The sequence below is a fragment of the Cervus canadensis genome, chromosome X (genome assembly GCF_019320065.1).
Source record: "Cervus canadensis isolate Bull #8, Minnesota chromosome X, ASM1932006v1, whole genome shotgun sequence".
Classification (NCBI taxonomy): domain Eukaryota; kingdom Metazoa; phylum Chordata; class Mammalia; order Artiodactyla; family Cervidae; genus Cervus; species Cervus canadensis.
In genome coordinates this window covers 65,528,764-65,600,852 of record NC_057419.1, presented here as the reverse complement: position 1 = coordinate 65,600,852, position 72,089 = coordinate 65,528,764, and the positions used below count along the sequence as shown (strand labels likewise).

Here is a 72,089-nt window from a genome sequence, read left to right as displayed (position 1 = left end):
GATTGAGTGATTGCTTCCTCCCGTGTTTCTCCCAGGCTTTTAAAATGCTAAGCATTACTAATCTAAAGCAGGTAAATTAGTTTCAGAGAAACTGCTGGTGTTTATTCTCAAACACATTACCACAGAAGGTCTGTTGTAAATGTAACATCTGTGTTTCACTAAAAAAGAATGTAGGAAAACCATGACTGTTTATAGCTCAGATCATTGTCATGTTGTTTTGTTTTTGTCTTAATAATGCTTTCTCAGTAGCTTTCCCAAATTGCAGGAATCTCCAGAAGTGAAATAAATTTCAGAGTCTTAAGTATTATACTTCATTACAATAAGGAGAAACTAAAAGCTTTCAAAATAGTTTGATCCCTAATTTTGTGAGATTCAATAGAGATTTTCTGGATATGGTGGAAACAGGATATACTCTCATTTTCTTGTGATCTGAAGCGTACACAATAGTACCAGCTGCTTCCGTTTTCTTACACTGAACAATGTCTTCACATAATGCCGATGGAGAACAGCGCTCTAGGGCATATTAAAGTCATTTGTAAATTGTTGAAGGCAAAGATCACAGTTGACTGTACATTTCCCAGAATGTATTGTCATGAGGAGTTAGGCTAATTAAGTCACTTCCTGCCACATCAATGAGATTCCTGGGTCTTATGTATAAGTGTTGTGAAAATATAACAAAATACTGAACCATTTTCTTCCTGGCTTCTTCGATAATTGGCAGAACAAGACTTTATCCAGAATTGTGAAATGTAAATAAAATATAGAATTTTATAGTACCAATATCTAGAATATTGGCTAAATTTATTTAGTTGTCAATGAAATCATTTAAGATCCAACTAAAACCCTACTTTCTATAACATAAAGTGCTACTAGATCCAATTTAGAGCTTTTCCCTATTATTTTGTGACATCAATGCAGCCAGCTGATATAAGTAGTGATGGAAAAGGAAAAACCTTCCCTCATCATTTCCTACCTTCTGAAAAGTCCTTATCTGATTTGAAGAGAAAAACAAGTCTTAGAAAAAGAACTACAGACAAATGAAAAATCTACACATGAAAGACTCAAAGTTAAAATGTCATCTGCAGCCAGCAAGCTTGCTCTTCTCATCTGACAGTCAGAATTCAGCTCAACATTCGGGTTTAATGCATTTGCAGCAATGCAAACAATAAACAAATGGAAAAGCAAAGGAAACCAGACGTCTGATTCAATTATCATGTAATCTGAAGAGTCAAAAGCCAATTTCACTAAATAAAGAAAAAGTGGATATGTAAATTTATAGCCTATGATTCTTTCACTGGAGAAGAGGTTGTTAATGTGATTATACATGTGATGGTTACTACTGTCTGTAACACAAACTTGAAGTGTTTTCAGTGTTCAGAGAAAACTAATAGAAAAGACTGTTTTCTTTAATAAAATCAGTAGCACTTTAAATAAAGCAACAAACTGAAGATGATCATAAGTTACACTTTCTGTCAAGTATTTAGAAGTTCTTCTAAACTGATCTTCAAGTATTTATGTTGTTACTGGTTAAGGGGAAAACATGTAATGCTCAAAAAGTACTAAAGATTTTGAATGTGTGAAGGCATTAGCAATACTCTTAAGATACACAATTAAGAAGATTCACATATTTTGTTCTTAAATTTGTACTAAAGTTATCATGAAACTTTGGGGTCCAAGGAGATCAACTCTCCTCATTTTATAGATAAACTCAATTCAGAGAGATCACACGACCTTCACAAAACATAAAGCAGTCTGTAGAATAATCAAAAGGAGAACTCGAGTCTCTTGTTTGAGTGATATGTTTGCCACTACAGCACATCTCAGAAAAGAATCTGAAATGTCACACATTATTGTCATCTACAAAATAAAATACTACGCCTTTAAACACAAACAAACTTATTTTAAAAACTGAGATTTTTCTCATTAGACAAAACGTATTCAAGTCAGGAAAATATGAAAGTGAAAATAAGAACCACTGAATCACCACTGTGATTTTGTTGTATTCTGTTTTTAAATTTTTTCCTTGAGTACATCTTCCCTTCACCTTTTAAAATAAACTTTACTGAGGTAAATTGTATTTATTTTTAATATATGTTTATATTATTTTTATTATTTATTTTTTGTACTGGATCTTAGTTGCAGCATGTGGGATCGTTTGCTGTGGCATGTGGGATCTTTATTTTTTCCAGTTGTGGCACACAGGATCTTTAGCTGCAGCATGTGAGATCTAGTTCCTTGACTAGGGATCAAACCCAGTCCCCCTGCTTTGGGACCATGGAGTCTTAGACAGTGGACCACTAGGGAACTCTCTTATTGAGGTAAACTTTAGACACAATCTATTGTTGTTCAGTTGCTCAGTCGTGTCCGACTCTTTGTGATCCCATGGACCGCAGCACCCCAGGCTTCCCTGTCCATCACCATCTCCCAGAGCTTGCTCAAATTCATGTCCATTGAGTCAGTGACGCCATGCAAACATCTTGTCCTCTGTCATCCCCTTCTCCTCCTGCCTTCAATGTTTCCGAGCATCAGGGTCTTTTCCAATGAGTCAATTCTTCACATCAGGTGGCCAAAGTATTGGAGCTTCGGCTTCAGCATCAGTCCTTCCAATGAATATTGAGGACTGATTTCCCTTAGGATTGACTGGTTGGATCTCCTTGCAGTCCAAGGAACTCTCAAGAGTCTTCTCCAACACCACAGTTCAAAAACATCAAATCTTCAGCGCTCAGCCTTCTTTATGGTCCAACTCTCACATCCATACAGGACTATGGGAAAAACCACAGCTTTGACCATATGGACCTTTGTTGCAAAATAATGTCTCTGCTTTTTAATATGCTATCTCAGTTTGTCATAGCTTTTCTTCCAAGGAGCAAGTGTCTTTTAATTTCGTGGCTGCAGTCACCATCTGCAGTGATTTTGGAGCCCGAGAAAATAAATTCCGTCACTGTTTCCATTGTTTCCCCATCTATTTGCCATAAAGTGATGAGATGGGATGCCATGATTTTCATTTTTTGAATGTTGAGTTTTAAGCCAGCTTTTTCGCTCTCCTCTTTCACCTTCAACAAGAGGCTCTTTAGTTTCTCTTTGCTTTCTGCCATAAGGGTGGTGTCATCTGCATATCTGAGATTATTTGATATTTCTCCCTGTAATCTTGATTCCAGCTTGTGCTTCATCCAGCCCAGCATTTCACATGATGTACTCTGCCTAGAAGTTAAATAAGCAGGGTGACAATATATACATATTAGACACAATAGAATATACCAATTTTATGTGAAAGGGAAAGTGAAGCCGTGTCTGACTCTTTGCAATCCCTTGGACTGTAGCCTACCAAGCTTCTCCGTCCATGGGATTTTCTAGGCAAGAGTACTGGAGTGGGCTGCCATTTCCTTCTCCACAGGATCTTCCTAACCCAGGGATTGAACCCAGGTCTCCCACATTGTAGGCAGATGGTTTAATGTCTGGGCCACCAGGGAAGTCCAATTTTATGTAAACAATGACATACATTTGGAAAAAATATATATGCATGTAACCACCACGCATTCAAGATATAGAATATTTCCATTATACCAGAACAGTTCCTTTGCACTTTGCAGTCAATTCCCACTATTTCTGCCCCAGGCAATACTCATTTGCTTCCTATCTTTGTATACTAGTTTTACCTATTTTCAAATTTCATTTCAATTAAATCATCCAATGTGAACTCTTTTATGTCTGACTTCTTTCACTCAGCAAAACGCTTCTGAGATTCATCCACATAGATTGAATATTTCAGAAGATTTTTCCCTTTAATCACTGAGTAGTAGTCCACTGTATGAGTATCCCACACTATGCATTCACTGTTGATGAACATTTCAGTTATATCCAGCTAAGGGTTATTATAAACAAGATTATAAACATCCATATGCATGCATCTTTTTGTATGAATTGTTCCTCATCTGGGGTTTGTCTAATATTTCCTCATGGTTAGATTCCAGTTTGCAGCCTTCACAAGATATCACACCTTACCCATCTGTCTTATACTGATAATGTTAATTTTGATCACTCTGTCAAATATTTTCCAATTTCTTCAGTGAACAACTACTAGTTTTTCTTCCTTTGAAACTCATATGTAATCTGCAAGGAGATACTTTAAGGTTTTCAAGTTATCCTGCTCCTCATCAAATTTCCCCCTAGATTTAACATCTATTAGTGATCTTGACTGACCCAATGTTTATCATTATGGTTGCAAAATAATGACTTTCCAACTCTAGTATTTCCTTCACATTTACCAATCAGTCAGAATTCTTCTGTAAGCAAGGGCTCTCCTACCCAACCCTATATCCATTCACTTATTTATCTATTTATTATGATTGTGGACTTGTGAATTTCTATGTTATCACTGATTCATTATGGTTCTAATTTATTTTGATGCTCAAATTGTCCTGGATTTGGCCAGTAGGAGCCATGTCAAGTTACTTCCTACACCCTGTGAACTGTCTCTTCAATTATTTTCTTTACTGTTTCTCATTTCAGACATAACAAGGTGCTCCAGGCTTATTTTGTATTCACTGTACCTCATACCAGGAATCAAACATTTTTCCAAGGAGCCCTGACTCTTTCATGAGAAATGGTATTGGAGACCTAGATTTGGGTGCTATGTGTGCTCGTTGCCCCTGGAGTGACTTTGTTCTTTGACCTTCTTATTGGGTAGAACTAGAAAAATATGCCTATGTATACCCATATATAAATATACATCCAAACATACATATACGCCCCTGTGTACACATATGCATATAAAGAAGTAGACACATATATGCATATTTTAGAAATCATAGATAGTTACTGACACCTCCAGTTTTCATCAACTTCCATGGGGTCCTCTGTTCCCTTCTCCATGTTTCACATTTTTGTGTCCCTTCTTCCACAGTAAGAACACTGGTTCCCAAAACTATCATGAGCTTTACTCATTTGTGCTAATCTATAATACATGTAAAATAGTTTAAGAATTGGTTTCCTCTATGCGTGAGTGCTAAGTCGCTTCAGTCCCGTCCAACTCCTTGTGACCCCATGGACTATAGCCCATCAGGCTCCTCTGTCCATGGGATTCTCCAGGCAAGAATACTGGAGTGGGTTACTATGACTTCTTCTAGGCAATCTTCCCAACCCAAAGATCGAACCCGTGTCTCTTACATCTCCTGCATTGGCAGGTGGGTTCTTTACCACTAGTGCCACCTAAAAAGCCCGGTTTCCTCTATACCTCACTACAATAAATAAATCTTTTAAAAAGAAATCAACATTTCTTTGAAATCTCCACTCCTCACAACCCTGCCTAAGACTTGGAATATGTAGTCAAATGCCTCATTCCTAAGCCAATTCAGTTCCTCCTTCCTTCCTTCCTTGTTTCCTTTCTTTTCACTGTGGGTATGGTATTCATTTGAAATAAAATTAATTCATTTGTTTCCATTTGCTTTTACTTTTAGATTTTTTTCTTCCTCATTCTTGGTGGTTTAATTTTATTTTTTTAATATGTAAAATATTTACATACATTCAAAAGTAAAAACTTTCAGAAAGATACACTCAAAGAAGTGTCATTCCCTACTACATCCTTTCCATCCTTTCCTCCACTATGTGTAATTAACTCATTGTTTACTGTATTTAGTTTTGGAAAGATAAGCAAATATATTATCTTTTAAAATTTCTCCATCATTCACACATACAAATGATAGCATACATTTATACTATTTTACACTTTACCTTTTTTACTTAATGTCATCCCACTGATAATCACTCTATATCAGTTTACGGAGATCTTCCTCATTCTGTTTTACATTTGCATAGTACTCACTCGGGCATATGTTTGACTCGGGTCAAATATAGTTAATTCAAGTTCTCTCTCAGCTTGGTCACTGAGGGTAGCTTCTGATACTTTACGATTACACATAATGCTCTAATAAATAACTTTGATCATATGTATTTTCACATTGCTGGAGCCATACTATCAGAATAAATTCTGAGAGGTGGGACTACTAAATCAAAAGGTAAAAATGCCTATGTAGTGTTTTTAAACATCACCAAATTCTCCACCATTTGATGTTCGATCATTTTGGATTGTCACCAGCCTTGTATGAGGATACCTATTTCCCCCAGTCTCCACATGAAATTTATAAGAAAATTAAGATGATGCTGTTTTTGAAAGTTAAGATGATGATGCTTTTGAAAATATTATTTTCCAGTTTCCAAAAATCATACTGTATCACAGGCACTTTCACATGTCATTAAAGCTCTTTGTAAGTATGATTGTATACAGTTGCATAATAGTCAATTAAACAATCAACAATTTATTCACTATGGTACATTTAGATTGTTTCTAAATATTAATATTTTACATTAACTGACAATGAACATTTTAGTGTATAATTATTTGTGTGTATAAGATGATATTACTAGAAGAGATTTCTAATTTTTCACTCAATATCCTGATTTTGCAACATGAAGGACATTGAAGCTTGGACAGAGAGCAAAAAGCTTTGCTCACATGTTTGAGAAGTTTATGCATTCTACGAGACAACTTTAGCAGAAATATTGTGGTGAAACTAAACCATTTACGCAAATCTATGGGCAGTCAAGTCTTGGTCAAATATAGTCATCAGTGCAGTATAGAAGAGTGGAAAACTTCTAAAGAATCAACTGAAGCAATCCCTGTGGCCTCCACAAATAATTCAAAATGTCTTTTTTTTTTTCTTTCATCCAAAAGTGCTGGGTTTAGTGAGCATTAAGATTTTAATAAAGAGCTTCAGAATGATTGCCAAGTACTTCAAGTGCTCTCTGAGTGCACTTGCTGTTTGCAAGGATTTTCATTTCACAGATTACTTTGTGCAGTAATTTGAGAAACTTAGTGCCTTCGTTTAAGCCCCCAAAGCTATGATGCAATCTGCATTGAAATTTTGTGGCCTTGTATTGCCTTCCTACCTAAGCATAGGTCACTCTTCTGAGAAATAAGCTGAATTTTATTTTAATAGAATTTGCCTTTTCTCTAGAAACAGCAGGCTTTGAGAGTGGAATGCCTGCTTCCATGAAAACTGCAACATATCTGTGGCCATTGGAGGTTTTCCCTGTGGACACAATCATCTTATAAGCTACAAAATACTGGCATTTATGCTGAAAATATTGTGTCAGTCCTGTTCAACAACATGACTGTCCATCTCTGCTGCTGACTCATCAGGCCTCTAGCCTGCCTTAGTGTCATGCTCAATAAGGCAGCCCTCATTTAAAAACTGCTGGTGTTTTCTGCCTCAAAACTTGCATTGCTGCCCAGCTACCACCTTTGCCTGGAATCTTTCTGGTCTTCAGCCCAGGTTTGTTTGACAGAGCCCCTGCCAACTTTAGTTCAAGCTGCTTCACCAATTTTAGTCCAAATTGCATATTCCTTGGTATATGGCACTATCCACATCACATCATTGAACTATTTACATTTGGCCACGTCTGGGCCAGGTCAGCAATATACATCAATTGCTCACTTCCATGAGATAGAGGAGATCACATGTCAAACTGCAGATTTCATCCAGTTGGCAAAGAGATTCATAACTTCTGGCTCTAGAACCTCAGAGCAGCTGTCCCAATCAATTCATAGGCTCAAATGTTTACTTGAAGAGGTTTTCTCAAGGTTTGGTGCCCAAACCACATATTTTTAAGCCAACGGGCCAGTTAGTGTGCCTTTACCACCAAGACAGAGAACAAGTTCCTATCTCCCCAGATCCCCAACCACCTTCCTCAGTCACAGACACACAGACACTTTAAGTTGTGCTGTAATTTAATTACACGCACATAATTTGCTAATGGGGACTTGACAGGTGGTGCTAGTGGTAAATAATCCACCTGCCAATGAAGGAGATATAAGAGACGTGGGTTCAATCCCTTAGTCGGGAAGATCTTCTGGAGGAGGAAATGGCAACCCACTCCTGTATTCTTGCCTGAAAAATTCCATGGATAGAGGAATCTGGTGGGCTATAGTCCATGGGGTTGCAAAGAGTCACATATGACTGAGAGTTTGAGCAAAATTTATTAATATGTCCTTATCTCAGACTGAACTGTGAACTCCTCATAAATGAAAAATGAATCTTATGCATATTTGTGCCCTGCCCCCTTGGTCTAGCACACGACCTGGAATAAAGTAGTTTTCTAATTACTCTCTATAAATGATTAAAGTCACATTTGTGTTAATTCCTTTGAAACTTTTGTCACCAAGGTCAAACAGGTGTTCAATAATTATTTCCAAGGTAAAAGAGTTTTTCAAAGAGTAAAGCAGGAGGAATACAAATATCAGCAAATTCTGAAGCTCCTTTCAGCAGGACTTCAAACTAATAGCAAATAATCACATCCCTTCTGGTGATGTTTATGAACTAGAAAATGGTCCCAATTGGTAAGTTTCATGCAGGTCTGAATATACACATTTTGATTGAATTTGCTTTAAAGAAGATGCTGCACTGTCAACCATATTTATTAGTTGATCTTAAGAATTCATGCACTTAAGTGTTCTAGAATTAGAGATAAACATTGGAATTATGACTGTGAGAAATGGATAAGAGTTTCATTGGGGATGACAGAAGGTAAGGCTGAGCAAGAAGGAGGTTTGAAATCCTGCATTAATTCTGGAGTTCATCAAACCATGACTATAGAAATCTCGATATATTTGAATTGCAATAACAATTTATAAATCTCTTAAATACTTTTTGTCCTTCCATTTTCTCCTTCAATATAAGCCCACCAATTTATAGGCTAGTAGAGTTTTGCCAGGAAAACGCACTGGTCATAGCAAACACCCTCTTCCAACAACACAAGAGAAGACTCTACACATGGACATCACCAAATGGTCAACACCAAAATCAGTTTGGTTATATTCTTTGCAGCCAAAGATGGAGAAGCTCTATACAGTCAGCAAAAACAAGACCGGGAGCTGACTGTGGCTCAGATCATGAACTCCTTATTGCCAAATTCAGACTTAAATTGAAGAAAGCAGGGAAAACCACTAGGCCATTCAGGTATGACCTAAATCAAATCCCTTATGATTATACAGTGGAAGTGAGAAATAGATTTAAGGGATTAGATCTGATAGACAGAGTGCCTGATGACCTATGGACGGAGGTTCATGCCATTGTACAGGAGATAGGGATCAAGACCATCTCCATGGAAAAGAAATGCAAAAAAGCAAAATGGCTGTCTGAGGAGGCCTTACAAATAGCTGTGAAAAGAAGAGAAGTGAAAAGCAAAGAAGAAAAGGAAAGATATTCCCATCTGAATGCAAAGCTCCAAAGAATAGCAAGGAGAGATAAAAGAGCCTTCTTCAGTGATCAATGCAAAGAAATAGAGGAAAACAATAGAATGGGAAATGCTAGAGATCTCTTCAAGAAAATTAGAGATACCAAGGGAACATTTCATGCAAAGATGGGCTCAATAAAGGACAGAAATGGTAGGGACCTAACAGAAGCAGAAGATATTAAGAAGAGGTGGCAAGAATACACAGAAGAACTGTACAAAAAAGATCTTCATGACCCAGATAATCACGATGGTGTGATCACTCACCTAGAGCCAGACATCCTGGAATATGAAGTCAAGTGGGCCTGAGAAAGCACCACTATGAACAAAGCTAGTGGAGGTGATGGAATTCCAGTTGAGCTATTTCAAATCCTGAAAGATGATGCTGTGAAAGTGCTGCACTTTCAAGATGCTGAACAGGGAGGTGGGGCCCAAGTGAACTAACGGGGAGAAACAATACAAAGTGATTGATCTCTTACCAGAAACAATGGCTGCTATAACATTATAGAATATCTGTAAAATGCTGTAAGAAAAAGAGAAGGAAAAAAACATTTCAATTCAGAATTCTACATCCATTGAAAATATCCTTCAAAAAGCAGGAAATAAAACTCATGAGAAAAGCCACAAAAAAAAAAAGAACATATCCTTCAAAAAAGAGGATGATAAAAGAAAACACAAGAAAAATACTTGTGACCATGGATTACACAAAGATTTCTCAGATACAACACCAAAAGCATGATATAAAAAAGAGATAACTGATAAATTGAACTTCATTAAAATTAGGAATGTTTGCTCTTTAAAAAAAAAATACTGTTAAGGGAATGAAGTGACAAACCAAAGACTAGGAAAAATATATGCAAGTCACACACCTGAGAAACACATATCTAGAATATATTAATCAAAATAAATAACATGAAAAAAAAGCTTTGAACAAGCACTTCACCAAAGAAGATATACAGGTGGCAAATTAGTAGATGAAATGATGCTCAATATCATTAATCATTAGGAACTAATCCAAATTAAAATCACAGTGAGATATCACTACTGACCTATTATCAATACAATGACAAAAATACTCTAAGTTCTAGCAGTGATGTGAACCAACTGGAAATACATCGCTAGTATAAATGTTAAATGGTACAGCCATTTTGTAAAATAATGCAACGGTTTCTTATAGACTTCAATGTACAGATTTACACAAGTGAAATGAAAATGTATGTTCACGCGAAAATCTGTTCATATTTGTCTATAGCGGCTTTTATGCATGATCAACAAAATTTGAAACAAGACAAATGTTTCTCAAATGTGAAGTGGATAAACAAATTTTGGTATATTCACAGCATTAGTAAATACTATATAGCATAAAGAAGAATGAATTATTTTTTAATTTAATTTTTATTTTATATTGGAGTATAGTTGATTTACAATGCTGTGTTAGTTTCAGGTGTGCACCATAATGATTCAGTTATACATATACATATATCTATTCTTTTTCAGGTTCTTTTCCCATATAAGTTATTACAGAATATTGAGTAGAGTTCCCTGTGCTATGCAGTAGGTCCTTGTTGATTATCTATTTTATATATTCTGTAGTGTGTACATGATAATCCCAATCTCATAATTTACCCCTCCCCCCACCTTCCCTCTTCAGTAACTAAAAGTTTGTTTTTTATGTCTGTGAGTCTGTTTCTGTTTTGTAAATAAGTTCATTTGTATTATTTCTTTTTAGATTCCATATTAAGGGATATCATGTGATATTTCTCTTATTTCCCTTTCTCTGTCTGACATTTTACTCAGTATGACAATCTCTAGGTCCATCCATGTTGTTATAAATGGCATTATTCCATTCTTTGTAATGCATGAATAATACTCTATTGTATACATGTACCACAGCTTCTTTATACATTCCTCTATCAAGGGACATTTAGGTTGCTTCCAAGTCTTAGCTATTGTAAACGGTGCTGCAGTGAACACTGGAGTTCATGTATCCTTTCTGATCATGTTTTTCTCTGGATATATGCCCCCGAGTGAGATTGTCGGATCATATGGTAATTCTGTTTTTAGTTTTCAAGGAAAATCCATGCTGCTCTCCATAGTGGCTGTACCAATTTCCATTCCCACCAACACTGTAGGAAGTTTCCCTTTTCTGAACACCCTCTTCAGCATTTATTGTTTGTAGACTTTTTGATGATGGCCATTCTGACCAGTGTGAGGTGACACATCATTGTAGTTTTGATTTGCATTTCTCCAGTAATTAGCGATGTTGAGCATCTTTTCATGTGCTTTTTGGCCATCTATATGTCTTCTTTGGAGAGATGTCTATCTAGATCTTTAAAATACTAACAGTATTCAAGTAACACACAGAAAAGAAGTACATGAGGACAAAAGAAACAATGTATGGTACAAATAGAAAACAACTTATAAATCAACTATACTCCAATAAAAAGTAAAAAAATTATAAATTAAAAAAATCACTTATACAAAAAGAAATAATATAGAAAACAAATAGGTTAGAAGGCAGATTTAAGTTAAACCATAACAAAAACTGTCATTTCTTTAGGAAGACATCACAATTTTAAAAGTGAATGTACCAAATAACAGAGCTACAAAATAGATGAAGTAAAAACTAATAGAATTTAAACTAGAACTAAAATCAACCACAGTTATAGTTGGTGATTTCCTTACCCCTCTCTTAGTAATTGATAAAGCAAGTAGACCAAAAATTCATAAGACTGCAGAACATTTAATCAACATTAGCAACCAATTCAACCTTATTGATATTTCTACATTACCTCAATAATCACTGAACACACTATTCACAGGCACATGAAATTTCCATCAGGATAGACCATATGCTGGGCAATAAATATGTACCAATTAATCTGAAAAGAGTAAGCACTCACAGAGTACATTCTCTGAACATAACAGAATTAAATTAGAAACTAGTAATAGTAAGATATTTAGAAGATGCCCCAAACTTTAGAAATTAATCAACAGTCTTTGAAATAATCCATGGGTCAAAGAACATATCACAAAAGAAACTAGAAAATACACCAAACTGAATTGAAATGAAAACTTAGCATGTCAAAGTTGGTGGGATGCTACTAAAGCAATACCTAGGGGGAGATTTATACCTTTATATGGTTATTTTAGAAATAAGTAAGATTACACACCAGTCAGAATGGCTGCTATCCAAAAGTCTACAAGCAATAAATGCTGGAGAGGGTGTGGAGAAAAGGGAACCCTCTTACACTGTTGGTGGGAATGCAAACTAGTACAGCCACTATGGAGAACAGTGTGGAGATTCCTTAAAAAATTGGAAATAGAACTGCCATATGACCCAGCAATACCACTTCTGGGCATACACACTGAGGAAACCAGGTCTGAAAGAGACACGTGCACCCCAATGTTCATCGCAGCACTGTTTATAATAGCCAGGACATGGAAGCAACCTAGATTCCCATCAGCAGACGAATGGATAAGGAAGCTGTGGTACATATACACCATGGAATATTACTTAGCCATTAAAAAGAATTCATTTGAATTAGTTCTAATGAGATGGATGAAACTGGAGCCCATTATACAGAGTGAAGTAAGCCAGAAAGATAAAGACCAATACAGTATACTAACACATATATATGGAATTTAAAAAGAGGGTAACAATAACCCTATATGCAAAACAGAAAAAGAGACACAGATGTACAGAACAGACTTTTAGACTCTGTGGGAGAAGGCGAGGGTGGGATGTTCTGAGAGAACAGCATTGAAACAAGCATACTATCAAGGGTGAAACAGATCACCAGCCCAGGATGGATGCATGAGACAAGTGCTCGGGGCTGGTGCACTGGGAAGACCCAGAGGGATGGGATGGGGAGGGGGGTGGGAGCGGGGATCGGGATGGGGAACACATGGAAATCCACGGCTGATTCATGTCAATGTATGGCAAAAACCACTACAATATTGTAAAGTAATTAGCCTCTAACTAATAAAAACAAATGGAAAAAAAAAGAAATAAGATTGAAAATCAGTGACTAATTTTCCATCTTAAAGGCCTTAGGTTTCCTAATTCCAAGGTTTTCTATGTTACAGTAATTAAGATATTATATTATATATAGGCATATACCTCAAATGAACAAAATACATCATCCAGAAAAAGATTCACACATAAAATCAATTGATTTTCAGGAAAGAATTGAATGCAGTTCAAAATAGAAAGGAAAGTATCTTCAACAAAGTAGGCTGGATAAACTTAATAAGCATGGAAAAAATTAACCTGACTTCTTGATTAATGGTACACAAAAATTAATTGGAAATGGATTAAGATCTAAATATGAAAATTAAAACTATAAAATTTTTAAAAGAAAACATTGCAGAATCCTTGTAAATATGAAGTCAGCAAATATTTCTTAGCACACCACAGAAAAAATATTGAACTTAAAGAAAAATGATAAATTAGACTTCAAAATGTTTTTAATTCTGTTTTTTAATAATTTTCTTTATGAAAATAAAAATGAAGTTCACAAAGAAGTTGAAAATATTAACAACACACATTCTTGACAGAGGACCTATGTCCATAATATGTAAAGATCTCTCAATAATGACATATATACTGCTATATTTAAAATAGAAAACCAACAAAGACCTACTCTCGTGCACAGGGGACTCTGCTCAATATTCTGTAATGACCTAAATGAGAAAGGAATTTGAGAAAGAAGAGGTGCATGTGAATCACTTTACTGTACACCTGAATCTAACACAACATTGTAAAACAACTCTACTCCACTATAAAATAAAAATTAAAATAAAAAAAGCATGACTAATAAAAATGGACAAAGTACTTGAACACATACTACACGAAAGAAGATATGTAAATTCTCAATAAGTATATGTAAGGATTCTCAATGTCATTAGGCATCAGGGAAATGAAAATTAAAACCACACAGTTTGGAAAACTAGTTGGCAATTTCCTAAATATTTAACTATACATCACCCTTATGATCCAGTAATTTCACTCTTTGATATTTATAAGAATTTTTGTCCAAATACTTGTATGAGAATGTTTGTAGTAGTTTTAGTCATAATGGCAAAAACCTGGAAATAACTCAAAATCTATCAACAAGATAGTATATTGTGGTATATTCATGTAATGGAATAATGTCTACCAGTAATGTTAAAACACACATCAACATGTATGAATCTCATAGACATAATGTTGACTAAAAGATGACCAACACAAAACACTACCTATTATATGATTCCATTTACAGGAAGTTCTAGAATATACAAATTTAACCCATGGTGACAGAAATCAGAACAGTGATTGCTTATCTAGGGGTGAGATATGACTGGAATAAGGCAACACCAGCATCTTTCGATTTCTTCCTGAGTGGCTATAGATTGCACTTGCTTATATTATATGTGTATGTGTGTGTATACAATCAAATATCATTGAATTGTACACTTAGAATAATGCTTATTTCACTGTATGTAAATTTAACTTCAGTAATTAAAAAAAGTTCCAAGTTAATTATTGGAGAAAAGATATAGAAGTTGAATAATAGAAGGGGAAATTTGCCCAGCATGCAATATTGTTTTTCCTTTTCTGATCTAGTTTGTTTGACCTACAAATATTTTATGATATATACTTGTGAAACCTCAATGAAAACAAACTTCTGTTCTGTTACTTTATTGTTAAAAGTTATTCAAGTTCACCAAAGCACATCTTTTGATTCCACAGTCAATGTTAGCTTTTAAATAATTGTACATAAACCATACAACTACTATTATTCCTGCGAAATGAAGTTACTGCTTTTTGGGGACAGGGGAAGATTTTTAAATTTATTTTAATCAAGGAGAATAAACCATTCAGGTTATTGAATAATGCTCCCTAAGATACCTTGTAATCTGCAATGTTGAATAAAAATCAGAGAAAAATCCTTGAACTATGTTAGTGGTTTGGGTAAAATGAATTCAAACCTTTAAGTTACTTGGAGAGGGAATTTTCTGGCGGGCCAGTGGTTAGGACTTGGCGCTTTCACTGCTATCAGCCGGATTCAATTTCTGGACAGAGAACTAAGATCTTGCAAGCCACGTGGCATGGCCAAAATAATAATAAAATAATAATAATAATAATAATAAAATTACTTGTAGCATTAGCCCATACCTCTACATTTAACATCTCTTGAAGAAGATATGATCATTTGCAACCGTGCTATTTCTGGAGGAAACACCAACTATTAGCAACAACTTGCAGTACTTAGAGACAGCAGATCAGAGGATTCTGACACAAATTATATGACTAGGCATGACATCAGTAATTTAGCATGGCAAGCTGCTGAAAACGTAGAGGAGATACTTTTTTTGTCCTGACTAGAATGCTAATCTCAACAAGGAAAGGTACGGGGAAATTCAGATGTCTGCAGCTTTCAGGCATTGGTTCATCTGTTTCTAAGCTAAGTGAATTATTTATCAGTGACTCAGCACATCACTGGTGTTTGAAGGCATATTGCACAAATTTAAAAGTAGATTTTATTTATTTCTGCAGCCAGGAAACAAATCCAATTAAAATAAACAGTTTGGAAAGATTTTTATTTCTGAAAGTTAAAAATAATTTCTTCAGTATAAAAATTTAGTGTCTCCATTTTATGAACCACTTTGTACTTAGACTCCAATGCATTTTCAGTACTCATCTCTTCACATGCTAAATGACATGAACTACTATTAAATGCCCATGTGGTGTGGATAAAAATCTCCAAGATATTATTATTATTATTTTAAATTTTGGCTGCACCATGTAGCTTTCAGGATCTTGCCAACCAGGGATTGAACTCAGGCCATGGCAGAGAGAGTGCTGATGCCTAACCACCTAACCACTCAGGACCACCAGGGAACTCCCTTGAAAATAATAGAAAATAGAATGGAAACCAGTTGAAGCCACACTTTCTCTTTCCTAACAGAACCTCAGTTTTGTTTAGGTATCTACTCTATTTCTAGCTCCAGAAGGAGTTCCTATTTGCCAATGGAATAAGAGCAAAGAATTTCTCTTGCTCCATATAGTGGCGCAATGGTAAAAAATCCACCTGCCAATGCAGGAGACACAGGAGATGCAGGTTCAATCCCTGGGTCAGGAAGATCCCCTGGAGAAGGAAATGGGAATGCACTCCAGTATTCTTGCCTGGAAAATGTCATGGACAAAGGAGTCTGGTGGGCTACAGTCCATGGAGTTGCAATGAGTCAGACACGACTGAGAGACTGAGCACACATACATACACATGTAGCCATGTGACCTAAGTTGGACTTATCAGAATAAATTTTATTCCATGTTTCGTGGAAAAGTTACTTTCTTTTATTTTAGTGAACAAGAAAATAATCACCCTTAGTTGCCATTGGCATTCTCTTGAAAAGAGGTTGTTGTTAAGGAGGGCAAACTAGTGAGACAGATATTTTACTGAATCATTAAATCACTGATGTTTTTCAGTACTTGACTCTGTACTACCTCTAGTCTTCCTGGTATGCAAGGAAATGCATTTCCTTATTGTTTAGGAAAGTTTAGTTTTTCTTACCCCCCCCCCAAATTTTTTTTCTTCTAAGCAACTTGGAAGCATCTCATTATCTGTACTTAGGCCTTGACTCATAGTAAAATACTTTGTCATTCCACTGAGTTTCAGGCTGAAATAAGATATGCATAGTTCATGCTTCTTGTCTACATACAAGCAACAGAAAATCAGTGAATATGTTTTGTTTTATATGCTGTAGTCCAACTCTGAAGTAGTTTATCAGACCATCTCCAAGAATATCAGAAGGTAGCATTTTTGGTAGCTGAAAGACTCCAAAATCCTCTAAATTATGGAAAACTTCAGGACTTAAAAAAAGCCTCAAATATTAAAATCTCTCACAAGATCCACAGAAGCAAGCAACTATGGATTGAATCCAAGAGGACTGGACTGAAGGATAACAATTTTAGAACGTTGAGATTCAAGGAGAAGTAATTCCTATTGTATCTACCTTGTGATTTTTGAATGGTCATAGAAAGCAATGGCTTTATTGAAGTTTTCTGTGCTGTTAGGAAACTGTGATTAAATTCCATTGTGGAGCATGAGATACTGATGAGAAACAGAATGGATATTATTTCTTTCAAATGTGAGAAGTAGGAAAAATATAACCTGTGCTTAAATTATCATCAATGCAGAGATAATTTTACAATGCGAACTTAACCCTCCAAGTTAGGAAGATGAAAATCAGTCATTTCTAAATAGGAAAGGATTTAGACTACTATAAGATGAACAGAAGAAAAGAAAATTGGAAAGAAAATCCTGAGGAAAAAAAAAGCAGAATCTTTATGATCCATGTAGCAGAATATCAAGCTTATTAAAGCCATTAAAAGGGTTCCAGTACAAGATGGAGACATAGGAGTCTCCTGAACTCCCCTCCTCCCATGGATATTGGACATACTCATCTATAGCTACACACCAAGGAATTCTCTGTGCAAGAGATCTTGAAACTAGCTGAGCAATGCCTACACACTGGTAAATGATAAAATACCCATATCACCCACACTGAAATGTATAAGAAAGACTGGGACACTCTTGCACAATAAACCCCACCCCTTAGCACAAAGCCATATAATCTGGAAGGAACTTTCAGCTCCCAGCATCTCCCTGGGGAGTGAAGAGTGTGGCTCCCACATCTAGTGCCCCAACTTCTGAGACTCCTAACTGTGGAACAGGCCCCCGAAACACCTAACCCTGAACCTGTAGGGCTTGCATCCACAAGACCCAAGAGACTATAGCCAAAAAGAAACATTTCTTGACAGGCTTTTGTGAACTTGCCATTGCTTTTCCCCAGGGCTCAGCACAGAGGAAGCAGACAATTAAAAAAGAAAAAATCCATTTCCCAATGTTTCCCTGAGAGAAACCTATTTGTATACTTTAATAACTGCCCCCTGGGGACCAGGCTTATAATTTAACACATATCTAGAGGCTGACTACAGTCCTCCCTGTTGATCAGGAAGGCCAGAGACATCACCTTTGCCTTCTTGAGCTGATACCCCCTGGAAGGAGCTTGTATACAGATCTGGTATACCAGCTTTTGTGGCTGCTCCTAAAGACTCAGGCCCCTGGGTCACCTATCACTGATACCCATTGGGACTTGCATTCATGTCTCCCACAGAACTGTAGCAGACAAAAAATGAATGGGTGCAAGAGTACCCCCTCCCACAGCTGTACACCTGGGCCTGGCACAGAGGGAGTAGGCAAAAAAGGCTATTTCCCAGTTTCTCCTTGGACTTCATGATGGAGAAATCAGACAAACACTGGTTCAGGCAGGTGTGCAAAATTAACCTCAACAGTGATAAGTCTTGTTAACAGTATGTACCCTGGCTATGAGGTGATGAAAGTTGGAACTTTATCTCTGTGGTCATCCTTTCAAAACTAAATAACCCTAGCCCTGTCATGAGAAAAACACAAGATAAACCCCAATTGAGAAAAATTTGCTGAAATACCTGATTTCTCCTCACACTGCCAGGATCATTGAAAACTAGGAAAATATGAGAAATTCTAACAGACACAAGGAGCCTAAGGAGACATGATGACTAAATGTAACGTGGTACCCTGAATGTGGTCCTGAAACAGAAAAAGGACGTTAACAAAAGTCTGAGGGAATCTGAATAAATTATGGACATTAGTTAATAATAATGTATCAATATTAGATCATTAATTATAATGAATGTTTTATATTAATGTAAGATTTTAATAAGGGAAACATTTTGTGGTATATGGAAACTCTGCTATCTTTACAGATTTTTATAAATCTAAACCTATTCTAAAATAAGTTTATTCAAAATCAGTGAGAGTAGTAGAAAGAAGAAAATAAGACAGAAGAAATAAATGAAAAGAAAATAGGACAGGAGAGAAAGACTGTGTACTGACACCCCTACAAGAATGTCATTTAAGTACTACAAAAAGTATGTTGTGCCCTTTTAAAAACATTTCAAACATTTGCATTTAAGTAACTTTAGGTGTCAAAAGCCAGGATACCTTTTTTTTTTTTTTTGAGTTCAACCTTGAAATCATGGATTCATTCATTCATTAGCTATTTTCTTCACTTCTTTGGTCACATTTATGTCCCTCTTACACCCAAATTCTTAAAATCCTTAAAAGTCCTACTGAAGAATTCCTTTGCTTTCTTCTGCCTTCCAGTTCTATTCTAAAACTCTCTGTAGCACAATGATTATTCTCCCATCTTTTCTGCCTTCTTTGCCTTCACCCATTATCTTCTCTTCAATCCAGAAATAAACAACTATTTTCCTGCAGTCCAAGTCTATCTTAAGACTTAGTCCTCATCGTGCTTCAAAATGAATTGAATATAATGCCACTAAGCAATTCTATTTGCGACCCCGTGGACTATACAGTCCATGGAATTTTCCAGGCCAGAATACTGGAGTGGGTAGCCTTTCCCTTCTCCAGGGGATCTTCCTAACCCATGAATCGAACTCAGGTCCTCCACTTTGCAGGTGGATTCTTTACCAACTGAGCTACCAAGGAAGCCCAGGAATACCGGAGTGGGTAGCCTATCCTTTCTCCAGCAGATCTTCAAACTGGGATCTCCTGCATTGTAGGTGGATTCTTTACCAACAGCTTTCAGGGAAGCCCAAGACTTAGTCCTCATCGTGCTTCAAAAGGAATTGAATATAATACTACTAAGAAATTCAAAGTAGCAAACTAGTGACAAATGTAACAAAATGGATGAATCTCACCAATAGTATGTTGAGCAAAAAGAGCCAAATCCAAATTGGCTGTGTCATTTCATTTATATTAAGTTCTTGAAAAGGCCAGTTTAAGTTATGGTGATTAGAATCAAAGCCACTGTTCCCTCCAAGGGAGGGGAATTGACTGAAACTGAGAATAAGACAACTTTTTAGGGGGTAATGAAAACATTCTATAACTTGTTTGGGAAAAAGTTATATGAGTGTATATACTTATCAAAATTTATTAAGTTACATATTTTAAATATATATAATATATGTAAATTGCATCTTATAAATTTGAAGGAATGAAGACTCAAAAGCTAACAAAAGTTATTAGAAATGAATGTTTAAGTGATTTTTTAAAATAGCAGCCCACATTTTCAATTTAGAAATCTGTGATTCTGACTTTTTATTGAAAATGGGAAAACCTAGAAACATTGTACCCACCTTTACACATAAGCCTAGACTTCATGACTCTGGTCTTAATCCCTTTCATTCATTTATGGTTTTTTTGTTGTTGTTAGGTCCTTTGGTCTAAATTCTAGTCCTTACTCCCAATGTGACTATTGTCCTTGTATTCAGACAAACTGACAGTATCCTAAGATTACAAGGTTTACCTGACAAAATATGCCATGGACCTAAGCAAAGTCACATCCTCACCATTGACCCAGAGACACTGGAACTAGATGCCTTTTATAAAGGTACAAAGGTGCAATAAAATAATAAAAAATACACATGGCCTGTGCATAAAGAAAGCACTACTTTATGAATGATTAACTTTTCCTGATCATTTCTGAGTTTAAATTTATAAGGATATCAAAACCTAAAGTCTATGTCATTAAAATCTCTGAGTATATCTCATTCCACAGTGACACTATTCTCCAAAGGGCTTGCAATTAAACACAGAGCATGTAAGTGATTTTATTAATGAGATTTTCTGCTAATTTCAAGTTATTCCATTTTTAAGACTGCCTGAACTTTTATAGGTCACAAAAATTTTTTTTCAAAGATTCCTTGATGGAAAAATTACTAAAATAGGTTATATCAAGATAAACTTCACCTTCCATCAGAGACTAGGCATGAAATGTTTTCATTCCAAAGGAGGATTTGGGGGGCTTAGATTGACCTGATGAATGAGATATAAAAGGAAGATTTCTACCTTTGCTGGGGAATTTTATTTAAGAGACTGTATTCCTCTCATTTCTATTTAGTAGCATACCCAGTGAAAACAGAAACACTACAATTAAGTAATCATCAAGTTTCCCCATAAAACACACTGTGTTTCCGACAATATCAAGAAAACATGATAAACAATCCCCAGGACATAGTCCCCAGGACTACCAGCAGAATGTTTTGAAACCCACTGTCAACAATATTTACTAGGCATGACTTAAGAAGACAGAGAAGAAAAGCAGTAATGACTAAAAAGGTCTTTAGGCAAACACCTGTAGATTGCAATTTGAAAAGGAATTTTCTTAGAATCAAAAAGAAATTTTAAGTAAGTATGTTATTTTCCTCCCTGTAAACATCTCCACTGATCCACTTCTCTGGGTTGCTAGCCAACAGGGTCCCAGTTGCATTGTGCTTTATAGCGTCTACAGTGCAGAAGATAATAATTTGCATTGCTAAATTAGGAGAAAATACAAATTAAATTAAGCTAAATTTCTGCTTCTCACACTAGTAATAAACAGATGGAGGTATGGTTTGAGATATGAGTTTTGATTTTGGTCAAGTATCCTAAGGCCACAGGGAGGCAAAGGTCTAAGAATGATACAATTTCGTTAGACACACTTGGAAGGTTCAGAAAAATTTAAACTTTGATGCCTGTTAGGGAAATGAAGTAGGGTGAGTAGGGAAAAAAGAGAATGAACAAAGTAACATTGCAACAGTTGTGCACTGGCCTTTACAAATGTTGGCCTGGATTTTTAGAGCTTTCAGGAACAGAGTTAAATTATACTAGGCAGGGGCCCTGAAAGGTTTTGTGCAGTCAGGCACTTGTCAAGTTCCAGAATGATGCTTGCAAGGCATTCATGGCCTTTCTCACCAAACTGAATCAATGGTGTTTGGACATTAAGTTTGTTTTGTCATAGATATTAAACATCCTGAAATAATCTTTTATTTCTCTCTACATGAAATAGTAAAGGGAGAAATAAATTTAAGAATCTGAATTGTCCAGATCATTATCTAACTTTTCCGAATTTGATATAATGCAGTCAAATATGTTTTTCAAACTTTTATCTCTAATGCAATTAAAGATAGTGATTTGAAACCCCTAAATAATGAGCATCTAGTGTACTTTGTGCTTTATATTAATTATCTGACATAGTCTTCACTATGTCTCTATGAAATAATGCTTATTTCTATTATAATTCCCATTTTACATATGAGGAAACTGGGATTTTAATTTGTTCACAGTCTCTATGCAAGTAAGTGCATGATTTGGGGTTTAAATTTGGATCTGTTTTACTTCAAAGTATTTTAAAGCCTATGTTGTGACACATTGTTGCTGGGATACTGATTAAACTTTTTAAAACGTAAAATAATTACAATAGAACGAGGCAGAGTAGAAAATACTAGACAGCAACAGAGGTAGCAATAGTTCATGAAACTTTTATTTCAGGTGTGTGTGTATGTGTGCAGCATGTGTATTCATATGAGCTAAAATTAAAATAAATTTACTTTATCACAGTAAAAATAGTCTGAAAAATAATGAAGTCTATAGTCTTGAATCAAAATAATTTGTGGCAATTATAATATGCAAAAAAAGAAAAACCCTAAAATACAGTGCTATAATTGGAAGATGTGATTGGTAACTTTCTCAGCTTTAGAGGCTGTGTGGGCTATTTTTCATTTTTTCCTTTACTAGATATATAAGCAGATATCTCTCAGATAGTTCTCTGGATTCTTAATGCAAATCAGAGCTTGACCAACAACTGTGTGGCATTTCAGTGTACACACTATCTCATCTGACGACAAGTAACTGTGAGTTAAAGTTAGAGTGAAAGTACTCAGCTGTGTCTGACTTTGTGACCCCATGAACTGTGCCCGCCAGGCTCCTCTGTCCATGGGATTCTCCAGGTAAGAATACTGGAGTGGGTTGCCCATGCCCTCTTCCAGGGGATCTTCCCATCCAGGGATCAAACCCAGGTCTCCCACACTGCAGGCAGATTTTTTACCATTTGAGCCACCAAGTCATAGGTTAACAGTGTCAGCTAGGGTTTATACAAATATTAGATACAAGGACCCTGAACTTTTTAATAGATACCTTTCCCAAAATCATCCAACTAGTACATGACAGAAATAGGAATCAATTTTGGATTCTGTGGTGCCATGTCCCCTTCCTCTCACACTTCTCTTTCGATGGCATATGGAAGGTGTTAATTATACACACAGCTTTCAGGTCCAGAGCAGAAACAGGATGCTTAAGAAGTGTGAGTCCTTAGGATGCCACTGGTATTGGTGATGCTATGGCTTTTTATACTACTAATAAACATATGTCCTTCCTGATTTGACAGCACCAACAAAATAAATCAGTGCAATCATTTAATTTCAAAAGTATAAAGTAACAGAGTTCTGCAGTTTTAAATTTATCAGTTTTTTGGAGAGTGAAGAATCCTTTGGTACTCCTGACCTTAGTGTCAACAGGTAGGGAGGATGCAACTGGGTCTACTGTAACTAAGATACTAACAGATAAGGAAACAATTTAGCAGCAAGATATGACTGATAATAAGCCATTTCAATAGCTTATTGCTCTTTATAAATAGTCTCTCCTTCTGAGTTGTATGAAATATTATTTGTAATTGGAAGAATAATTTAATTTCGATGTTCATTTAATTGACTCATCTGCATCCATACATAGGGAAATCAATTGTATCGTAACTGGCTACTTACTAATGTAGTCAATAGACTGAGTAGAGGCCATCCCAAAGATAATACGTGGAACATCTCTATAAACATCGTGATGCACAGTTTAGTGTTAAATATGTAATAGGCACATATGTAAGATTAATCCAAATGTATATTTACACATAATAGATCTGTTTAATTGGCTCAAATATAATGATATACAGGTATAAAATATATTTGGAAAAAACACCACAGCCACTGTGGTTAGGGAAATACAAGCAAGATGAGCATGAAATAATGTATTTTGCTATAACTCACAAATTCTCAAGTGCTTTTGAGATGGCTTTTCTGAGAGTACTGATATAGCATTTAGCTACTACCAGCTTCATTTCTATTTCTAGAAGCTAGTAACCAAGAGATGGAATGCTATGGGGGTTATTGTTGGCAGAAGACCAGGCTTTTCAGATATCAGTACTCATTGGCAGTGCATGAGTTTTATGAGGATAAAGAGTTGGGAAATTATGTTTCTGTGTTATATATAAAGCTGTGTTATAGTTAGAATTATTTATCTATCACCAAGCATCTCAAAATGCAGCTATAATATAAAAGAAGACAGCTGAATTTAGTCAGAAGACTACATTGAAATAAAAAGCTAAAATTTACTAGCTGATTAACTTTGAAAATTAATTAGGCTTCAGTTTCTTCCACTGAAAATTATAGATGATAATTCCCTTTTACAGGATGTTGTAATAGTAATTTGGGGTTGAATCATATAAAATTGCTGATATTTGATCATTTTTATCTACAAAAATGACAGTTGCATTTAGATAAGCCTACTAGTAATAGCTTCACATTTATTGAATCCTCTCTCTTATATGCACTTTGCTATGCTTTACATGTTATAGTAGATTATAATGATGGCTTCGATTTTTTACCCATCCCTGTATTTATGTGCTTTGCAATATACATCTTTAGGGTCTTCTCATCAAGAGTGGGCTGACCTTCCCTATCTCTGGAGTCTGGACCCAATGACTTTACTTATTTTGCTGGTGGAGTATCAGCATGGGTAAGCAGAAAAAAGCTTGCGATTAACTTTAGCAACAGGGCCTCCTTCTTGTGCCGAGAGAACATGTCCAGGACAGACTGCTGGAGAATGAGACACATCTAGAACAGAGTCAAGGACACCCAGTCCATTCCAGCCTAGACTATCTGACACAGAGCCAATTCCCAGACTTGCTCAGGAGACCAGGTGTGATTAGTATAATCAAACTCTAGCCAAACTCCAGCTATCAACTTACACTCGTATACCACTAAGGATGTGTATCAGTGCACATAACTAACAGATACAGAGGATGATCTCATCTCATTCACACAACAAATCCATAGGCACTATTATCATCTCACTGAACAAAAGAAGACACTGTAACCCAGAAAAGAGTCCAGCAAACTGTCCTGGGTCATATTAACAGATGTAAATGACAAAAGAAGGGTCTGAAATTAGGGAACCTCAGTCCAGAGGCCATATTCTAACCAGTACACAGAATGGCTTTGTTCTTATAAAGAGGAAATGAGATTATTTTTTGTGAGGTTATTTTTTGAAAGTGCTTTGTCAATGTTAAAGCACACCAAAAAATATGTCATTATTATGAAGCTGCAACTCCTTTTCAAAGATGCTGTAAAATTCCAGCTAAGTTTTCCTTCAACTCATAAAAAAAAAAAAAAATTAAAACCCCAGGCAAGCACTAGATGATTTAAAAATGCACTGTTCTTTGATATGCCAGTTACACAGGGAAAACTGATAAATGGAGAAATTTAACGTGCCACCTTCCTCTGAATCGGTGATAGACTGCTGCTATTTGCTAGGCAACTACCAAGTAAACAGAAAAAATAAAGCCACCGTTTTCTTGGCAAGTGTCATTAATAATAGATTAAGTTTACAGTAAATGTAATCTGTAGAATAGATCATACAGACAAAAAAAACTGACAGGGAAATGAAAGCATTAATAAGATAGTTCTTAATTTTATGAAGCGTTATACACATCAGACCACTGAACCAAAATAACCTAAGGAAATAGCAATGAAACAGGGCATTTATTCCTCAGCTTCGAGGAGGCATGCAAGTACAAATGGTGCAAAACAAGAAGCTGATTATGCCTGGAAATTGGAATAAACATAAAAAAGAAAAGTCTGGTGACGCTAATAGGCATTAAGTTCATGAGGTGTGACTTTATTTACATGGACTATTTTCTACAGGCATGAATATTTAAAATTCCATTGAATTTTTCATTTTTACATATACTGAACCCCCCAAATTATTATTTTCTTGAAAAATAAAATAGAACTAGAATGCTGCACTGGGTGGAATGAATAATGGGGAGAACTGAAGGCAAACAGGACTCTGCGTGGAAGTGTGCACTGAAGTGGAGCCAGGCATAGCCAGAAGAGGGACTTCTTGATTTGGAAGGTTTTTGTCTGCAGGAGTCCTCTTTTTATAAAGCAGAGAGATGACTTTTAAATAAGTAGAAATTTAAAAAATGAACTTAACAGAAGAAAAGAGAAAAAAAAAAAAAGGAAAAAGAAGCTCCAAAGAAATGCATTAAACAGAATAGGAAAACAGTTCTGTTTTGGAAAGCATAACCAAGATTTACATGATTTATACAAAATCTGTTGTTTCGTTAAGATCTCCCACAAATCCTAGGTTTGATTTAACTGGCTCTTATTTTAATCATTTGCTTCTCCTTTGATGATTGTCATCTAATTTTCTTGGTCTTTCTTTGAATAAAAAGGAAATTTAGAGGGAAAAGAGAGAGAATACTCGAGTTTTATTCTTAACTGTCACGTTTTCTAGTATTCTGCTTTGAAAACAAACCATTCATTCTTTCATTCATTCACTTATTCATTCACCAACAAACATCTAGGGAGAAAAATGATAACTCCTTGTTAGGGCAAACACAAGTCCTGCTGAGAGAAAGCCGATTGCACCACGTGATGTACATTTGGATAACACTTATTTTCTCCTGACAACTACACCTTCATATGGAGAAGGAAATGGCAACCCACTCCAGTATTCTTGCCTGGAGAATCCCATGGGCAGAGGAGCCTGGTTGGCTGCAGTCCATAGGGTCACAAACAGTCGGACACTACTGAGCGACTAAACCACCAAATCACACCTTCATAAAATCCCACTATCTTTTCCATGTGCAGTTCTGTGATACTTAGACTTCTTATACTGTACTTGCTCAGAAGATATAGTTTTCTATAGTCCCCTGCTGAATTTTACCTTATTGTCACTGCTTCATTGTCCTAGCCTGTCAATAGTTCTTAACCCTGACAGCATAATCCTATAATGTTATTTGCAAATTTTTATGTATTCTTAAAAATCATTGAAAAAGTTCTCTACAGACCAGATGACTAAAAACAATTTGAAAAAAAAAATTGGCACTGTATTTATTACATGGCACCTGGGCATGCAAATTGATACCACTGCCCTGGAAAACTGCTTGGAAATACTTATTAAGTTGAACATGTGAATTCACTACAACCCATCAATTATGTTCTAAATATACAACAGAATTATGTGCACAGTTTTATCAAGAGGCCTGTACAAGAATAATTATACTAAAATATTTGTAATAGTCCAAACTGAAAGAAAACTATATGTCCAGCTTTAGTATAATGGATAAATAGTGCTATCTTCATATAATGGAATGTTATACAGTTATGAGATGAACAAAGAATGACTTACATGTAACAATTTGAACAAATATCAAGAACATAATGTTGAGCAAAATAAGACAGAAACAAAACAAATACTCCATGAGTTCACTTTCCTGAGTTTAAAAATCAGACTAAATGAAACTAATGGATAGCAATGAGTAGCTAGATGCTCAAGCTACTTTTAAAAAGGGCACAAGGAAATGATTATCTCTAGGGTGGAGGAACTCAGGGAACAGTGATGAGTGGAGAGTGAAAGATCTCTGAAATGCTGGCAATTTCTGTTTTTTTATCTTGGCTATAATTATATGGTTGTTTGCTCCATGATAAATGACTGCAGTCTATATATTTGTACATTTTTGTGTGCATTTTATTTCATAATAGAAAAAGATTAAACAAACAAACAAGTAATTATAATTGGAATGTCATGTTTGGAAGCATCTCTATAAGATCTTCTGGTTCATCTCCATTTTAGCCTAAGTTTCTATTAAGCATCATACTTTTTTAATGAGTGCTTTTTTATGGAGCAAATCTTTCAAATAAATTACTTAAGGTCTTCTCTAATATTTGTCACCATTATTATTTTGTAAATAAATGATGTATTAGCCTGGAATTGCTAGGCTGGAAACATTTTTCAGAATATGTACAGATGAGTCTCCCCAAATTAAAGAAATGAAAAAATAGTGACTGATATATGACAATTAAGTCCTCATAAAACTCAAATATTTAAATCATAACTAAGAGCTAATTCTGAAGTGAAAATCTTCTGGTGGTGGTGGTGGTTTAGTTGCTAAGTCGTGTCGGACTCGTGCGACCCCATGGACCCCAAGCCTGCCAGGCTTGTCTGTCCATAGAATTCTCCAGGCAAGAACACTGGAGTGGGTTGCCATTTCCTTCAATTACAAATAAGTAATAGCCATATTTCATTAATCCTAAAACTTATTTTCTCACATCTATGAAATCAGGATCCATCTTATAATCAACTGCATCCTCAACCTTTGTCAGCTTAAATCAAGGTCTTCCAGAGAGAATTTTCACTTACTTTTGCCAGCCAACTTCAGGCACTACCCATCTGAGACCATTTTAAATTAAATTCTCTGCTTGAAGCTTTTTGGACTACACTGGAATTGTGAATTCAGACCTCAAACTTGCATGAGTACCAACTAGTCGTTCAAATTCTCTACCCAATGCCAAGTTTGAGATATTAAGGTTCCCTTGCTGTTCTTTTCTCTGTGGCCACTCTATTGAGTTGCTTAGTTTTAAACTGAAACTAATACAGCTTTTGGTGACCCAGTTTTATCCAAACAACTCCTGTTACACCATGTCTCCACCCAATCTTGGTGTGTTTTTTCCTTTTTTATTGGTACATGAATTCTTGCAATCCCTGATATCTTAGATTATACAGGTAGAGATTTGCTTTTTTCTTTTTTCCAAAAGAAAATATTTAGCCTACGAGTGCACAAAAAAACCCAGACTGATTCTTCTGTGTATCTGTTTAACCATTTTAATTTTGGTCAAAATCTTGCTACATACTCTGTATTGTTAATAAAATATTAGGTTGCAATTAAAATTAGTGAACTTACTTTGAGAACTGCAAATCATATCGCCATGTGAGGCAGAATTATTGTTTCTATGTGCACATTTTGTGTTTCCTACTTGAATTATAAGACCCAACCAAGGAAGTCTCAGATTATACCTTTATTAACGTCTCACTGCCTTGCACGTTATTGAGACCATATTAAAGACAATAAAACTTAGTTTGGAGGGCTGAAAAACAACACGAGGTTTGCAAGAAACAAACACAACTTTCATAAATAGGCTGTGAGTTTGTCTGTGTGTCCGTGCCCGTGTGTGTATGTGTCTCTGTGTGTGTCTGTGTACACCTGAATGCAAAGTAAAAGTCAACATCTGGGCACAGAATCAAAGAAAGCTTGCTTGTTGGTCTTCATTATGAAAATATTTCAACTTTGCCAAGATTAGATATTATGGAAAAGTGCTTGGGAGGGGATTGGGAATCCTATCTACAATACTTGCTCCAACAGATTCAATTCACAGCCTTAGCAGGTAATAAAAGAAGCCTCTGGACCATGTAAGGGATTGCCCAGACATAGCTAGGTGCATTGGTCACTTTATGTATTAATGCCAATCTCAAATAAATCACTTTTCTGGTCTGCTGTGGAAGGAAAGAGGATATTTCTGTCAGTAAGTGAATGGAGGATTACTGACTTGCTGACCTTTCCTGACTGTGATAAAAGATGACTTCGTTCCTTTTAGCAATACTTCAAAAGTGGAAATTGCTCTTTTAAGCGTACAATGTGAGAATGAAGTAGGGAGCCCGCTACTATTCCATAAATAGATCTTGGCAGAGGGCACCCCTTGGGAAAGGGAGAAATTCTCATTAGGGTTATTTTTCTAAGAGCTGTCAATATGCATGTGTTTGCATTTAAAGAATGGAGAAAGAAGGAAGTGGGTCCTGACCGGATGTATTTTTAAGACTCTATTCTTATTTCTGTAGCATTTAAATATAGTGTGTAAAATACAGCACTCCTAAATGCCTCATGCTATGTTTGTCCTGAGGATTCTTATGTCATTTTCCTGATGAAGGAATGAGGAATGCCAGATTATTTTGCCTTAAATTGTTAGATCCAAATAAGAATAGAAAACAAGGCATGCGTTTTACCTTAACCCAGGATATGTGACAGTTGCCTGGTATTTCAAAAACAAATTGCTTTTGTTGCTCAGGCCACAGGAAAAAAGAATGTGTTAAAGGATTGGACCTGGTGTTAAATGTGTTTAAGGGTCTTTAAAGGCCTGAAAAATTTAACAAGTGGGAAAATGATGATGCAGAATATTTAGTGATGTCAAATACTAAAACAACTCAAATGACCCAGAAATCACACCATATCTCTGGAGTGTTCTACTCATTAAGTCTTAAGTGACCTTTCTTTCAGTAGTACCAGTTGTCAGAACTAGTTTTTTGTTTTATGTTCTCTGTGCATGTGACTTCTTTGGACAATATGAAGGTATTGTTCACAAAGAGTGAGGATCCTGTGTTATACCAGTAGATGCTTCTGGTGATGAATCAGTTTTTCTTAAGGGCTCGAGGCCATCTGCTGTCATACAGAATCACAGAAAAATGTGAAAGCTAAAATCCACATCAATCAATAAAACTGTTTTGAAATTAAAAAGGAAAAAAAAAAACCTTCTGAAAGTGAATGACTTAGATGACTTAGTCCCAAGATGAAAGCTGTGTAGATGACAGGTAATTTGACTGCCTTCAATACTTTGCTCTAAGAACTAAAAAAAGAAATCACGCTAGCATATTATTTAAACACCTAAATATTTTTGGACTCATTGCAAGAAAGAAAAACTCTCTTTTTGAAGGTATTTTTCTATGTCATAGTGCATCTGATATTGAAACACATAATATATCAGTGAATTTTCAAGAACAAGTAATGGTCTTTTCTTAAAACACACACACATGTGCCTTTGGGAGGATACAATAGCAAGAAGCAGGAGGGAGGGTTACTTCCCATCTCATTTAACCCCAAGTTGAGTTGGGAACACAAATGTGGGGGAGATTAAGTCCTTGACCTTAGGCTCAGTTGTCGTTGTTTGTGTATAACTGCTTTTTTCATATGTGAAACCACTATTTTAGCCAAAGGATGATCCAAGAATAATTGAAACTGTTAGGTTAACTTAAGCAGCCATATAGATCAAGTCTCCAGAAGAGCTGGACGAGTAGACTCTTTTACCAAATACAATTAACACGTTCACTTCAGCATGCTTGATCCTAATTGGTCTTGATTTGCCTAAGCCAAAGTGGGAAGATCCCCTGAAGGAGGTCATGGCAACCCACTCCAGTATTCTTGCCCAGAGAATCCCATGGACAGAGGACCGTGGCAGACTACAGTCCACAGGATCACAAAGAGTCGGACAAGACTGAAACGACTTAGCACGCACGCATGCAAAGCAGAACCAGAGTGGAGGCAATTGAAACCTTGGGTGATCATATTGTGAGTGTGAGGTATTACACTGAAATCCTCAAAGGAATCAATTAAGTGTAAAGAAACAGGCAAAGTCAGCAGGACTAGCATTTTTGGAAAATACATGTGAATGGTGTTCTGCAGAGTTGTGCAGCATGACAGTTCTTATGGACTGAGGTGGATTGCCACTGCATTTGAGATATAAGAGGGAAAAATTACCATGAGTGGCTTTAGAGATTCCAGGACAGTTTTCATGTCATCTAATAATTATTGATCTTTCCCCCTTAGCATATGACTTTGATCCTGGGGAAAATATGCACACAGAAGGGAGTATTTACACTAAAATATTTTCACTTCATTAAATTTTACTGTGACGAGACAACTGGGAGCAATTTCAACGGGGAAGTAAGAGTGTTAAGGCACCCTGGGGTGGGATGGGAAGTGTGTCAAGAAATCTTCATGTACTTTCCAAGTCTTCTTTTTGAGATTTAGCACAACCGGAATGTTGAATCCTGTAACAAAGGGTGCTTTGTCTAACAAAAGGTTCTATTGGTCCAACTAAAACTAGTTTAATCAAAGCAGAAAATTATTGAAAGAACACGGAACACAAGGCAGCTTGACCTTACTAAGAACTAGGGCCACTCACTCTTCTCTCTGCATCGTATAGGGTCCCTCTTGACTGCTTCTCTGTTCATATCTATTGCATTCCTTTATTCTCTGCAGTTTGTGTTTGCATCCCTGCACATACCCCCGAACTCTGTAGTTTATGCGTTTTATTACTAGTCACATGCAGAGAACAATTCCAAATTAATGGGCAAGAGAAACAGAGGGGGCTAGCTTAAGGCAGGAACCATCTCTGATGTATGTAATCACCTCTGACCAGGGGTACAGGGTCATGTGGTGCAAATATGGCTGCCTGCCAAGCCCTCTGTTCTCAGAAAAATCATCATGGGCGGAGCCTAGACTCCAAAGCTAATCAGCTGTATCAGCCTTTCAGATTTCTACCCTCATAAAACTGCATAGTCTTATACCACACAGTTCTGACTAAATAGTAAAAACCAGAAGATCTGTTAGATCTCCTATTCCTGTGTGTAATTTTTTCCAATTCTTATGCTCACTTTGTATATTTTCTTAGATTGTAAATAATTCTAAGAATGCTCTGATTTCAAAATAAAAAAGATATGTGCAAAACATTCTAAATATAAAAACGCACAAATTTGTATTTATGCTCGTAAATCGAAACGAGCCTAACTTTAGGAAAACAGCATGTTGCATGTGTGCATGTATTTTCGCCATCCAAACAGCGCAGTAGCCAAACAAGCCTAACTGAAATCAAATAGTGCTTTTGACCTGAATGGACGTAAGAAGTCTTAATTGTTGACTCAACTTTTAGAGCATTTCTGGTTCAAGGATGTCATGCAATCAGAAGCAGCAGGAGGAGGTTGCCCTGTTTAGGATCATACTTGAACTTCCTAAAGCTTAAATACCTGCCCCAATACACACTAATATTTATTGACTTTCTGATACAAATAGGGAAAAAATAATTATACCCATGCCTGAAAAAAAATGTGGAAAAGAAACTCAGAATATTCCATGTCTTTCAAGTTGGCTAGAAAGATGTGCTAAATATTGAGGTTTGCAAAGAAATATTCTGAGAATGGATTTTCCAAAATTCTGCTTCATTAAGAAGCATTTAAAAACAACTGAAAATTTTATATGAAAAATATAACTGGAAATTTTATATAAAACATTATGCCTCTATAAGGATTTCTATATCAAATTTATGCAAAATGTGTTCCCATAGTGAATAGCACCCATAACTTGGAGTTGAATGAGAAGCATACTTTTCATTCCTACTGTATAGCACACAGAACTATATTCAAAATCCTGTGATAAATGATAATGGAAAAGAATATGAAAAAATATATATCTGAATCACTGTACAGTAGAAATTAACACATTGCAAATCAACTACATGGGCTTCCCCAGTGGTGCCATGGTAAAGAACCCACCTGTCAATGCAGGAGACACAAAAGATGCAGGTTTGATTCCTGGGTAGGGAAGAGACACTGGAGTAAGAAATGACAATCCACTCCAGTATTCTTGCATGGAAAATTTCATGGGCAGAGGAGCTTGGCGGGCTAGTCCAACATCTCATTCTGCTTTCATACACGCCATGACTCAAATAATTAACATAGACATAATGGCTGGATAATGTGTAAGAACAATCACCTTAAAGTTAAAAATTGGAAAACTTGTTCTTGATGTCAAGAATTGCCATTATTACCAGAGTAGTGATATGACCACAAGGGGGAAGTTACTCTCCAAAAATGGTTTGATCCACAAGTTTTTCAGGGAGAGAGAGCATGATAGCATTATTTGTTATCTTCTGTTAAAACACATTATCAAAGTCGAGTGAAGCAGTGTTTCTCCTCCATTTAACCTTTGACAATATAATTCTCCATTCATAATAATTTTAAGAGAAATGTCTTCTCTTCTGGTTTAAAACAATTTCTTTGAACTCTTCATTGTGAACTATATTTTTACCAAAAAATGAAATAGGTTGTATGATATTGTTTTACCTTTATGATGATAAATTCAAAGCAACCAAGGGGCAGTCTTAATACCATCATCACATATATGTAAAATGTTTTAACTCTATGCCTGTCTCTCTTTTGTAGTATAAGAAATGCCTTCAGGTCACCCACATAACAGCCTCACTCAAGTCAAAATTGGTATATAAACTTTATATACTTATATAAACATATAAGCTATATATATATATATACACTATATACATAGTATATATATATATATACTATACATATATAGTGTAGATACTATTTTCTTCATTGATTCATGTCACATGCAGAAACTGAACTGTTCAAGGTTTTTGCTGGTTTGATGACATTTTCCAGTACTTGTTCCAAGCTTCTTTTATAATCACTATTTCTATGAAGTCATTCAACTTGAAAATAATTGCTTGCCAAAACTGAGTTTCTCTGGTGAACCACTCAACACAGTTTTAGTTTTACAAAGAACACCATTCTTTGTGTGCTGTTAATCTTGGCTTTGAAACACCACATATTATCCTTCCACTTGAACAGCTCAGCTCCTGTTCTCTTGGTTACACTTTGGAACCATTAGACTTACGGCTGGAATATCAATGTGAGTCACCTAGCTGGTGACTCTTTGAAAACAGATTTTCCAAGTATGGATATATGGATCCTCTGCTCATAGCAACATCTAGTAGTTGTTAAAAATGTGAGGACTTCCTGAACAGTCTGCAAACCTGCATTTAATCAGAAAAGTTGCTGGCATTTATTACATGGAGTTTTGTTACTTAGTCTAATTTTAACTTTGACATTAAGTACCTATGACATTGTGTCCCCAATACTTGACACAGAAGTCATTCAAGTTAAATTATTCAAATAAATTAGTGCTTCCTGTGAAAATACTAAGAGCTTAACTTTCATTTTTATTTGCTCCTTTAATCTTATCTCATTTAAGACTGCACTTCTAAAAAGCTATTAACAGAAGGTCATAACATGAAAATTTGATCAATAAATTAAAAATCTAGGTATTCAGTGGATTATTCTACAGAATACAAAATAATTTCATTATCAGTTCATTTTCTAACCAAAATGACTTAAAAGACTACCAAAATGGAACATTTTGTTGACAAACCATGGGCCTGACAAAAAAACAAACCACAAATTGACTATATGGCCATTATGGCAAAGCAAATTAAAACTGTTTTCCTATTTCATGTTCACAGTGAAATCTCTGAAGGCAGTGAATTTTCCCTTGTCAAATCCTAGTGAAGTTATGTCTCCATATCTTCCAAATTCATAGAAACTGGGTCATGGATAATTACCAGGCTAGAGATGTTTGTAAAGGTGTTTTGGACATGAGAATTCTGTATGAAAATGAAAGTTCTTTATACTGAAAATATAATACATCAAATGAATGATGCTACTCCATCAAAGTAGATTAAGGTCATTGAAATGGAAAATTTCTACAATGGTAGAAAATTTGTGAAAGTGTTAGAATTTATTTGGATTGGCCAAATAGTTCATTCAGGTTTTTTGTTAACATCTTACAGAAAAACTTGAACAAACTTTTTGGCCAACCCAATATAACTTAAACATGCATACTTTTGAGTATCTGATAGTAAATATCTCATAGATTTACTAATGATTTATAATTTTTCAGCAGAAAAGTATACTGTGAACCTGTCAAGATTTGAGGGTTCATATGAGACATAAAAGGATGTCTTCATGACAAAAATATGTATTTTTATTTAAACTGATTTTATCAACACAGAAAGTTTGCTCAATTATATATGCTTCTATTTCTATCTTCCAGAAAATTTTCTGACAATCATACAAGTAAATTTTTTGCTCTAATATAAACTCCCTTCCAAGTATACTCACATTTATTTAGCACAAAGGGTGATAGGAAATTTGGACTTAAAATTTATGAACTTCTTCACATACACATACATGCATAGAAAATTTTAAGTGTCTAATTAAAAAACAGAAATAATGCAGGAAAGTCTGCTTTCATGTACACTGCAACTATTGAAAACTGAACAAAAACCAAAATAGAGGATCAAGTCCTTCACTACTCCTAATTGTGCGATAAGAGAGTAGGAAAAAGGATAACCTACACTCTATCTCCTCTCTGTGCCTTTTAAAATGAAAGTTTTAAAAAAGACATTTAATATCCTTTATTTTATTGCTCACATTTAACTCAGCTGCAGAGGACAGAAAGGATTTGGGGAGATAACTGAAACAAAAAAAAGTTTAAAAAAGTTTTACACAAAATGAACATGTCATATATCAAGCTATGTTTTCTAAATAAGATATATTTTACAAAAGAGAAAATGAAGTGAAGACATGTAATTTAGAAACCTGTTAAAAAGAGTCCACACAGCAGAAAAGACACAAAGTCAAACCACATCAGGGAAGCCACTTTTATTTTTATTTTTTCCACATAGATAATTTCATGTCAGCTACAAAAATCATGAAATGAAGAACTGATTATGAAACTGCAAACTCAAAAACCACTGGAGTGATAAACAGGATCTCCCCAAAGGATTGTTAAAAAAATAACCAGAATACCATGAATTCATATTTAAGTAGTAAACATGTCATATATTTTAAAATAATAAATATAGAACAGCAGTAGAGAAACTAATAGCATAAACAGCATGGAGTATATTTTATTTTTAAGACAGATGAAATTTCTAGGCACAGTTTTAGGCATTAAAGAGGACACAGAGGCATAGGTTAGTGTGTGCTGCTCTGTACAAAAATACAGTCTGAATAAATTACATTGCTAGCCATACAATTAGACGTCACTTACCAGTCAGCTCATTGCATGTTTAATAATATACAGTTACATGCTAATCCATATATATCATTTATATTTCAAACACATAGGTCTCTCTATATTTATGTCTTTAAAATTTACATGTTGAACTTACAAAAGCTAAATTGCTGTGCAAGAAATCCAAATAACTAGCCCTGCTGAGTACTTTATGCTGTATGTAGGTATGTGTATCTCTCTCTCCCTGACAAACAATGGGATCAGAGTTAATAGTTTGGCTAGTAAGAAAACAATAAACAAACCTAAAGCTGCAAAGACATAATATTATTGTAGGTGAAAAATTCACTTGTGTTTATTCTGATAGACAAAACAGTAGTTTGAATGAGCCATGATAACTTTCATGTTGTACTGAACTTGTTAGTAATGAAACACTTTCAACTATTAGTGATGGTAGAAATATAGCAAAGGGCTCTTCACTGGAAAGGGGTAAAAAGTAATATAAGAAATCTACTTTTCATTAAACTGCAAATATGTGTGCCTTAGCCTATACCATATTCTGTCACTTCCAGGTTTTTCAAATTGACAGAGAATGAAAACTTGATCAAGACTTGAGACGTGATATTGGTCTAACAGCACACTGCATCCTCTACTAGGACTAAGAAAAGTGCCCCATTGATGTCAGCATCAAAGTACTGTTCTTCCATTATTCAGGAATAAAAAGATTCTTCTCACAACAGAGAGTGTTTAGTAGCCGAAATCCCTATCCAACAAATATCGTATTTCCCATGCTGCTCTGATAATATGCAATTAACTACAAGACAGTCTGGCCCAGATTTTACTATTTCTCAAGAAAATTGCTTCAAAAGATTCTATAATAGTCATATCTTTCTGGAAAATGTCCACTCATAGTTTCTTACGAGTCTATACAGGATTATATACTTTTATAAAGGTTTCTCTCTAGAATGCATTTAATTAGTTTTGTCTGTCATTGCTAAAATAAGCCTGGTTCTTCAAATTTACTTCATGATTCCATAGAAAAGTCACAAGATAAGAGGTTTTATTTTAAGCATTTGAATAATAAAATAGTGGGTTTTTTCCTGTTGTTTTTGGCAACAGTTCTTAAGACAAGCTGAAAGCAGAACTCTGCTTTGGGAGGTAAAGCAAATTATTAAACATTATTGATGTAGTCCTGTTCTTAATGGATTTTGCAATACAACAGAACATAGGCATTTTTTAAATGGTTTCTCCAATGCTTCTTTCTGCAAGAGGGCCAAATAGTGTCCTTGTTAACAAAAATAATTATTTATAACTTTTATATTAGAACTGTATATTTGCTATAAAAATATGTTTATAATTAAACTATCCAAATTTGTATATTAAATAGGATTAACACAAGTTTGCAGTGTAAGATTTGCTGCAAACTTATTCCTTATTATTATTCCATTTGAACAATCAATAAATGATTCCCTTACCATAAATCCATCGTAATTGTGTGCACAAATCAGTTAGCCCATTAGTTAACTTCAGAGGACCAGGTGATAACCAGATGAAAACCAGATGAATTCTACTCCTCTACTGACAATTATATAAATCTATCACTATTCCTTTTTTAATGAAGACATTTAAAATACTTGGAAAAAAAGAAGCCTTCTATTTTAATGACTTTTAAACAAAATGACCATCCTAATTGCTACACTCTTTTGAACTACAGTGCTTACAAAAGAATCATTAATTTTCAGATTAACACCATTTCAATTTTTCTTCTTATACAATTCTATTTAACACTTTCCAATAAGAACATAGAGCAAAAGCTTTAAGGTATATGCACTTTTGTACAGTAAATAAGTGTGAATACCGATCTAAGCCTCTTAACAACGTGTACAAGGTTAGTGTTCAAATCACTTCACTAGAGCAAATATTAATTTTATGTGCAATAGGCAAATGCAGGTGTAGGGTTAGGGAACAACTTATTACCATTTATACTAATGGCTCACCTTCTATAAAAATACTTAAGCTTGTTACATATGCACAATTGTTTGCTGTAATGTTTGGTAAGTGATTTAAAGGGTACTTAGGACAAAAGCAATCATGCATATTTCTTTCTAGTTGCCCCAGGGAAAATAGAGATTCTCAATTTTTCCTCATTCTAGATATGGCTGAGGCACAATTTCTAACCACATAATGAAATGCACGTCTCCAAATCTTGACTACCTTCCCAGCGAGATGCTGATTGCCAAAGCATAACCTCCCATTAAAACGTAGGTGGAATATGTATCATTAACCCAGTTACATTCAGAACCCCCATTAGATGCTGAAGGGAAGTTTACTTTTCAAGAGTTCACTCAAGCAAATAACCAATGTAGTCATTGGATGGGATAAGCAGGCAATAAGGACTCTAACAGTGGAATCCTTGTCAGCACAAAGGAACTTCTAAATGTTGCTTATGCCAGCTGTTCCCCTGCAGGCAATAGGAGATTCAGGCATTTCTCATTCCAACTAGTTTCTCACAATGGTTTCTGTCATATAGACCCTTTGCTTGTCAAGAAAAGTGACATGAATATATTGGAAGTTTGCAGCATTTGCCTATGTCTAATCAGCTCTCTTAATTTGTGCAGGTCCCTAAAATGGATGTAAAAGCTGGTTATGATGTTGACAGCCAAAAGGCAAAAGATATTAAATCAACTGAGCAAATTGTTTGATGCTCCACAAGTGTTTTAGAAAATGATGAATTAGAAAAAATGCAGACGTAATCCTTTTGTTGGATGGTTGATTTTTTTTTAAATTTGAGACTACTGGTTCTAGTAATAGTCTTCGTAGTTCTTAGGGTTCAGGCAATAAAGGATGGCACCCCCAAATGAAAATATAGTTGCACCCCAGGCCAGGCCATAACCCCAGTTGAACTCATGGTAAATTTTCAAGCTCACAGTTTCAATGAACTTGATTGGGTAAAGAACCAGGCTGCAAACCTGTAAAACAACTGAAAGAAGAAAAAAAATGAAAATTAGGAAAATGTTATTTACAGGAAATATAATGATATACAAATATACATATGTATGAGAATTACACTTAAACAAAAAAGTCAAAAAATTTGAAGCATTGCTTATTCTAGATGGTATACTTTAAAATACTGACTTTTTCTGTTTAACACTATTTCACAGTACAGTAAGCATTACTCTAGTAATAATTAGCAAATTACTATAATAGTATTTGATGAAATTAGTGTAATATACTAATTTATATGAACATACAAAGTAGTGATTCTCAGTTTACAAACACATATAATTATCACTATTACAGCAAGTAGTACTAGTTTAGGTAAACTGTTTTACTATATAAAACTTGTAAATAGCTTCCCAAGAATAGTGACCCCAAATACCAGCTGAAAACCTTTGTTATTTATTTATACTCTTGGGAAGCTGGGGAATCTGAATTCATCTGTACTGATTAAACTGGTGTACTTGTGGTTCAAGGTGTACTTCTGTTGTTGTCACTCCACAGTATCATCTAACTCAGCCCAATGCTCGAGAAAATCCTACCTTGATGTCCTTACTTATATCACTATTTTTATTATTTTCTTCTCATCTAGTTTATAACTTTCATCTTTTAAAATGGGTTCAAAACTAATCTTTGTCAAGAAGCCACACCGACTCATACCCTATTAGATATAACAGATGACATTTATATATTTATACCTCACTCATTTTCAAAAAAGAATAAAGTCTCTGAAGGCACGGAACATAATCAGACTAGAAAACCTAAGCTAATGATGTCTATCACAATAGGACACAAAACTTAGCTCTTACTTCTTAGTTAAATCTTAGTTCTGAGTCAGGGCTAACAGGGAAATGTGATGAGTCATACTTAGTAAAATATTTATATGAGACACTAGATTACACAAGAGATAATATCTTCCAGTCAAAGTCATAACCATCTATTATATGTAACATTGCAACTGCTACATAATTTCTCTTTTATTTCAATCAATTTAACGAGAATTTATGGGATGCATCTGCCTTATAGATCCATCTCTACTATATGATGGCTCCCACTCTCAAGAAAGAGACAATCTTCTCCCTGAAAACTCTGAGATACAGTAGTATGTGAAATGGGCTGGCAAACTACCAAATCTGGTCTGCTATTTATTTTTGAAAAAACTTGTGCTGGAACACAGGCTCATTCATTTATGTACTGTCCATACCACCATGGCAGAGTAGAGTGGATGCAACAGAAACCATGTGGCCCACAAAGCTAGAAGTATTTATTGTCTGGCCCTATATAAAAAAAGTTTGCCCACCCCTAATATATAACATAAATTCTGGGTTAAAATGATTCTTATTTAACTCATCTTCAAAATACCATAAATTCCAAAAATGCAACAACAAAAATGTGAATAATGTGTACGAGGCAAGAATAAACTTTGAAAAAGTAAAAAATGATACAGTTTATTACATTTTTTAAAAAAGAGCAGCAGGATGGATAGTGTGTTTAATTAAACTGGAATTTCATGCTTTAAAATCTACTCTCATCTATTCTCAGTACCTGTAAAATATCATTATTACCAATATGATTAATGTTCCTAGAAAGTCTACGTAACAGTCATCTGTCTCTGGCATAAAACTGATGAAATACAGAAAACTCATGAGGGCATGATTCCTCAAAATCATTACTTTCGATAAGGCTCAGACTTGGAGTGGCGTGACCTTTCTGAAACCAGATAGAAGAATTCCAAACATTTTTGCTATGTAGCTCAACACTCCTCTGGGCCAGCACTGGCCTACCATACTTCCACATTACTACTGAAGTGTTGTCTGCTATTTAGTCAGTAAGTTGTGTCCGACTCTTTTGCAACCCCATGGACTGGAGCCCGCCAGGCTCTCCTGTCCATGAGATTTTCCAGGCAAGAATACTGGAGCTGGTTGCCATTTCCTTCCTTCTTGTGTTCTTCTTTCTTGTATTATCACATCTCTTAGCAACAGCTGCCATATTTTGTATTTCTTTACTAATAATGGACTGCCTAACCATGAGCATAGCAATTTGTGTTACCAATGCCTTAAACTGCATCACTTTAGAAACATGCAAGTATTTGTTGAATGAGTAAATATACTAAATTTACTACATATTTAATATTTAATTTGATCCTGACCTAGGGATTGAACCTGTGTCTCCTGCTTAGCAGGCAGATTCTTTACCACTGAGCCACCTGGGAAGTTCTTACTACTGAGAGTAGATAGATAAATAGGTCCATATAAAAGGAGAATCTCTCAACATTCAAAATAGAAATCGCACTTTGTTTATAGTTTAAAAATCTCAGAAAAAGTTTTAAGTCATTGTTAGAACAGCTAACAGCATATTATATAATCTACACTTCTATTTCCAGCCAGTAAGTGCTAAATGTGTATTAATTTAAAAACATTCAGCTAGGTCTGTGCCTTTGTGAGGAAAAGGGTGCTTTCATGTTTCAAATGTCTTAAAATTAACAAGAAGTCAATTAGTATCAACTGTGAAATACAGAAAAAAATATTTCAAAATTATTAAGTTGAAAAGAAAAAAAACAGCACTTTTCTCCTTTGGTTTCTATACTCTGGTCACCAATCAAATCATGACTGATCCTGCCAGGATATGATTGAAATATGAATGTGCATTAGGAATAGTAAAATTCATTTACTCATTCAACAAATATTTAAATGTTTCTAAAGTGATGCAGTTTAAGGCACTGGTAACACAAGTTGCTACCCTCATGGTTAGGCAGTCCATTATTAGTAAAGAAATACAAATATGGCAGGTGTTGCTAAGAGACGTGATGATACAAGAAAGCAAGAACCCAACAGAGAGAGCTGCAGGCTGCTCTTTTAGGTGAGACCTGAAGAAGGTCCCTCTGGGGAGGAGTCATAAGAACACAGACCTGAATGAAGTGACGGGTGTGGGTCAATACGGTAGGAGGTGAGTGATCCTGGGGAGAGGGCACAGGCAGATAACAAATGAAGGAGCACATTATGGATAGTGGAATATCAGTAAGGATGCTCAGATATAGTATAGCAGTACAGAGGGCAAGGAAGGGAACAGCGTGAGATGAGATGGAAAAGACAGCCAGGAGACCATTCAGGAGTGGTCTTGTGAACCATGGTCAGGGGTCTGGATTTTGTTCTAAATGTGATGAGCAGCTCCAAGAGGAGTGTGGGCAGAGAAGTAATAACTGATCTGAATTATGTTTTCAAAGGATTATACTGCTTCTTTGTCAATCGGTCAGTCCCTGGAGTGAGGTGTTTACCTAGCCTGCTTTTAATATTCATTTCAATGTGTTTTATTTAGCAAATATTTGGCCTCCATGGTATAATACAAAGATATGGTTTCCTCTAATGGGAAAAATAGAAATACAACTCCATTAGGCTTCACTGGCCTCTTCCACTCTTCTGAGCAGCTTTCTTAGAGACAGAATTTTATTGTGTTGTTTGCCAGATGAAAATGACCCTAAAATGCTTTATGCTTCTTAATTATTTTTATTCTCTTTGGAATCACCAAGAAAAATGTGTGTAATGCAAAATTGAGAAAAAAATATAAGCCTGCATTTGTAAACGATTTTCTTCATTTAATACAATATACAGATGCAGGTTAAAATGTCTCCTTGCCTTTTGGTGAGCTGCAAACAAATCTCGAGTCCAGAACTCAAGAAAATAACCACCATACTCTACCACCAACCAATGAAACATAACAGATGCTGGTTGTGTGGTATTTTCTATGCTCTATCTCAGAGGCATAAAGTAAAGTTGTGTAGCATTTTAGAATTTGAAGGCAATTTGAGGTTCATTTTATCCCCTCACCCTACTTTTTGGAAAAGCAGCAACAAAACTACCAGCCATGAAATTGTGCAGACAGAAACAAGACAAGAACTCAGAGGTTCTTATGTTATTTCTAGTTTTCTTTAAGGGGATATTTTTCAATGTTTTCAATACTGAAATATTCAAAACACTCAATATTGAAAGTCAATATTCTCTAACATGGGGATATTTCAATATTTCAACAAATATTTATTGGATGCCCACTGTATTCTAGGTGAAAGGGATAAGATAGATAAGACACGACCCTTGTCCTTTGATATTTCACACCCTATCGTGGACACAGACACACAGATACAAACAAATGCGTTCAACAGTAGTAGTAGAGGCATGCTCACTTATAATCCATTCTATAATCCATTCATCACATTTATTGAGCTCTAATGATACTCCAAGTACCACTTCTGCCTGGAGAAAGAAGGGAGGACTTCAGAGACGAAGTACTATTTGAACTTGTTCTTGAAGAGAAAGATGAAAAGACCTCTAGGAAGAAAAGGCAGCTTGCATAAAGCTTAGATATAAGACAGTGTGCCTATAGAAAACTCACATGGATAGAATGAAGGGTACAGTCACACAGAGATGTTTGGTTTAGACTATAAAAGGTTTACTGTGTCATAAAAATAATAAGACTGGTTTCTATAGGGAGACATCTCAGAGGTTATTTGAACTATAGATGCTGTTGGTACCCTATCCATACACTCTCATTCTCATCATTCCGGTACATGTCAGCCTGACTTCCAACTGTCAGCACCTACACTTCTTTGCCCGACTTGTCCCCTGGCCACTAAAGCTACTTTGTCTGACTGTGGGGCAGACACAGTGTTCTGGGAAATTAACACTACTGCTGCCCCATCATCATCATCAACACCCCTTACCAATGACTATCAAAATTTGGTTTATGAATACTCCAATTCCCTAGTCCTTCCAGTGAGATAACTCTGAAGGGCATGTTCTACACAGGTTTCCAAAATTTTTCCGGGAAGATGAAGCTCCAGGTGCTTACAGTGGCAACTGGTTTGATAATGTACTGTTTATCGGCTGCCTCCTCTTCCCTGTCTCATTCTTCATATCTGCTCCTTTACCTCCCAGATTAAGTACTTGCACTTGATTCGTGCCTTAGATTCTGCCTATGGGGAAACCAAAAGAGCAAATGATAAGACCAGATTTGTATTTCAGAACTATACCTCATGTGTTTGTGTGCAAGACAGACGAAATGGGGAGGAAACTGGAGAAGAACAGGTCCCTAGGAGGTGAGTCTGGGCATGGATACCTGTGCAAAGTGATGATTAAGTAATGTCAGTGGAAAAGGTCAGCAAAAGAAAGACTATAAAAGAAAAACTGAGTAACTGGATTCTAGGAAAGGGAAAGGAAGGACTCACATACACAGTTTTAAGTAAACAGAAAAAGAAAACAAATTAAGGGGAGATTCAAATTTGGGAACTGAGACGTTCCACTTGAGGAAGAGATATCCTCTCAACTACGACAGTAATGGTGGTGTATAAAGAAAAGCTACAGATTTAGAAGATAATTTAAACGCAGAACTGATTGGACTATCCAGCCAAGTCTTCTATCAAATTTACATAAGGGAAACAATCATTTGGAAAAGAAAAAGCATTTACACAGGAAAGGTTAACATGAAGCTATCAATTTCCTTCCCTTTTAATTTAATCTGTTACTACTTCAGGGTAAGCAGTATATATGAAATGAATTATTGGTGGTGATACTGTAAATTGTTCTAACCAAAGGGTAGTTTGATATGGATAAAGATCTGTGAATGGAAGAACTCCTTTTTAGTTTGAAATATAAGCTGGACACCGATTTGTCTGTCAAAATCTAGACTTGAGATACCTCCAGCCATCTCACTGCTCCTGATAGGATAGCGTGAAGGGCTGCAAAACACAAGCCTTTAGTCAGAGATGGAAAGCAGGTGCAGATCCCCCAAAAAAATACCCCCATCCTGCATAAACAATCATTTACAGGAGGCTTTCTGCAGCAAAACCAGAAAGGAAACATCTTAACAATACAATGAGTGGGGATTCTGTTATTTAAAATCTGGATTATGAACAACTCACAATTTTCTGCAACTTATCTTTAAGACAAGTTTTCTTTAAGGCCATGGTGGAGGGGGGGAAGGAAAGACTCATCCTAACTCCTAGTGGGGCAGGGCCTAAAAAGATTCACAAAACCAGGCAATAAAAAAGGGGCCAGAAAAAGGCAACCCTTCTAATTTCACTAGGTTTTTAGTGAGAACTAGATGTCAGGGATCAGAATCTCATCATGCATTATCTGTCACTGTCAATTACACAAAAAATAAACATCCTGCAAGTCAACTGTACAGGACACGTGCACAGTCTCATGATGTACCAGGGTTCAGTCATGCTGGACTGATTAGTCTGTGATCTTTAGCACACTCTGAGTTGCTGCGGTCCTTCAGGTGTTGCTCCCAAGAAGATGGAGTAACTCGAGTTATAAGATGGACTCCAACTACAGTACACAGTTGACAGCTGAATTGAAAAATTCAAGGCTGATTCAGCTCTTGTTTTTCTATGTGTTACACATACCCCAAAACAGATGACTTGTGAAACTTCACTTGGGCTCTCAAGTCAGAGTGACACCCTGAATTGAAACCCTGGCTCTGTGACTTACTAGTTGGACATCTCCAGAGAATTACTTAACCCTTCTGATCCTACTTCTTCACTGATAATATGGAGAAAATAAACACCTAATCTTAAGACTGTTATAGCACAGACAGGAATGTGCCATGGGTCTAGCAGTATGACACAAGGCAGGTGCCCAGTTAATTATCATTATCAACATTATTATTACAAATAATATATTTTTCTGAACTCTAAATTTGTAGGACCAAAAAGTGGAAGAGCTGTAGAACACAGATGTTTTAGATGGGCTGCAGCAACGGCTAGCTCTTAGCTCTTCTAGCCATTATTCAAGCAGGTACAAGCCCACCCTAAACCAAGGACCTCAGAGAAAAAGAGAGGATGAAAGCCTTTACAATTTGTTTGCCTGTGTTTATAAGACTTAATCACCAGCTTTTAGTAAAAACCTTTAAGAGTATATTATCTAAGGCCAGGATAGTGTAGTTGCATGCTATAGGCACCCACCAGATATTTGTCAAATAAATGAATGAAAAATGAATATATGAAAAATAATTTCCAAACTATTACTTTTCTGAGCTGTCTTGGTCTTAAATTTGTGGTCACAGGAAACTTGCTGTTTCATAAATTCCCAAGAGAGCAATGGATTAAGAAACAGTGATTTATAGTTAGCTAGTTGTTTTCATGCCTGTCTTTTCCTATCAGATTATAAGCCACACACCCCAATCGTCTTTCCATCATTTATTCAACTATTTACTGAGTGCCCCAGAGTACCAGGCACTGCATGTGGTACTGAATTAATGATACAGTTCTGTGTAGAGATGTTTCCAAGTGGTAGTGCTATGTCTGTTTTGACTTTATGTACTGCATGTCTTAGCAGAAGCAAAAAAGAAAAAAAAAGAATTACTTCTTTGTTGAGGTAAATATCATTTCCTATGTGTGTGAATACCAAGATAAGGCTTAATATTATTTGCAGAAGAAAACATTGTGAGAAAAGCAGAGAAACACAAACCATTTTCAAGCAGACCATAATGAGTAAAAAGGGAAAATAGCCCCAGATACACATTTACAAAGAATCACTAAACTCGTGGGACAAGCCAACCACTAGAGTTAAGTATGTTTCATAAGAAGCAAGCAAGATAAACAACTGTGATTTTAGCTAGCATTGTTTCAAACAGGCAGATTTTCCAACTTTGTTAATCTTAACACCCAAATCATAAATGCATTATTATGTGTATTAAATATCTTTTCCAGAAAAGACAGGCAACTCTTACAGCTTTTGCAGATGGGAGAGAGAAACCTTTCCATGACATGTTTCAAATAACCAGTAAGTTTTACTTTGCTTATATGCAAAGTGAACACTAAACTAATGGGTATTTCAAAGAAAGCTTCTATAAGCACAGTCTCAAAGGAGAATGAGTAAAATTAAATTTCAGCACATGTACATTTTCAAAATGTAGCAGTACAATGATCATTTTAGGTCTCAGCAGGTAGAATAACATATGAATACTGGTGTAGGACTTTGTCTTAATATTTTATAATTTACTAATATTTGTGGCAGTGAGAGCTAAAGCAAAAACTTTTTGACCAAATCCATTCCCTTTAACTTATATTCATTTACAATGTTTTCTGCTACAACCAGTACTTTCACATTTTCATAAATTTTGCTATATGTGGAAAAAAATATAGAACTTCTGAGAAAAAAACTGGAATTTCTAGTTATTTCTGTAAGGATGTTTATAATAGGTACATTAAACAACAGACTTCTTTATAGTTTCTGCATATGCCATTATGGGGTAAGTTAAAGGCTAAGGGGATGGTAACTAAGTAGCACAATAATACTGGATATTTACAAGAGAATGTCTACCATTCCTCTAAAATCTTCATAAATTAGAAATATATGAGTATTTTAAAAATCGTTCAAAACATAATTCATTTTAAAGAATCATATCATTTCAGAACAATCAAATAATTCTATTATGATCGACTCTCTAATCACTATGTTAATAAATCCTAGCTGCAAAGATAAACTTATACTACAATCAAAAGATCTACTTTAAAAAAAAAAAAAAGATCTACTTTATTTCATTCTAATAATAAGAAAAGAGTCTTGGTAAATCCACGAACTGAGAAATAAAGTGGAGAAGAGTGGTAGAATCCTAGGGAGAATCTTCATGGTGTTCACAATAGAGCACTTTATTACACATGAGATCAACAAAATAACGATACTGTGGTATCTGCCTAAGAATTCAAAATATTTTTTGTAATAGTGTTTTCTACTCTATTAGACAGTATCTGCCAAGCTGTTCAGCCAGTTTTATGGGTGTCACAGTACAATGAACAGTCCATAACAGGCACCAAATGAAGAGTGAATGAATGAATGAGGGATTCAGTAGTGAATGAACCACCAATTTAAGATTCAGCAGCCTCCTAACCCCAGGTCCACCAGTAACTACTATATGATTTTGAGCAAGTCACTTAAGAGATTTTAACTAGATCTTTTTCTACATTCTTTCAGTCCTGTGGAGGTTTGTTTTTATGACCTTGGCATTTTGACAAGTCCTCATGGGTGTAAGAAGATGAACACAAACAGCAGGGGGCAGCAGAACACTACTGAGTTTATACTTCTAGATCCAATGACCCTTCAAATCCTGAGAAATTTCAGCTATCCCCATCTTTAAACAGCTTTAAAAAATCCATCTAACAGGCTAGATGGTTCTGTCAGTGTCTTCATTATTGAGAGTCACAGAGGCTTATTTTGCAGTCTTCAAATCAGATATGACTGACAGGGTAAATTGAAGGTACCACAAGAATATTTCAGCTGGAGTCATTTTTAAGAATATTTAAGAAGATTCTTATAAATGAAAATTAAACCCATATCAAATAATGTGCTGGGCTTTTAGCCTTATAAGCCCCTTTTCTAAACAGCCCCCTGACTTTTAGTAAAACTTTCATTTTACCTGGGTTGATCCAAGCTGTGCTTCATAGAAAGATGGTTGCTAAATGAATATGCCATTGACCTCACACAACTGAATTGCCTGACGGTTCATGTTATATATCATGATTTTTCAGTATAACTGTGTTTATTTCAGAACAGATGTATACCTTTAAGGGGACACATATTGGATTTCTCTTTTGCAGCTTTATGTCAGGAAAAAAAATAACACTGCCTTAAGATCATCAATGGGGGCAGTAAAAGGAAGAAAAAACTATTAGATGTGAAGAAAGACTATTGGTAAATACACCTGCTGCAATTCCTAAGGTAAGAGCCCTAGCAAGAGACACTATTTATTCATGTTTTAGTTAGATTTTTAGAAATTGCCACTGTGTTAGGTGAAATGCTTTAGTACACTGAAAACTGATACTATGATAAGCTTTAGCCAATTTACCCTAAAATATAACAAATGCCTCTCAACCGGTAGATAAATATAGCAACCACATATTGCTTCTTCATGAGAGGGGAGGGTGGTAGAAAGGTTCATGAAACTTTAATACTGGTTTGAAAGTAATGAATATATTTACCTGCTGCAAAAAGCATGACAGCAACAGGTCTATAGAAGCGCCTTCGAGATCCCACGCAGATGGAAATCAAACCCACCAGGAAGGCAATGAGAATGATGGCAGCACCACCCAAGAGTAAAGCCAGAGTAGCAATCTGCCAGTCTGCAAAGAAAAAAAGAAAAGCATTGCTTTTTTAAAGCAGTAAACTATGCTCAGCAGCAGTCACCTTGCTACAGCTAAATAGATGTGATTTGACTGCATACTAAACATCCTCTGGGATTTGAAATGTTTTGCAACAAATATTACTATAAATGTCCTTATTCAGAAGTCTCCTATGTTAAGCAAAGCAGTTTTTAGACCATGGGTTTGCCATGATTTTCTTCCAAGGATTCTATTAAGCATTCAGACTAAATTGGATGCCCCTTCTCCAACCTATTTTCGTTATTATTAAATTTTCTATTGAGCTATAACGTGCACAAATCATTAAGTACAGAAAGTAGGGAACTTGATGAATTTTATGTCTACACTCATGTAAACACCATCCAGATTAAGATATAAAACATTTCTATCATCCAGAAGGTTCTTTTGTGCCCCTCCACAGTCAATAATCACCCTCCCACCTGGGCGACAAACCAACATTATCTGTGTATTCAATTTGATTGTTCTTAAACTGTATGTAAATACTATCAACTCTTTTATGTCTAGCTTTTAACTCTGTGATATTTATTTTGGGTCTGGCTTTTATGTCTCTGATTCTCATCCACGTTGTTGCAGTGGTTGTAGTACTTTTTTTTTGCTGTTCTTTTAGAAATCCTTCTTTTGCACTAAACCCCCAACTCCCAACTTTTTATTTGCCTTTCTCTCCTCCCTCATGAAAACAACTCCCCCAGCAAATTAGCATCAGGAAGATTTGTTGTTTGTTTTTTCCTCCTCTCTTTCCTTTCATTCTAACCTTACTGTTATATTTACCACCATAGGGATGGTTTCTGAAAATAAGTATTCCCAAGGTGGCAGAATGGACTCTAAATGGCTCCTTTCTTCATTCACACATATTAACAGTAAGCATATACTGACCACTTACTACATGCACGCCTCTGTACACAGATACTTAAAGAGTCTACCATGCCCTGAATGAAACATAAACCTCGCTGAAATGTATTTGTCACTTCTTAGAGATTTAGAACGAGTATGACAGAAAACTGGCCCATTTTCCATTTTATAAGGGCAGAATGTTCTCTAAGAAGTAGAGTGAATATACAAAAGCACCACTCAGCTTAGGAAGCATCATAGAAAATAATACAGTGAACACTCTTCTGTGGGATTTGTTTGGAAGTTCCTCTTCTGACTCTCACCTTAATGTATGTGCAAGAAAGAAAAATAGACTTTAATCCATGGTTAAATTGCAATACAGTCAATGTAAAGTCAAGAACTCATGATATTTTGATGCTGCACTTTGAAATTATCCCTCCAGAAAGCTTACAAAGTGCAACCTTTGCCATTGCAGGATAAGGGGCAAGTAGAGAAACCTACAATGCCCTAAGATTTACTTCTTTTATTTACACTTACATAACCCTGCCTCAAGCATCCTCTTCCATATCCTCTCCTCCTAATAAATTCTGGATATATAGCTGGCACTGAACTAGAACTTGCACAGCGTTCAAGAAACAAACAAACAAGGGGAAAACAGAACAAATCCACACTCCTTAAAATATAAAGACGAATCACCAGAAAGTGGAGAGCATTTTTTATGCCATCTATTTGTAACAAAGCAATATAACTTCAAACAAAAGTTTATCTGGCTTTCAATTCAAGTTTAAAAGGATAGCCATACTACGGGGTTTTTTTTTTGTTGCTGTTGTTCCATAAAAGCATCATGTAGCTTTGAATAAAAAAAAAAATAATAGTTCTTACATTTGGAAGTCTCTAAATTTCTTTCAAAAAGTTTATTCATAGCATTATTTTATTGTACTTTAACATAACAGAATTCCTTCTGAAAAGTTGAAAGTTGAAATTTCTGAATAATAAATCAAATTTTCATGATTATCCAAGGGTTTGAGGTACAAAGAAAATAATAACATCAATCTACCCAGACATCAATCAAATCCCTGGAGACTTTAAGAGCCAATGCTGAACATTTTCTTGCTGGAATATTATTTTCATAAAATGATTATTGCTTTTAGTAACTGTCTCCAATTTATTTTAAATAAATAAGAATTTTGAAAGTATCAATTTTGTTTAAATCAAGATACAACTAAATATTTACTCACTTTAAAAATATCTTAACAATATAAGCACAACAGACTGCCTTTTTCTGATAAGCTCTTTCAAATAGCCCCAAAGGCATAAATTGCCATACATTTGACTACTTCTAATTTTCAATCCAAAATAAAAGAGGAATTTTGATCACTTTTCTCTACTTTAAATATCCTTAAATAGTTAAAATATGTTATTTATTTGCATTTTGTAAAAAAACAAGACTAAGGAAAAAAACTGGCAAACTTTCCCCTATAAAGGGCCAGATATTAAATATTTTCGGCTTTGCAGGTCATGGCCTCTGTTCTAACTACTCAACTCTACCATGCTGTGTGAAAGCAGCTCAAGACCGTATGTAAATAAATGAGCATGGCTGTGCCAAGAAAGCTCTATCTACAAAAACAAGTGGGAGGCTGGTTCTGACCCTCAGACTAGAGTTTACTGACCTCTGGTCTATGCCTGTGTATCATTTTAAAATGCTAAACTTTCTTCTAGGGCTCTCAAACATAATAATTTCAAAATGAAGTCAATCTGATAAATAGACTAGTACAGGAGTACGAAGTGGTGCTTATCCAGCATAGCAACAGATTCCTGCAAAAAAATCCTAGTCTCATATAATGTTCAATTTCCTTAACACAGTAATACTTTATTTCATATGGAAAAAGCCAATAAAATGCAATAGAAGCTATAAGGAGAATAAGAAGTATTAAAAAGGACTAGAACCTAATTAGGAAGAGAACCTCTTACAGCACAGGAAATAGTTTTAAAAAGCAGATGAATACAACCAGTTCTGATTTTCTTCTGTATGTCCTATATTCACTCCAAGTATTGAGGTTGTAGCTAATGAGAAAGTCACTTCAGACATAGTGAAAAAAGAGCACCATTCACCAGCATCTCCACTGTTGTGATACTGCTACCCTTCCCTTTGGGCCACAACCATAGTTAGGCCTGCTCAGGCAGAAAAGTCATTTTTATTTTCCGAGAGAGACTAGAATTGGGCCACACATGTCTGCCACTGTCCTGGCCAGAAGCTGAGGCTGAGACTGAAGCATTGAGGCTGTATCCCTGGTGGACGGTGCCAAGTTTGGGGATTGTTGTCATTATAACCATTCGGAATGAATCACTCAGGCAGGTTGCCCAGGACCAAAGCTTTAACTCACTGACCAGCTGAGTATCAATCAATAGGTTGAAAAAGTGGTTTGATATGGCCACCATAGGTAAGAAGGCTCAGGGCAGTTTTCAAGGTCTAGCACTAGCGTCGCTTTCAGTAAATAGCAACAGAATCCACTGTCCAAATAATTAGGACCTGCCTCATAGATAAAGTCAGGGACTATGTAGATTGGTCTGATACCATTTTCCTCTTTCTTACTGAACAATAACTAGGAAATGGGGAATAAAACAAATCAAAAATACTTCTACAGATAACTACTAACGGCCATTGATTAATAGGTTGGGATTCCTGTTTACAAAGATATATATTTACTTACCTAGCAAATGTAGACTTAATAAGAATATATACATATAAAATGTTTTGTTATATGTTATAGGACTTGGGCAATTTTACATTAATAGCATAATAAATGACCAAAAATCTCTATGCGAATTGCTTTTTCCATTAGAAGGTTTGCACACTACAAATACTTGCTATCCCACATTCAGTATCTGCAAAAAAAAACTAAAATATCGTAAAATTCTCAATTTTCAGCTCCATTTCTTCAAAAAAAATCATCTATTTTAAGTTCTCATAATTGGTTAATTTCTGTATCAATCTTAGTTCCCCAATTTTATAGCCCCCACAGTATTTAATCAGATGAAGTGTTAAGAGTCCTTAGAGATTTATTACTCTGCATTAGTTTTATACATTTCTATAAATGATAAACTGACACTGTAGTGGAGCAGTGAATATAAACCAGCTCTGCAGAACATCAGTGGCCATAGTACTGTTTCACAAACTGCAGTGCTCTATACAATTAAAACTGGTCACTGTTCAATGTCAGGCCAGCTGATTTGAAATCGGAGTCTGGTTTCTAAGACCTGAGAGAACAAGTGATCATCGGTTTTGAGGAAATAATGTACAGCCTTGGTCCATAAACTGGTAGATCTCAAACCGGCTGGAAGGGATGCTTTGGAAATGGAAATACAACCTGAAATGAGGCTGCCATTTCAGGTTGAACTTCCACCTAAGAGTGTTTTGGCAAAACTGACACTCTGGAGGCATTGGCACTGAACCTACAAAAGTCAAGGCTTAAGATAAGTATGCACTTCCCTGGGAGAGCTTTCTCTAACAGGAAAAAAAAAAAAAGGAAAAGGAAAAAATAATAAATAAATATACACACACAATGCTGTAATTTCCCTTGTAGTAAGAGAATAAAAATTGGGCGGTCCTTATATCATAACATCAAGTCCAACATTAATATGCAACTCAGGAATTAAATTCAAATCCTCTTTCAAGGTATTTTTATTAGCTGGTGCCAGAGCCTCCAATGTCTATAAATGCTTTAGTATTCTGCAGAATTGTGCTGCCTTACTTAACAGTCTAATACATGAGACTGGCCTGAAATTGCTACTGCATTATGAAAATTCTATGGGCCACATTACAGCTGCCAAATTGGAGACTTCACATTCCCTTGGGGAATTCATGGTCAAAATTTACTTCCGATTTTCGGGAAAGGCAAAATCTAAATGAGGATATGTTTTCCACACTTTTTTGAGCCAAGGTCAGTGTACCACACCAGTGCCTAAAACTTTCCTCCACCTGTCTCATTTCAAAACCCTTACCTCATCAAACACTGGCTAATTCATTTAATTCTGTAGGTATTGTTTATACACTAAGATGAGTTCTACATATGTAAATCCCTGAGTACACAATTGTCACTTCTTTAGCAAATTAGATATAATTAAAAAGTAATGAAGAAACAGATTTTTACCCTTATAAATTCAACTCCCACAGCTGGACTGGGTAGTACTTCCCCAAGTGTATTCTGATGTTTTAATGCACGATTCTCACTATTTCTATAATTCTCATCGCAAAGTAAAATACTGACTTTAATAACTTTTATAATTATATTCAAACTTGCCAGACAGGCACTTATATATTTATCTTTGAATTCTGCAAAAGAATATTAACCAAAATGGTATCTACAACTGCAATAAAAACCATTGTCTTCAGCCTAGAAGAGAATTCTCTCCTATGATCTTGACACTGCTTCACAAGTCATCCAGAAGTTCTCCCTGAAGTTTAGTTTGCATTTGGCAGATGAAGTGGAAAACCAGAACCACTATTGAGGGACTTTAAACTTTGTTTTCTTGGCTAAGTTGTATCCTGACCTAAATCCGTCAGCATTGCATTAATTTTCCACTGTTCCATGAGATACAGACACAAACAAAGGCAGCAAAAGAAGAGTCTGGATTCTAACTTCAAAAATTAAAATGACCATCTCTTTTCTCAAGCAACTAATATCAAAACTAACATTCTTCACGTGCAAACAAATATTTACGGCCAATAACTATGTGTCTTTCATAAAATGACAGAGTTTAGACACTGTGTGCAGAGGGTTGCAGAATGTTAAGTGGAATGTCAGAAAGAAGCACCGACTTTAAAACTCATGTTAATCAAGTTGGCAACAATACGATTTAAGTCTTACTCTTTAGGCCCATTTATGGATTAGAAAAAATGGGTCAAAAGTACAGTACCAACCTGATTTTAAACACATAAATGACCCCAAGTAACCATCAAAATATATAATACAACAATTCTAATGACCAAAGTACAGGTCAATTTTACTAACATTTTGGTGGTAATTCTGGTGGTCTAAGAGTGTCAAACAGGCTATCAATTTTCAATCTGTGACAGTTACATTCAAGACTTTTGAGTTGTTTTGTGTTGATGCTTGGTGAACACACATTCTTTTTTCTTCATAAAGGGGCACTTCAGCTGCGTCACAGAATTTGGCGGAAATATGATTTATCATCTAAATACCGGAACATATGGTGTTTCTTCCCCCAAATAAAACCATTGTATACAGTGCTTAGCAAAAGCCCTACTATTAGAGTATGTTTCAGTATTTAGACAAAAAAGAAAGACACCGTTACTGCTAATGAGTGCTGTTTCTTACCAAGTATTATATCAAAAAGCTTACATCTGCATTCGATGGTAACTAATATTAACTAGTGGGTTCTGGTATTTCTCAACAGTAATTACTAATCATAACATATAAACTTGTGATGTGTTTGTTACATCAAAGATCGTTTCTTCTCCATTCTTTGGAAAAAAGCTAAGAAAGTTACAATTTGAATAACTTGGTCATTTGGAAAAACAAGAAAATCCATGCCAAGACTAGGAGTTGGTGACATGCCTCTAAGCAACTAAAAAGCTTTTGTGATGGGTTTAGCGTAGCTAATAATAATCAAAGAGCAGATGGAAGTCAGCCAGCCAGTCACCCACGATCAATATTAAGACACCCCTAGTAAATATGGAGGAACAAGTTTGGCAAGCTAGTGCTCCCACCAGTTTCCTGTTAACAAGCTTCTTTAGATGAGGGCCCTTCTTTGTCCCCCTGAAAAAGGTGAATTTACATTTTCTCCTTTATACTACTTCGTACATTTATATTATTTCATTAACTTGTTTAAAAGAAGCCGTTTGTTTCATTAATCACCTTGCTCTCACCACCAGAAAGACTGGCTGACTTTGTACCAGGACAAAGCCCACTCCCTGCTAGGAAATCAGTGAATCTGTTTCAAGGAAGTTAACTCCTTGGATACATAAGAGGAGATAGGAAAGACCCTCCCTGGACATTTCTCTCTTTAAGTCACCTCTTAGTGCTAGGAATAGACTCCAGGTTGCATTCACAAAGTGCTATGCATGACAATGAACATTTGGTTTAAGGACCATAAAACATGACAGAAAAATCCTTCGATGGAAATATGAGTTCTTTCGTGGGTGTGCTTTTTCATGTATAGAGACTATTTGACTTGGGGTCCTAACTTCTATTTTGTATCATCGTTTTGCCTAACATATATTTTATAAAGATAGAATCAAGATATGTGACATTATCTTGAAAATATGGCTCATTAAACTATCATTTTAAATCTCACAACGGTTAATAAGCTGTTAGAGACAAAATAATCTAGATTTTTTTTCCTGTTTTCTGGGAACCATGGATGCTTCATTTTTGTTGGGGTTATTGTTTTATTAATGAGAGTCTTTGGTGCCAAAAGCAACACTACAATAGAACAGAAAATTGATGGTCTACTAATGTCTCAAAAATCCCAAACAAATATAGCAGCAAAAAAAGGGTAAAGAAGGTGTCCTTGTCTAATTTTCAAGGGAGATGATCCAATACTTTGAAAAGACTGTTAAGATTTAACTGTCCATGACCTTTGACACGTGAGGATGAAATTCTGCTTAAGGAAAAATCTGTCACTTGATAAATAAGTGTATCTTTTAAAAAACAAAACTAGAATGCAGTAATAAGTTGATCTAGTAAAATTTATTTGCATATAGTCAATTTAAGAAACTTGCATGGCTGGCTTCCAAAGGCTTTTGGAAGTGGTTTTCAACTTAAAATTAAGCAGTTGTTTTAAAGTAGACGATCGTGGAGAAATTTAAAGAAAAAGAATTTTTTGTTGATTTTTAAGGACTAGCCACAGCAACTGTAAAATTTGATGTTACTAAACATCTAAGACCTAACGGACTTAACATATATGAGTTTATTTGAAAACTCTTTATATTCTATAGGAAAATGAAATCTTGGATGATAAATAATCTTCTAAAAAGTAGATATCTATTTCACAGTAGTCCTTAACTTCTTCCTCCAAAGCTCCATACATGATGTGCTGTGTGTGCTAAGTCGATTCAGTCATGTTCGACCCTTTGCGACCCCATGGTCTGTAGCCCCCCAGGCTCCTCTGTCCACGGGATTCTCCAGGCAAGAATACTGGACTGGGTTGTCATTTCCACCTCCAGCGGATCTTCCTGACCCAGGGATCAAACCCGCATCTCTTATGTCTCCTGCGTTGGCAGAAGGGTTCTTTATCACTGCCACCACCTGGGAAGCCCTTCCATACACGACAGTAGTCAACAATCCTTCACACACCTAGAGATAGCTATCCTCAACATCACTGGAAATTCTAAAAACCCATCCTGCAAAAATACTCCGGCTAACTACAATCTCTCTATTCAGTCTTTAATATTTTGTCTCACCTCATTTTTCCAGTCTATGCAATAAATTCAATTGGGCAAGATTATTTTAAAAGATCTTTTCTAGTCCAAATGTGCTATGATTCTGTGATTCAACATATGGGCAATTATCAGAAGAATCATGTTACTAAAATAGTAAAAAAAACAAGCAAACAAAAAGCCTCTGCAACTCTCATACCTTTCTAGCACTATAAAATTTAACTACTGTCTCGAATTTTTAACTTTTCAGCATTGTAGTGTTCATGAACAAACCATTTCATCAGACTCATACAAAACTTTCTAAAATGGCAAAAATTTTATCATGCAACATAAAGTATCACATTAAGAAGCCAGATGGGGGCTTCCCAGGTGGCTCAGTGGTAAAGAATTAACCTGCAATGCAGGAGACGGGAGTTTGATCCCTGGGTGGGGACGATCCACTGGAGAAGGGAATGGCAACCCATTCCAGTTTTCTTGCCTAGAGAATTCTGTGGACAGAGGAGCCTGGTGGGCTACAGTCCACGGTGTCACAAAGAATCGGACACAACTGACCATGCACACATGCATCCTCAATCAGTTTGATCCTTTTGAGACTATAAACCAAAAGTGACTTAAGGTGTTTATATATAGACAGAGAAAAGCATTGTCTGTTTGTAGGCAGGTTAGGATCTTGAGTTCATTACCTTCCAAAATCAGAGTGATCCCATACAAGTGACTAATCATTAAAGCCATGTGTTGGTTGAGGGCAGCTTTCACCCCAGCCAAACATTATTTATATAATTGATTCAAAGTTCTCAAAGAAAGGAGCTATGTAGTTGTCTTTGTTCTTCAGAGGCAATAAACAAAGAAGGCAGATTTGTAGTTAGACTCTAGTGTCAGCCTAGCAAACGTGGCCCAAGAGCATTTCCTCTCCTACATGCTTTTCTACAATGTGACCTTGCCACTGCTCCATCAAGAAATAGAACCCAGTTCTCTTCCCTGGAATCTGGGCTGTACATATGACTCCTGTGAATTCCCAGGCTGGTTCTGACAGGAGACTGGTTCTTTTCCAACACTTGTTCTCAGGAAAACGACTCATCCTGTAAGAAGTCAACTATCCCAAGACCACCATGCTAGACAGGCCAGTCCCAACGGAGTCCAGCCTCCCAGCCATTCCCACCAATGTGTCAAACGTCGTGAAACTATTTGGAAGAGGATCCTGCAGTTTTGCATGTTCTAGTTTCCAGCCACTCAAATCACCCTGGCCCCCAGCTCCAGACATCCAAGAGTGGAGACCAGCCATCCTCATCACACCCTATCTTAATTCCTGACCCACCAAAGTCATGGACGTTATAAAATAAATGTTATCTGACACCACCAACTTTGGAGGTGGTTTGTTTTCCAGCTTTAATAACTGGAACACTCTTGGAAAAAAACTGTCTCTACCACTGATTGAGGACTTGGTAAATGTACAAAAATGCCTGGAAACTTCTATGGATGGAGGAGCCTGGTAGGCTACAGTCTGTGGGGTCACAAAGAGTCGGACACGATTGAGCCTTTTCACTTTCACTTTCACAATAATATATGGGGTAGCATTACCTACATTTCAAATTTATTCAACACTGGGAATAAGTGAGATGTCTAGCCTGGAATAGTACTGAATAAAAGGTAGATAGTAGGTAATCATTTTGTGATTAGGATCAACCAAGAGCACTGTTAAATGCTGGGTGAAGTGAAAGTGCTCAGTCGTGTCTGACTCTTTTCGACCCCATGGACTGTAGCCTACCAGGCTCCTCCCTCCATGGGATTCTCCAGGCAAGAATACTGGAGTGGGTTGCCATTTCCTTCTCCAGGGGATCTTCCCGATCAGGGGTTGAACCCAGGTCTCCTGCATTGCAGGCAGACGCTTTAACTTCTGAGCCACCAGGAAGCCAGCCTTCCATTGCAGGAAGACTAAATGCTGGGTACTACCTTTCAAAATTTAAATTTGAGATGCACAACATACTTAATCATCCGGTGCAGAAAAAAAAAGTTTACCATCTAAGGAAGAAAAAGTCCTCAATTAATGAAAAAGAATATATCATTTTGGGTTTGCTTCTCTGAATATATGATAAGGAAGAAATGCAATCCTAATGAGCGGGTATCTATTATGTTTAATCTTCATGGCAAACCATGTGAAGATGTTAAGTTTTATGAGGTCATATGACTGGGAAGTGGCCAAGTTCAGGGCAGTTTGAATCCAAAGCCTCCCTCATGTATTCTTCACAAAACTACTCTGCCCTCTTTCAGGATTATGCTATAATTTAGGATAGTTCATACAAATGTTGCTGTGATATTCAGGTTATGTAATCCAGGGACTTATTTGGGAACGGTAGTCCACAGGGTCTCAGAGAGTCGGACATGACCTAGCAACTGAACACCACCACCAAGGCCACTTGGTGAAATGGCGGTGTACTGCTAGACATACTGTGAAAAGGACTGCTTTTGTGGCTGATGTTTAATCACTAAGTTGTGTCCGACTCTTTGTGACCCCATGGACTACAGTCCGCCAGGGTTCCCTGGCTTACTCACTATTAAACTTGAAAGTGATTCTTCAAATTTCTTCCTGACAGCAGGCAAAATCTATTGCTTGAAATATGCTTTTGTTTGTTTTGGTTTGGTTTTGAAATGTTTTATGAAAGGCCAGGCTTCTCACATACTCATCAAATCCCTTAGCTGACAAAGATTGATCTAAATGGCCCCCTGGGGATTACAATCATTCTATGATTGTGAGCAAAAGAGGAATTATATCTGCCCACAAATTAAAATGTCCTTTGTAAAAGTCAGTCTGGGGAACTTCAGAATCTTAGGAGACCTTAAAAGAAAATCACCAGGAGGATCTTGAAATGTTATACTTTGTTTTCTCTGGATTATTAAACAAGAAAGTTTCAGTGCTAAGTGCTGCTCTTTGAACAATTTTCCATCAGTCTATGCTGTATAGGTTAAATAAAATTCTTTTGTTCTAGTTCTTTTTTAGGAAGCCAGAATAGAGTGTAACTATCGTGACCTTCCCGGCTTGCTGAGCTATTTGTAAACATGCGTCAATATCAACTCATTTCAAGCAACAAGCTGAACCTTCCCTGGAGTAAATCATATTGTGAAGTTTTCCAAGGAAATTCAGTTTCCCAATTAAGGTATGGATTTAAAATATGCATACATGATACACATGTGAACTCAGAATCACTGTACCTCAAGTTTTCTAAGATTTGCAGGTGTTTAGACAGGTTTTCTTATAATGCCTTTTAAAGTGGATTTTTATATCAGTTTTTAAAAAATGAGCTACATACAAAGCACTCTCAAAAGAACCCCTGTCAACTGAAAATAATAATATTCACCTGTTATTAGCATACAGTGCACTGCCATTTCAAAACTGCCAGTGACTCATGTTACAAATACAGCTATTTTTAGGACAGTGCACGGATGATGTTAACAATATTGTATGAAAAAGGCACTAACTGTCTGATCAAGTATTTTGTGGATAGAAAGATAGATAATTGCCACTTGTTATATTCCAAAATTACTCTCAGTAAATTGTGTTCATTTGGCCATCTGCACATACTTGCATTTTGCTTAGTCAATAAGTAACACAGACATCAAAAAAGCAATCTAATTTATATGAAATAGCTATGTATTTATAAATTTTATAGAAGAAACATAAAATCACCCGAAGAGGTTATACAGTATGTTTGAAGTTTAGGGTATCAGCATTCTGTATACACTGAGTAATTCTACTTGCACTAAGGATTTCTCTTGTAATTGCTATGGCTGTGAAACTCTAAAAATTATATTCTAGAAAAAAAGTTATCGAAACTAAAAGTGACTAAGCAAATGTCTAAAACATTACTATCATTTAAAATAAATATTTAAGATGTATTAAAAGATTGCCAAAATCAGAAGTGGGGAAAACCATCGTTAGAAATTCTGTGGCCGACAGCCATGTGAGGACTACCTATTCTAAACTTCCTAACAAGCATACTTTATCTTTTTTCTTTTCGTGTTTTCACTGTGAATGCCAGTCTATTAGCCATTTTCTCATTGGTCTTTTTGGGAAATTTATAGCTTAAAGATGAATGCCTGGGCAGTCCCCCATAAACAGAATTGGGACACCAGAGAAAAGCATTACGGTTGACCGACACCCACTGGTTCATACTAGAAGTGCTGACGCAACCTTCAATACACCAGGACAAAAAAGGCATGGTTCTGCTTTTGCTTAAAACCATAAAACAGGTTATCAGCAGTAAACGACGCATATTTGGTACCAAAATTAAAAACGCACCTGTAAAAATAAGGGCTGAGAGGAAAGTTTGTGTAAAAACTGGGCCTAAGTAGGACATTCTGTCATCAGTAGAAACATTCCTGAAATTTCCCTTCTATATTTACAAGCTTGCCTCTTCACGGCAGTTTTAATTCTAATTAAGACAAAGGTTTTTAATTAAGCCCTGAAGATGCTGGTAAAGGGCCTTCAGTAAAACTGTCCTTGGTGGTTCCTCCTGAGGTAATTCATTTCGAGACACAATGAAGTGGATCTCTTAAAATCTTCAGAGAAGACAGTGCCCTCCCTGCTTTCTGCTATTCAACACAGCAAACAGACTGAGAAAAGCTGCCTGCCCTTTGGAACGGGCAAGAAAAGAACAGCTCGTTTCACTTCAAGCTTCCCCCCTTGTTTCAGAATACTGGTGAACAGAAGCTTCAAGTCCACCAAACACTCTAAGAAAACAGACTTTGTCAAGTGGGGAGATGGAGCAATTTTCCAGAATGTGTTTCCTCTCCTCCTGCACCCTCCCCACCCACCACCATGGGGAGGAAAACCGAACTGCTACTACAGAAAGCAAGTCAAGAACTTGTTTCAGATAGCCTCCAACCAAACCCTCTCCACCACCCCCGTTCGCTTCTGAGGTATCCTTTTTTCTCTAGGATGAAAACTATTTTCAGGAACGAAAAAAGAAATAAATGCTGGAGTTTCTGCAAGAGGATAGAATAACAGGCTCAGAGGGAAAAATATAAAAAACTGTACCAGTCTCTGATTTTTACCTTGCAGAGTCCTATTATCACCATATTTGCATTAAGCTTGTGTCTCCCTATTTCCTAGCTTAGAGAGGAAAAAACAGAGATAAATGGGTATGGAGCAATTAAGGACATTAGCAAACACTGCAGACGCTCAACAAACTCGAGCTGTCTTCTCCCCATTCCCCACATTCCTGGTCGAGAGAAAAGGATATGGGCCTGAAAAGAAAATGAGAGTTGAAGCTCGTTTCTCTAACCTATCTGAAAAGTCTTTATGCAATCAGGGGGCTATTATTTCAGGAGACAGTGAGAAAGGGGCAAAAGATTCACGTTGCTAAGGAGACGTGCTGAAGCTGGCATTCCTACATAAATTTCCATTTCTACTGGAGTAGAAAAAGAAAAGATATTCTCTCCAAAGTTTATTTGGATCTCCTGGTTACTGAAGAAAGGCATTTTACCGATTTATTTTATCTTTAGTTGTAAACAACCAACCCTGAAATAATTAAAAGACCTAAATGTTGACCTCCCGCTGCCAACCAGTCCCCTCCACAGTGAATTAAGCAACAAAGACAAAATCCTTCAATGGAAATTTTGAGGTAATATCAAAGAAAAAAGCCTTTTGTAAACACCATCAAATTCATGGAAGAAACTAAAGCAAGTGAACTAATTTCCCTTATAACAAGAAAAGAAAGACGAAAGTAAATCTGATTTTTGTGGCTTTTTTCCCTATTTTAACTTGCCTAGAACTTGACACATTTTCAGTAAAGCTTTATAAAGAGTCCCCGAGAAGACATGAAACTGTCACGAAGGAATTTAATGAGTTTCTCAGGGGTGCACGTGTAGCTGTGTAAAATCACAGCCAGGTCCTCTTTCATTCCCCTTTCTCTGCACTGACACCAGCAGCTGAAGAATCAAGATTAGCAAGGAAGAGCGGTTTGCAGGAGGCAATCCGAAGTTTGGCAGATTTCTGCTAAGGGCGTAACTGGAGTGCAGAGGAAGGCAACCGGGGCTCAAGGCAGTAAAGCAGCAAAGCCGCCCCCTCCCCCGGGGACTACCTTCTCCTTTCTCCACCCCATCCCTTTGCAGCTTCCACAAGTGAATAATGCCTGAATAATCCACAACTTTCCAGGCATCTTGTGAGTCCCTCACGCAGAAGAGAAAGATCTGGAGGACAGAGAAGGCATTTGGAGTGGGAAAGACGGAAGAGCAACTCTTAACCAAGGACCGTGTCACCAAAAAAGGAAAGGAAATTAAAGCCTGTCCGTCTCCCAACTTTCCACATCCCTCAAAAATTTAAGGAACTAAAATCCAAACCGAAACTCATCGGGGACAAGCCAGATAAAGTGGAGGACAACAGACAGAAACGCGGGCACCAAGAGGTAAACTCAGGCAAATTTCTCCTAGAGAGAGGAAAGTGGGGAAGGCAGAGAGCCCACAGCATCCCGGTGGAGTTGGGGCGCTTTCGCTTTTTTTTTTTTTTTAAACGGGGGTGTGGAAGGCGTTGCATTTTCAACACAACCACACGGTTCTCGCCTTAAATGCTAACAACTACCCAGAATGGCATACGTGTTACTCCAGAGCCCGAGGAATGGCCACGGAGAAGAGGGCGTGGGGCATCGCACTGGGTTCGGCGACCCGGACTGGGGAGAGGGGAGGGGTGGGGATCGGGGAGGTGGCTGGAGCCCGAGGATCCGCGAAGGGCCAGCATGAAGGGGGCGGACGAGGGTCGGGGGACACAGAACGGGCGGTGGGAGGGAGAGGAGGTAGCCGTCCAGGCAGCGGGGCGCGGGGCGGTCCGAGGCGGGAGACAGGGGTCCTCACCGCTGCTGAGTGTGGACTCGCAGTGCCAGATGTCCAAGCTGGCGGGCTTCCGGCAGGACTCCCACAGGGACAGGTAGTACTGGTGGTCGGCCGTGACCCAGGCCGGGCTCAGCACGGCCCCCAGATCCAGACACAGCGCCAGGAAGATGCACACCAGCCCGACCAGCTTCAGCGGGGTCAACACCGACACGCGCACCTCCTCCATGCCGCTGCCCGCCGAAGCCATGCCCCGGGCGCCGCAGCCGGCCCGCCCCGCGGGAGACGAGGACGCCAGGCGGGTCCGGAGAGCCGGGAACCTGACCTCCCACGGAGGCAAGCAGCCGAGCCGCCGCGCGCGCGCGCGGGGACTCGCTCCCTCGGAGCTCCGCGCGCTTTCCGCCGCGCCGCGAAGGTGGGTCTGCGGGGCGGGCGGCCGGGGAGCGGGTCGTAGGCAGCCGCAGCGATGCCGATCCCGCCGCGGACCCTCGCAGCCGGCCCCGCGCCGCGTTCTGCCCGCGTCCGCTCCGCCCCGGCGCTGCCCGGCTCGTTCGCTCCGCCCCGGCCCCTCCCCGGCTGCGGGAGGCGGTGCCGAGCGGGGAGGGGCAGCGGTCAGCACCCAGGCGGCGTCAGGCTCCGGCTCCGGCTCCGGCTCCCCGCGCGAGGCTCGCGTCCGCCCCGCCCGTGCCCGGTGAGCGTGGAGCGGATCCCCTCTCTCTCGGCCCCGCGTGCGCGGCGCGCGCTCAGCGAGTCCTCCGTCCTCGACCGCTGCGCGCCCAGAGCCCAGCGCGATCCCTCCGCCCCCGAACCGCTGCGCCGAGCGATTCCTCGAAGCAGTGGGGCCCCCGGCCCCGCCCCTGGCCGCGCTGGCTCCGGGGTCGCCTGCTTCCCGCCCCCGCCCCCGCCCGTCACGTGGGCTTCCTTTTCTTAGGGAGCTGGGGTGGGTCCTTTTCTAGAAGGCGTCAGCTGTAGATTCCTGGGTTTCCTGGGATGTGGCCACTGGATCCTAGGGAGGTTCTCTCAGTGATGTAACACGCCCCCTCCCGCCCCGCCAATTTCTCATCCCGGGGATTTGGAACACAGAGAAAAGTAACAAAAGTACTCTCTTTTCAAACTCAGGATGGACCTAGTCTTGGAGTAAGTCATCTCCCCCCCCATCCCCCAGTTGTCCCTATTTCCTAACTTTCCCCGCCAGCTTACCGGCGCTTCTATTCTCTGAGCTCGCCTATTTTCGCGCCCCCTAGGAAGGGCGCTTGCTCAGGGAACGAACGCAGGAGCTAAAATGGGAAGGAGAGCTTCCATAAAATGTGATGTAAACCTTACTTGCTCACCGGCTGCTGTGTTCTTCGCGCGTTGTCTAAAACCTTTATTCATTGGGCTTTACATTATGCCAAGTCGGATCTGAATCTGTAAATGGCATTAACATTTTCCTGTGCCCGGAAGACCTGGCCCAGGGCCTGGAATAGGAAAAGTGGGATATTTTTAAGTAAACAATCTATCCGCGCTTACTGTGTGCTTGGGGCTAAGGATTCAATCCGATTCGACTGGATTTTTAAGGAGACGCTTTCTGTTTTTAAGGAGACGCCCCCACCCCCGCCCCCCCGAGGAATAGACTCACCTTGAAATTGAATTTGCAATTCTGTGATTGGTTCAGCTTGTAATGGTAGGTTATCTGTCTCTTTTTATCTCTTTAACTACTTTCCCTTTTTCCTATAAAAGAAACAATTTATTGAATAGTTCGTTGGGGTAGGGATGTTCCCGGATTTTTCACTATCTGGGAAAGTTGGGGAGAAACCCAAAAATACTGGTTTAGAAAGGAAGACTGGATATACGGAGTGAGGTAAGTCAGAGAAACGCCAATACAGTATGTTAACGCATATAGATGGAATTTAGAAAGACAAAGAGCGAAAGAGACACAGATGTAAAGAACAGACTTTTGAACTATGTGGGAGAAGGCAAGGGTGGGATGATTTGAGAGAATGGCATTGAAAGATGCATATTACCATTTGTGAAATAGATGACCAGTGCAAGTTCCCTGCTTCAAGCAAGGCACTCAAAGCCAGTGCTCTGGGACAACCCAGGGGGATGGGGAGGGGAGGGAGGTGAGGGGGGTTTCAGGATGGAGGGACACAAGGACACACGTGGCTGATTCATGTCAGTGTATGGCAAAAACCACCACAATCCTGTAAAGTAATTAGCCTCCAATTAAAATCAATAAATTTTTGTTTTAATTAGGAAGAATGGAAAAATGGAAAAAATGCTTTCTCTCTTTTAATGAAACATCATCCTTTCCCACTGCAGGAGTTAGTTTTTATAGGTAACTGGGTTTTTGTTGTTTGCTGTTTTTGTTTTATTGATTTATTTATTGGCCACACTGGGAGGCATATGGTCTCTTAGTTCCCTGACCAGGGGTTAAACCCATGTACCCTGTAATGGAAACTCGGGAGTCTTAACTGCTGGATCACCAGGGAAACCAGGCAAGCCCTGACAGTTTCTTTTCTTTTAATCACATTTTTCCATAGAGCTGACTACATTTTGACTGAAGCAACAATTTGAATGTAAGAAACAGTTGAGTTAGTATCGAATGGCTTGAGAATAAGAACCAATCCAATGTGAAATAAAAATCCATGGTTTTCTTATATTTGGAAATTAGAGAACTGGCAACTTCCCCCTACCTTTCCATCATGATATTTACTGCCCTTAACGAACAGTGCTAGAGCGCTCTGAACCCCTTAACTTCTAACTTCCAACAGGCTTTTTGGCCTCGTAGCTTTCCAAGGAGAAATAATCTTACATGCTTATCCTTGAAAATAGTTCCTAATGCAACACTGAAAAATTAAAAACAATGACGACTAATAGGGATGACCAGACCTGGGATATTTTTCTATTACCTGAATATATGTTCGCAGGTTTAAAGTGTACATTTGAAAATAATATTTTTTAAAAAAGAGAATAATATTTAAGAATATTTCTTGACTATGCCGTCAAAGTTACCTTTTTTCCTCCAAGTTCTATCACTTTCTCATTATCCCAGTCAGCCAATATTTTTCTTTGTCTTTGTTCCATCTAATTTGGGCTTTCTTCTTTCTCTACCCGCCTCAGCCCCCTAAGCCCCATGCTCCTTCTGCTTCGTTTTCTTTCTGTTTTGGTCTCAACTGCTTACTTGAGTGACTCCATCCTTCATTACACCACCTATGAATTTGTCTTTGTACTCTCAAAAGTTCAAAAAAGAAGGCATTTTAAACAACAAATAACCAAATTCTCCTAGAATACCCCGTTCTCTTTTAATTATGTCAAGTTTACAGAGCATAATACAGCTCAACAATCCTAAATCTTCATTTTCATAAGACAAAAAGCTCTCAAGACAGAAGGTTGGGTTTTTGGTTTTTTTTCATAAGTTTGTAGCAAATTCATTTGGTTAAAAAAAAATACAAGCTGATGTGAGGCTATTTATGGTTTTGGTTTATTCCACTTAGTGTGAATAAATATGGAGCCACAAACCCTGTTGGGTATTGTCTAATTTACAGCATATGAGCCACAGTATCATTCAATGATATGAAAAAGGCTGAGTTCCTCAACACAGCTGGCCCCAAAGGTTTTATAGTATTTGGTGGACTTCATTTACTCTAAAAATGGAAATAGTGAAGCAGGGATTCTATCAATTAGTAAACACTGAATGAAAACCTACCAAAAAAAAAGATATCTGGCTGGAAGTGAGGTGGGAGGTGACAACCAAAGATGTGTGTGTGTGTGTGTGTGTGTGTGTGTAGTATAAACAAAAGTTGAAAAGACCCATAGTGAGAAATGAAATGGGACTACATTGAACTGTGAAGAAAGAGTCCCTTGCTTAGGCAAATTTTCAAGAGAACTGTTAGAAGTGATGACTTTGTTGGAGCTTCATTATGATGCTACACAGACGCCAGAGACCCCCTCTTTCATCTGAATCTAGCTTGGGCATCGTGTCATCACGGTCACCCCTATTCCTGGACCTCAGGGGGGCAAAAGCTAAGGGCCCAAATTCTATTCCACAGTCTAGGAGTTCCATGAAAATTGGAGTCAGAACTGACACGTAACTTTGCCTGAGTTATGTAGCCAGGGAAAGGCAGGAAGGAGTCATTCCCAGACTCTGAAGTAAAGGAAGAGATCAGACTCAGGCTTGAAACAGTCAAGTCAGAAAAACAGGCAGCAATATGTGAATATTTTAACTTCAAGCTACTTCTTATTTCATAATAGTACCTATGACCATAATAATTTACTTGCCCACAAAGAAAGGAAATAAATCATGAAAAGGAAAACACAAGAAGCCACTGGAAATGAAGGATGATAAGTTTTAAAGCAGATATTGATACGTTTATTGTAATGAAAGAAGTGTGTCAGATGCCTGGAAAGTAAAAATACAGGGAAAATTAGAATATTCCTAGTGGGATTAATATTAAATGTCTCTTCCATCTTTTTCAAACTTCTGTTTTCTTAAAATCACTTATGGCACAAATCCTATTGCCTATTTATGTTTTAGTTCTATTTGCTCAGAGCTTTGTGGAAAAATGACCAAGTATAAGCTCTTCAAGTACTTCATGCATGCTGTGCGAAGTTGCTTCGATTGTGTCCGACTCTTTGTGATCCTATGGACTGTAGTCCACCAGACTCCTTTGTCCATGAGGATTTCCCAAGTGAGAATACTGGAGTGGGTTGCCATTTCCTACTCCAGGGGATCTTCCCGACCCAGAAATCGAACCTGCATCTCTTACGTCTCCTGTGCTGGCAGGCAGGTTCTTTACCACTAGCACCACTTGGGGACTGCCTTTAAAAAAATGTTTTTATTGGTGTATATGACTGCATTTTTAAACTTCTGGTTTCTTTGTTTCTACAACTATAAATTGAACCTTTTTGTTACCCTGAAGCAAATGGATGCCTACCAACGTATTCTCATCCTGGTGGCATTTCATTTACCCTTGGCCATCGTCATCAGGATACATCATTTCTACCTCTCTCCTGGTGTGCCCCACACTTGAGGACTAAATTGAAATTGGAACCGTGGAAGCCTCAGAAATATTGGGGTAGAATGAGCAGGTTTAGATTATGCTCTGTGAAGCTTGAAGGAGATTAGTGTTGAATCATGACTTGGGTGTTGGCTTAAACACAAATCAAGGAAATTAAAGTAGAGATGGAATCATCATCATTAGGAATCACCCTGAGAAATTGTTCACATTTTCCATTGCTCTCTTTGGAGCTCATAAGCTAAGCATTCTCTGTGACTTTAGATTTTAGTCTAAAGTCATCTTCGTGTGGGTCTTCCCTGGTGGTCCAGTGGGTTTGATCCCTGGTCAGGGAACTAAGATCCCACATGCTACAAAGCATGACCAAAAAATTAAGGAAAAAAAGCCGTTTTTGTGCACTTCTTGCTGAGTTTTCATAGAGATCTTTTACTCTTGGACATTTAAATGAAGATACCCATGACTTGATGAAAAAATTTTAAGAACTGCCTGCTTAGAACCTCCCCTCCCAAATTAGACTGCAACAATGTCAGTTTCTCATCTCAAAAACAGTTTCATAATGCATGATGGTTAGCACTGTTGTATCCTCTCCCATGTGTTTATTTTGTGTAACATAGATGGTCTCAAAATTGTTGTAACTGGAAGCTCTTCCAAATGCTCTCCTGATAGGTACTATATAAGAAAGTTCTCTTTCATTAGAAAGTGTGGATCCCTTCTCTCTTTTGTGGCCTGAAGCACTCACACTCACGATGGGAAAAAAATGAACCCCAATTCATACATCTTAAGTATAGTGATGGCTCAAAGTTAATTGAAGGAAAGGCTGAAATTAAAAAAGGATTAAGTAGAAAGGGTACCTGGAGCAATTTATATTCACACTTCCAAGCAGAAGAATGCAGCTAAGCTATTTCTCTCTGGAATTTCCAAAAGGTGGTCTTAAATGTCAGCAATGCTAGGGGATTGAGGCTAGTGGAAAAAAAGAAGATCCTCTTAGGAATTGTATTTCAGTGTAACTCTCACCTCTAGATTTCACCTTTTAAATTTTGCCTGTAAAGTTAGTGAGTAGTACTGCATGCATGATTCATCAGGAGTCTGTCAAAATTCAAAATGTCAGTTCATTCAGGGCCAAACAGATATTGGTAGAAATATCAGAACAATATGAAGATCAGAACTTTTTGTCATTCCCTGAATCATTTTTTTAAACTTTTCCTTAACCTATGTTTCACACTTTCCCGTCTTTCCTTTCAAGCTTTCTGGTCTTCAGTAAACAAGAATAGGTGTTGGTTTGATTCAGCCAGACCAAGGTTAAGATAATCACTCTGGAACCTACTGACTATATGGATTTGGGCATGCCATTAACCTCAGATCCTTCCTTTATAAAATAGGGTTATACCTTCATCACTGAGTTGTTGTGAGGATTAATGAGGAAATTTATATAATGTGTAATGTCTAGCATACAGTAAGCACTAATCATAATTATTATATTAGCATAATCCAGATGTCAGCTTCAAGCCTTCTGATCCCTAGGAGATTTAGGTAAACTTTGTTTGACTCTATAATTTCATGATCCTTCAAAATCCAAAATCCTTTTCTAAATCCTTACTGCTTCTGTTCTTCTCTGTATCTGGTTCTGCATCTAGTCAAATGCTCAGTTCTACCCCTAACCAATCTAGATGCAAATATCAGCCCTCACCAAATTTCCAGGAAAAACATATCCAATTGCACTATATAGTTTTGCATTTATGAAAGTTTTCTGACTGCTTGAGACATCATGAGGAAAGGGTGCTACACTGTAAAAAGGAAAGCCTGCATGTCTTGCTTACCTCATCAGAACCTGCATCTATCCTCTCTTCTCTGTTCAGTCCCGTCCCTTTCTCCTCTCTCCATCTGCTCATTCAGTGGGTTCCATCCCTACAGCTCTAAATCCTTACTCTTCAAAGTGTGGTCCATGGGTACCAGCAGTATTGGAGTCACGTGAGAGTCTGCCGGA

At 37.1% G+C, this 72,089-nt stretch overlaps 1 protein-coding gene across 1 annotated transcript; it reads right to left on the bottom strand.

Annotated features, from left to right (window-relative positions):
- Positions 1–36,542: 36,542 nt before the first annotated feature.
- TMEM47 (transmembrane protein 47) lies at positions 36,543–65,915 on the bottom strand. The gene is made up of 3 exons (XM_043457941.1): positions 65,133–65,915; positions 49,880–50,020; positions 36,543–39,889 (listed from the first exon to the last, which is right to left on the bottom strand). The coding sequence occupies exons 1-3, from the start codon at positions 65,356–65,358 to the stop codon at positions 39,711–39,713; spliced, it is 546 nt and encodes a 181-aa protein (XP_043313876.1). The 5' UTR covers positions 65,359–65,915; the 3' UTR covers positions 36,543–39,710.
- Positions 65,916–72,089: the final 6,174 nt, after the last annotated feature.

Bases quoted from the DNA above. Each gene is read 5' to 3' on its own strand.
- TMEM47 (XM_043457941.1), bottom strand. From the start codon at position 65,358: ATGGCTTCGGCGGGCAGCGGCATGGAGGAGGTGCGCGTGTCGGTGTTG. The intron at 50,021-65,132 runs GTGAGGACCCCT...TTTTCTTTGCAG, and splicing joins CGAGTCCACACTCAGCAGCG to ACTGGCAGATTGCTACTCTG. The intron at 39,890-49,879 runs GTAAATATATTC...TTCTTCTTTCAG, and splicing joins TGTCATGCTTTTTGCAGCAG to TTGTTTTACAGGTTTGCAGC.